Raw genomic sequence first — 62,132 nt, forward strand, 5'->3', positions numbered from 1 at the left:
TAATCGAAAATGACGAAATGGGACATAGTTTACTTGTAAACCTTATCAGTGGCGTTTTATATTTTCGTGAGGCTCAGGTAAATTTCAATTAGGGGGTCCCATATACAGTGTTGTCTTCGGGTATTTTTCTTCGGGGGAATTTTTTGGTGAAAATACTTTCTTATAAAAGATTGGTTTGAGGCTCCATTTGGTGGGAACCCCAGGCAATTGCCCTTTATGCCCCATAGGATAATGCTCCCTGAATGTTCTATATTTTAAAAAAATATATTGTTTTTTTAGTGTATTCTTTGTGTTAGTTTTCTTCTTTCTAACCTTCCCTCGTCCCAATCCTCTCGGTTTTATCATACCTTTGGAAAACTCATCTTAATTTCCAAAATCAATGGATAATTCTTTGATAATATTCTACTTTCAACTAGTTTAAAATTAAATGTCATACAAATATTAAAGCAAGCGATAAAAAGATCTTAATCATTAGATTTTGTTTCCGACCGCTTGTAAATATGCTTGTATTTGGCTAAACTACTTAATAATCTGTTCGAATAAACAAACACCGAACAGAACGAAAACCTGCCTGAAGGGAAAAGAAACACTTTGAAACGAAGCGATTTTCTGTGTTAAATTTTATTACAAGCCATAAACCTGTGCAACGCCAAAACGGAAGAAGTTTTTCAGATATCAAGAACGTAACTTAACCTGAACAAAACAGAAAATTACACAGGAAATGACGTAATATATCAATATCTTACTGAACGATTAATACAGTACCTGCTTTCAAAATGTCGGAAAAGCAGTTAATGCATAGCCTAGCTACTACTCCGAATACATATATGTTATACAGCGTTATTTGTATAACACTGCTTCTCCCATTTGAGAGGTTGAGGTGGTTGAAGTTGAGGTTGATCTTGGTAATCCATTTCTCATAGCACTCACAGAGTCCAAAGTACTACGCGGACTTGGACTCTATGAATAGACCTTGGTCCACTTTGAATATTCATGAAGGCTGTATTCTGATGAGATCGCCACTCTCAAAGGCGTTTTTTCTCCTACTGCTAGGAAGTTTGTTTTCGTAATCCTTTCTCCTAGATGTGTTGCTAACCGAAGCTGCAGAGCCCCCATGTATTATCCTTGGTTTGAAGTCAGTTTTCCTCCTTTCCTTCTTCAATTAAAACTATCTCGTATTCAAACCTTTCAACTTAAGCCTCTGAAGGAATTCTTCATCCAAAAGTAAAGAAAATTTATATATTAATTCTTGATGAAATTCCAGAGAGAACTTTTAAGAAAACCGAGTTTTCGAGAAAAAGCAATAAATGTAATTCGTTTAAAACAATGAGAATAAGGTAACACATGTTGCCAACTTGCCTTGTATGGAATGTTAATAACTAACTGGTACCTAGCCCACAGAGGTTAAAGTTAACGAATAAAGTTAAAGGTTAAAGAGGTTAAAGTTAACTTATAACACTGAAATTTTTCGAGAAGTCAGAACACAGAATAACTTGTTCTTTGTATTACTACAATGCTATTATAATTTCCAACAATAGAACGAAACACTACTCTTGGTATTCGAATTGGCTTGTTCACTGTTATGAGAGCTTATAACGGACGAATCCGAAAACACGGTATTCGAATACCTAGGACAAGTTCTCCTTTACAACGATGACTCTTTTGAGCTGTTCAAAAAAGTACCAATTACATATTTATTATTGTTATTATTATTATGTTGGGTGTAGTGAGTTATACTCGATTGACACCGATTGCTGTGTACTATGCCGAACCAGAGTCAAGGCATAGCGACCAAAACAAAACAAAAATTAAGTAAATTCGTCAGTATGTGTGTGTCAGAAATTTCCTAACAATAGGACATGTATTCGATATAGTGGCCTTCTGTAGTGTGATGTATGTGTTTCTGTTCAACTGTAATGTTCCGTGTAGTGTGTGTGGTAAGACATTTGTAGAGGAGAGAACAGGTATAATAAGCACCCTATCCATCCTCCACAGATGTATTATTTCCTGGGAGAATTCCGTGTACGTACTTGTTGATTTTTTCAGTGTATGTGTTTTGTACATTGTGAGTGTTTGGACTGGATATGTCTATAAAGTGCGTGATTTTGTGTTTGTCAATGAGTGTAATGTCTGGTGTATTGTGGTAAATTGTTTTATCTGTGATTATGGCTCTGTCGTAGTACATTTTGTGTGTGTTGTTTTCCAATACTGTCTATGGAATGTATTTGTAGTATGGTTCGTGGATGTCTCATAATATGTGTTTCTTTGCAAGCTCTTGGTGTATTATAGTTGCTTATTAAATAATATTAGATGGAAAAACAATATTGCATAATTATCAGTGAAAAATATTATTAAAAATATAATTAATTACTCTAATAAATAAGGATTAATTTAATATGTTTAATATTTTATGCACTAGTAAATATTTAATGGATGGCTTTTGAAGGAATCATTATAACACGGATTTTACGGATTTTAAACGATTTGAAGTAATATATACGAGTTTTTAAAATGAAAATTTGGCTAAGATGGCCTTTTTTTCAAAGCCATCATAGCATCGGCCAACCAACAATGAGGGTGCACAAGTGGTAAAGGTCGAAGACCGATGTATTTGGGGCAGACCATCCCCTAAAATTTTAGGATTCTTTCGATCGTCCGGAAAAAATCCTGGGTGCCCCTAGGTGGTAGGCTGACGTCTTAATCGCCTCGGCAAACTGAAATTAAACTTTTCTGTTTAAAGTAAGAAACTTTTTATAAAACTGAAGAATTTAATAATTTCTTCACCCTAAAATTGCAATATATAAAATTTGTTGCATATAATACACAACTGTACACTTTCTGAAGGTATTTGATATCTGCTAGAAAGTAAAATAATAACTATCTGTAGCAGAATTGATTGCAAATGTACAAACAAGTTATACTAAAAGATTATTTACGAGAATTTTAAGAATTTCAAATATATTTATTGTTTTCTCTAAAGAGAAGTTTAAATGTTATTGCAATGGATCTATATATTAATGTAAACGAGGACACATCACCTTTGATAGAGTAATATCTTCTCTACATTAACATATATTGATTGATAAATATCGATTTACAATAAATCAGATGATTTTACTTCAATATTTTCTTTAAATCGATTTTTATCTACTTGATCTTAGATCGATTTTTGAATCGATTCTTACTTTTTATTATACAATACGTTGAAAACAGGCTTTTCTTTTTTCAATCAGTTTTTTATAATACATTTCCCCCCCAAAAAAACAAAATTCAAGAGAAAAATTCTACTTTAAATATTTTAAAAATCTCTTATTCTTTAACTAAAATTACTTTTAACCTTTTCATTTTCACTAAATTCAAAGGGAATTTGGTAATGAATCCCTAAAACCTTTTAGACTAGATTTTCTGTTTTATTTCCATACGTCTATAAGTAAATCAGGTTACTTTTCGATCATTTATAATAACTTTTTTTTCATTTTTTAACTTAAATATTTTCAATTTAGAATAAATTTTTCAACGTAAAACATGGCATAAAACACTAATTAAAATAATTTTCTTCGGTCAAGAGCTTAATATTCTTTACGGGATATTAAGTTTTACGACTGAAGAAAATCAATAAATATTACCGATTTTACTTAATGTCAATAATGGAATGGTAATCTTTTTTAATGGAAAAAATATTTCTAGGTTTATTAAACTCCATAACAATAGAAATTGAATCTTTTCATTTCCATTTTATTATTATCGATTTAAATTCGAATTATTTCCAATAGAAGATATCCCCTTGCATCTGTACGATTTATCGACTTTTGTACAATCGATTTCTTTCGTGAAAATTGTCAAATGGTTTCTGCATAAATTATACTACGCGGGCTTTAATTTTATTATTATTATTATTATTATTATTATTAATTTTTCATCTACATTCAAACGTTTTATAAATATCAACAAGTAATTGCAGACCGTCACAACGTCAAGCTGTAATTTTTAATAATATTTGAATTTTAAAATAAGCTTTTCATATCTGGTCTCGATTTTCATCCATAATATCATCTAAGACACTGTACGGACTACATACGGAAAGGGTGGAAAGTAACTAGGCGTAAAGAAATTGCTATATATTTTGTAATAATAATGCAATTATAACAAAATTTAAGTATATATGTACATCAACCAGTAAAATAATGTAATTTCTACATCAGTGGTGTGGACAGTCAACAAGAGAGTCCGCACGCGCTGGTGGAAATAAAGATATCCGAACGTTTGTCTGTTCAGGAACAAGCGCAGATTGCTGCATGCTACGAGGTGTGAAAATCAGTGTTTGAGGTGCAGAGATAATGGCCTACAGTGAAGAGATATCATGCCACAATCTGTCCAGAAACAATCAAAAATTGTCATTCGAAGCTAATGACCACAAGTTCGATTGCAGACGCTCAGAGAAGTGGTCGTCCACATCACGATCTAAGGAGAACGTGTTGTTGGTGGATGCCACCGGTGTTTTCATTGAATTTTAAAGTATGCATCCATATTTCCATTTAATAAGATACGTGTTATATAATATTCATCATTTTTACTTTAGAAATATAGAAATCATAGTAATTTTTCAATGCCTAGTTACTTTACAACCAACCCTTCAGTTTTAGTTCGAAAGTGTTAAAATAACTTTTTAAAATATTTTTATTAAAATTAATAATTATAAACTACATTGTCCAGATTTGTGCAGAAGTTCTAGAGATTGTTCCTTGGAACATAGATTAAGAAACACTATTCCACTGATGCACTTATGGGGTCACAAAACTGGACTTGTCCCATAGAGGAAAAAATTATCTACATCACAGTACAAAGCATAATTTAAATCAATATTAAAAACTTAATACTGATTTTTTATTTGAAAAATTGACGAATTTTTAAATTATTTTGTTAATTAGTTATTTAAAATCGTCACAATGCTCTCAATTTCAGTAGTATCTTGCCCCTGTAAATCACCCTTTTTCTCTTAACAATAGAGTCATGCCGGTCATCTATCTACGTTCTGGAGAACATTTTTGAATTGAAATAATGTGATTTCTAGTATAAACCGAAAGTTTATATGTAGTTAATCGGGTCCTCCTGTCCGTAAGCTTTTCAAATGTTGTCTCGACTTTCATCTATCTAACTTTATTCTCGAGATCAAGGAAAGACAGACAGCCGAACGACGTCAGTGGGAATTTATAGGTCTACAGTCTTTTCAAATTGCACCCCAATTATATCTTTAATATCAATTACAGTAAAACCTACGTCGACCTTTACCCACCAAAACTTAATAGCATCAATGTCCCTAGTACGCAAAACACTCTGCAAAATTTCAGAAATTTTCGACAAAAGGAACAGAAATTATTAATTTTCAAAAGGTATGAGCAAAATCGTGCCTCCCACATACATAAACATCCGTACATACAGAAAAAAACCAACTAATTTTTTGAATTTTCGACGTTGGACTTAGAGTTTGATCCCCTAAGTCCAACGTCGGAAATTCAACGGGGGGATAAGACTTTCACAGACTGTATGGAGAAAAATTACCCCCCTCCCCCACAAGATCCTTATATTTTTGGACTCGGGGCATTTGAAACGTCGAGGAATACAAAAAAGTTGGGATTTTTTTTTTCTATGTTTGAATGCTTGTGTGTGTTCATGGGGTACGATTTTGTTCACCCACTTCCAAGCTTAATAACTTCTGTACCTTATGTCGAAAATTTCTGAAATTTTACAGGTAAGTGTGGGTATTAGTGGAATTGATACCATTAAATTTTGGTGTTTAAAGGTCAAAGAGATGGAGAGATAGCCAGGGGTCATAAGTCATATCTCCAGTGAAGTGCCATTTAATGATTATACTCGTTATTAACATTTACGATTTTTTTAATAAAACATTTCTACCCACAAAATTAAGGATTTTTTGCCATTTTATAATAATTAAAAATATAAAAAGTTTTAAAAATAAATTATAACAATAGATGGCGCCACCAAAATATTAAATATTGCCTGGAAAGTTGAGCAACTCGCTGCTGGTTTATTAGAGTAAAATTTCTAGAAATTTAGAGATTTTGATCTCGAAATCATTACCCTTTTTTTCTTTAATTTTCCATCTTTTCGAAAGTTTGATTTTAGAGAGTCGAATTGGTTTTTCCCTCCCTCTCCTTTTTTTTTCGAAATTTATGTTTTATTTACATTATATAACTTAAAGAAATCGTTTAGATATTTGAAAAACTTTTTTCGCATTGCTATCGATTGAAAATCTTATAATAGATCTGTGATACAGATCTCAGGTCAGAATACCTTGCTGTTTTTTTTTTTTTTTTTAGTTTTCAGATGTTATAAGTAGGTGTTTTGTGTTCTATTATGGTTCGTTAAGTGAGTTTAATCAACTAGCAGACTTTAAAAAGAATTCTTACTTGTACTTCCATTATAGTTACTTGTTAGATAATTAGGAGTTAGGTTAACTTTTTCTGTTAGATTTAAGGTATTTTACCTTCTTTTCTTTCGTGTTATTTTGGAAGAAAATAGAGAAGTCTTATTTAAAGACTGCTATGTGGAATGGAGTTTCTATCAGACAATAGAGTTTCCAGAAATCGAAATTACATCATTCTAGCTAATTTAAGTGTTATTTCCTTATGATTGCTGTTTATCTGACAAAATTTTCTCCCTCCCATTAAATATATTCTTTGTTTAAATTTTTATAGGCTGTTTCAGTTTCTTTTTTACTTAAATTCATTTGGTAATCTATATATATTAATATATAAATGAGGATGTTTGTTTGTTTGTTCACTACATACTCCTAGGCCATTCGACCAATTACTACGAAACTCAGTAGCTACGTTCAAATACTTCTAACTTGGATCATGTCGTACATCCCACCCCAAAATATCGATTGCATTTATATAAATCAATTAATTTTTATTTACAGTCAGTCGATTGTTTGAGTTACACGTAGAGTCATCTATTGGCAAAAAAGTTAACAAAATAATAAACTAAATATAATTCTTACGAAAAAGGATAGAATTTTAAAATATATATATATTATATTCACTAAATTACTGCGACTATGATATAGGACAAAACAGATACGCCATTACACCATTACTGCGACAGGTAGCATATAGCATTTGCCTGCGTGTCACTAGCGTAGCGAGGGGGGCAAGGGGGTCTATCATTACCCGGGCGCCACTCGCAGAGGGGCGCCAAATGGTCTCCAAGACAAACAAGATGTGTTTCTGAAGGGGGAGGAGGGCGCCAATAAATTGTCATGCCCCGGGCGCCAGTTATGTTCGCTACTCCATTGCTGCGTGTAGTAGTGTTTTTCCCATGTACATCGTACTTTTCCTGTTAGCAATAGTCATAACTCCGTTCGTAAGAAAATTTTTGTATTAAATTAGTAATGGATGGCCGGATGACCGAGCAGTTAAAGTGTCAGCCTACTGCTCTGGGGGATTTGAGAATGAATCTGGAGGTGAAATACCTCAATAACTTTTCGGGGTGGTCCTCCGTCTGAATTTATTGTGACTCATCTCTATCTCTCACCACTCGGTCACCCCTTTACGGATCTGGCTAAACCCATAATGGGCTTGCTAAAAAAAGCCCTCTTAATGCCCAGACGGAGGAAAGAGTTTATATATGTTTATATATATATATATTAATTTATATACAATATATGTATTAATTTTTTTAAGCTTTTCTACTGCAGAAGACTCTTATAAATTAATTAATCAAACATTAAATTAAAAAGCTTTAACGAGTTTAAAAGATAATACGAAAATTTATTATTATTATTATTAATGAAGTTTTACGTGGAGTTTAAGTAAATATTTATTTAATATTATTTATAATATAAAAGACTAAATATAACATTAAAAGAAATCTTTTGTTGTAAGATAAATCGACTTATCGGCTTTCTTGTTTATATTAAAAAGATGAATTAACTTATTTGTTGTAATATTTTATAAACTTTTAATTAATTGTAAGTTTTAATAAATATTTATAGTACAATGAAATGTATAGTACAAATTTCTGAAATTTTGCAAGGAGATTTGCTTACTAGGTGGTGTTAATGCTATTAAATTTCGGTGGTTAATGGTTGAGAGAGTGGGGAGATAATGGGGGTCGTGTGTATCTCCAGTAGGGTCGGACTTAATGACGATTTTACTCGTTATTAGCATTTACAATTGTTTATAAAACCCGCCTCTATCCTCAAAATTAAGCTTTCTGCTGTTTTATAATAATTAAAAATATAAAAAGTTTTTAAATAAAATATATCATAATAGATGGCGCCACCAAAATTTTAAACGTTGCCGGAAAAGTCCAGCAACCCGTTGCCGGTTTATTTCCAATTAGTAAACCTTCTTAAGTTTACATAATTTTACACGTATGATATATTATGTATAGCATTAGCCTATATATTACAATAAACACATACAGGGTGGTCCAAAAGTGAATAAAATCACTTACATATTAGCAGTTAAAATATTAATTATTTTACATTTAGTTAAATAATTTCAAACTCGAGCGATTTATCCCATAACATTTACTAAATTTTCTATATTTAACTACCTTATTTGAACTAATTTTAGTTATTTTTTTTAATAAAATTGTACGTAGAAGAAATTAATAAATTGTAAAAAAAATGATTAACTTTCATTAAAAATTAATTATGTGTTAAATTAAATGGCACTAATAATCTAATTATACAATAGATTAAAAGAGGGAAAAAATTAATAGTAAAAAAAATTACATAGATTTTATATATATATGTATACAGTATATACTTTAAATAAATTTCATATATAAGATTATTATATAATTTATTAGAAAATATAAAAATACGATAACACGTGTGAAAATTTAATTAATCGAACCGTCACCAGATGGCAATCGATATCACTAAAGAGGCTGGTAATATAATTATAGGGCGCGCTGCCTGTTAAAGCGTCTTTAACGTAACTGTACGAACAAACCAATGGCGTAGCACGTTTTATTTGAAACGGGCTATGCCATTGGTCGCTTATCCGGCTGTATAAAAGCCTGTATTTTTTTCTTTTTATGCGTTACAAAGCCTTAATCCCGTAAGAATTAAAGGCAGGCTTTTGATAAAATTTGGGGGGGGGGAAAGTGCGGAAAAAACATTATTTGTTCGTGTGTAAGTCGCTAAAAGGATGATAAACTATATTTTAAAAAATATTTTTGTACTTCTTGAAGAAAATAGATTGCTTAGATTCCGGAAAAGATATTTGAAATTTAAAAAAACAGGCGGAGAATTGTGTAAACGTCGCGTGGGTTGGATTGTTTCCATCCAAATAAAAACTTTAAATTAATTAAATTAAATAAAATGGCATTCCATTTATATATATATTTAACTCTCTATGTAGGACTCACTAAAGCAATTTCTCTCTTCCAAACATCGCTTATACGAGTATATTTAACAGGTTTGTATCGCTTAATTAATGTTTTTTTCTTAGTTCTACTTTTAATATTTTCTCGTTTTTAGTGTAAATTTAAAAATTTATATTAAAATAAAAAGTAGCTTCACACATAATTTAAAAAAATAATAATAATTATAATTATAATTAAAAGGTTTATCGATTCTCCTTTAAAATAAGCTCGTATTTTACGTGTTTTTAATTTCTGTGTCGCTTGTTTCTTTCGTATTTACGATATTTACGACTTTAACTACGAAGATAATTTTAATAAAAAAAATGAGTGTTTTCAATGTTTCTGGCAAAAACGTATTAGAAAAAATCAATTAAAAGTAATTGAAGAAAGGGGGGAAAATGATGTTTATAATTATAATAATTAGGTCAATTTTTCAAGAAACCAAGGTCGATTACATATCTTCTTAATGATAAAAAAGAAGTGAATGACATATTCTGATAAGGCATCAAGGAAATAATGTGATAAATGACGTTCTAATTAAAGATTTCGAAATATTGTTTATGAAAAATTTATGTGAAAAGTCTCAGTCTTAAAACTAAAAAAAAATAATAATAAATTCTGTTGTTTTATCTACTATTCAAGGTGGCTTAGAATTGGGAATTTAAGCAAATATGTTTGCCTACAGCAGTGTTTCTCAAAGTTCTGACATCTTAAAGTACTGATTGCCCCTTGTAAACAAATAAAAAACAAAGAACTTTTGTAATTAGTCAAATACAGTACTTGACCACAACTTGAGAAGGAGAATTCTATAAAATATATTCATTTAAAATAATAATTTCTTTTTCGGTACGAAGATCACACTTTGATAACCACTTATTGTATTTAAAAATTTTAATATACAAATAAAAGATTTATTTTATAATTAAATTAGTGAAACTGTAAGCTCTATTCAAGAACTTCTAATTCTTGGAATTCCTCGTTAATAATAATTTCAAATTTCTTAATTGGGCCACGAGAAATTGCTGTAAACTTTGTATACGGTATAACTTTATTTTCAAGATTAAAACCATATTTTATTCCCGATTATGATCCTATAGGAATTAACACAGCCCGAATGAATTAAACCACTGAGCACTAGTAGCCTGTCCGCCTGTCTTGCCTGTTTGAGGTTTGCGCCTGTCCGCGTGGAGTTTTCGAGTACTTTTTTCACATTTTTAACATCTAAATAGGATCCAATTTCTAATAGAAAGTCCTACCGGGAGATAGCCCATGTTTTACGTTGCCAAAAATAAATAAAGCAAACCAAATCTGAGCCTGTAGGGAATTACAGTCCGATTTAGAATGGCTTACTTTATAGACGGTCAGACCTTCAGTAGGAGTGGCTGAGTGTACTATGTAAAATACGTCTTATAAACACTTCTACATTCTACACCTAGTTTTATCGCGATAAAACTAAGTTTAGTAATCATAAATGATTGTTATCTAGTTCCAAACACTAATTTCTAATACAATCATCAGTAATTAATTCGATAAGTCTACATATATTGAATTAATTAATCTAAATTTTTCCCCAATTTTTCTCTAACTTACACGACTTGAAATTCGTATAAATCTCTTGTCTCTCTTGCTCGGTTTTGTTTAATGGACAACTCGAAATTTCATATTTCGTACCAATCGATTAAGCATTTGATTTAATTAAATCAAATGTCCGGTTGCTTGTTGTGAAATATGAAATTTCAACTGGACACAGATACTATTGACAGATCATTTACGGATGTTTGTATAACTTAGATTTTATTATTATTATTATTATTATATCCAGATGCCGGATAAATATTACGTTTTGAATTTCTCTAAAATGCATAGTAAGCTGTCCAGGCAATCTTACAAAATTTCCATTCAGAAGCAAAGAAACGATCCCATTATATACAGTAAAACCTATCTAAAACGGAACCTGGATATAAAGGAAACCTACCTAAACGGGAAAAACATTCGGTTTACACAGGTTTTACTGTATATATAATTTTTTAATATATTAATGTATTTAATATAACAGTCGACCCCCTATAACACTGTTGATTATTCCGTTTTATATNTTGCTTTTGCATCTTCCTACCTCTTTACTGATTTATCGCATTTAAATTCGAATAATTTTATAAATGTACAGTACTTTCGGCGATGGTTCATAATACATGTAGCATTACGAAACAGCATTAACATCATTACAGAACTATCGAGAATCGCAATTAGTCGCCATGTTTATTTAATGCTTTGACTGTGCTTGACTACACTGATTTATATAAACTTAGCTCTGTTCAATCGTCCATTAAGTTAAGTTGTATAATTTTTCCTTTTTAAACAGTATTATCATTAAAAAAAACCATTTCTTCTTCCAGTTAACCTCATTCCATTCTAAAGAATGGTATACCAGGCAGTGACTCCGCGCCAAGTAAAAAGTCATTGACTGACTATACATACAGGGATCAGAGTTGCCGATATTCGGGGGGCGATACCTCCGTTCCCCAAATTCCTACGGTAATTCTTAATATCTGGTTCGAAAGATAATTGTTTTCTTAGGTAGCGTGTAAAATTTCAGATTTTTCTATAAAGGGGTTGCCGAAATATAAGCAATCGAAGAGTTATTAACCGTGCTAATTAGTACAAGGGTGTGCATGGAAAACACGGATAATCCAAAATAGCCTTATAAACTATAAAAAGGAAAACTATTCAGAGATAATATATGCTTTCCACCTTAATTACTAGTGGCTTGTTCCTGTACATAATACTTTTAACAATCGAGTCGTCTATCTAACACTTTTTGGGAGATAATGTTTGAATTGAAATAACGTAACTTCCGGTAAAAACCGGGCGTTATTATATAGTTAATCAGAACCTCCTGCTCCTAAAGTTTCCATATCTGGTCTCGTCTTTCATCTATCTAACTCCAATTGTTTGCATTTCTAGATGTTTCAAGGTCTCCAAGTCCAAAAAATGTAATACTTCAGTTGGGTACATTAAATACTAAAAATAATTAAATAAAGGGTCATTATATTTCGTAACCTTTACGTAAAGGCTACTAAAATTACTTTTAAGCGATTTTAAATGACTTACGAACACGTGTTCGTAATTGACGAAGAACAGAGACTGAGAAATGTGCTCGTAGAAAGATACTAAAGGGGGGAGAAATTGTAAGAAAATAGTCAAGAATATAAAAGAAAATACATTAATTTATTTAGATTTGAATAATGTACAGTTTATAAATTAATATTTAATTATTTAAAGATGTTCGTACCCAGAAACACTTAAAGTTTCGTGACGAATAGAGAGTCTAGTAACAATGTGAATTACAATGTCTCGTCTTTATAATAATTCACTTTCTCGTAACTACTTAAATCTTTGTTTATTTATTAAAGATAAAGGGTTACTAACTAAAATTTGTTTCCGCCATATTGAATAGCTTTGATTTTACTCGAGAAATACAAAAAAATTTGGATGTATGGACGTTAGTGAGCACGATTTTGTTCACCCTGTTTGAAGCTTAATAACTCCTGTGTTTCCTGTCGAAAATTTCTGAAATTTTGCAGGGTGGTTTGTTCATTAGAGGGATTGAAGCTAGTAAATTTTGGAGGTTAAAGGTCGTGGAGGTGTGGAGATAAAGGGATTCGCGTGTATATTTAGTAGGGTCGGACTCGATAACGATTTTACTCGTTATTAACATTTAGAATCGTTTATAAAACTCATGCCTACTCTCAAAATTAAGTTTTTTTTTTCTTTTTAAATAAAATATCACAACAGATGGCATTACAAGCAGCTTTAAATGTTGCCGGGAAAGTTAAGCAACTCGAAGGATTTTCGAGTATTAAAATACCAAAATTTAAAAAAATATTCCACGTTATTTTATATTAAAATATGCATGAAAAACAAATAATTGTAAACGAAACTGGAGTCATCTTTCGAACAGATCTCGATCGGGATTTGTTTTGGAAAATTTCATTAAGGTTAGTCACCTTTCAAAGATTATTTAAAAGATTCGACGCTAATAATAAACAAAGTAAGAAATGTTTTGATGGAAGTTCTGTATAAAAATAAAAATAAACTTTAAAATGATTGGACGCCTTTCTTATCGTATGTTTCTATCTCATCTCTTATACCTTGACCCTACTTTCCATTTAAAATTATAAAACTCCCTTCACGTCTTTTATTATCTTGTGTACCCTAAAGAAGGGAATCGTTTGAGGTGAGTATTATTAATACCAACGTCAACGTTATCATCATCATCATCATTTTGATAAATTCAAAAAATTATTTTTCCAGGTCGTCTCTGTTTATCTTACGATCGTTTCTAGGAATCGGCCGATAGTAAAGACCACCCGTATAAGGTTTATTTACTCATTACGACTGTATTCAAATGAAGAAATATTTTTAAAGAAAATAATTTTATATCCTTACATCTGGCAATTTTTTTCTTCCTCCAACTGACCTTGCATATGAGTACTTCCAGACGGGATTTAATCAGTCGTCGATATATGTTTTTATCTTCAGACCGAAGACAGCTTTACATAAATTAAAAGAACTGCCATCGACTTTTCAGCTCTCCGTTACGAATTTTATTCAAATTATAAAAATGTTTCTGGACTTTGCATTGATTTTTCTATGTTGCCACTTGGTTTCTTCGGCATTACCACGTAAGAATTTTTACTCCGTATTATATACTCTTACTACTTAAATGTAAGCTCTTTAAATTATATATATTTCAAGGTCCGAAACTGTACGGTAATGCCATTCCGGATCGCGATGTCGATCCGAATTATTCGTCTACCAGAAAAAAGATCATTCTGTACCATAATTTCTTTCGAGCACGAGTTAATCCCCCGGCGAGTAACATGTTGCAGGTGGTAAGTTGAACGTCTTCATCCATTTTTTTTTCTTTGGTAAATGCTACCCGATTTGATGACTTAACGCAATTTGCATCTTCCGATCTTCTCGACGAAGAGTTGGCACGATGGAGCTACTGAAGATGCGGAAAGATGGGCGCAAGCTTGTCAAGTTCTCTTACACGATAACATCACCGGAAGATGGGTAGACGGTAAGTAAATATTATACTTTAAATATTCTTTCGTGAGAATTTTGTGGTTAATTTCTTTGAAATCATAACGATAGAATTGGGTTAGATTTTGTTGTCTCCGAAACAAAGTATAAAAAGAATTATAAATATTCGAATTAATTTAAACCTGAATCATTTCACAATATGACTACAACAATATAGATAGAAATATGGCCGCCGTTATATAGATAGGAGCAGAGAGGGCAGGAAAGATGTATCGCTGCTTTGCTTTGATAGCGGCACTAAAAAAACTGATTTTGCTTTCTTTACATAAAATTCCTTAGGTGTTATACTTTTATCGTGTAAAATGGCATATTTCTAACTCGTTGAATTCCCATCGGAGATCATACGGTTCGGTTTGGGTTATTTGTTTTACGACAACGCGATCTGCCGAGAGTGAAATTTCAGTGGACTTTCTATGGAAATTTCTCCCTATTTACGTGTTAGACGTGTGAAGAAAACCTGGAAAACTCAACGCGGCCAGCCCGTTGGTCACCAGTGTTCAGTTCAGTAGTTTCATCCACTCGGCCACTGGCGAGCCTTCTAACGAATATAATTAGTTTTTCAATCTCCTGTACCAGACTTTTAAATTACGCCTTAATCAGGTCCTCGTCCAATACAATGAATTTTTACGCGAATGCACGCTTAAATTTAAAATTGACCTTGAAATTAAAGATCGATAATTGAACTTTTTCTTCTTGAAACATATGCCGTATTCCTCTAGAATATCGTCTTTAATTCGACCATTTAACATCAACAAATGGTTTAGCAAATTCTTCTATTAAAGTTACGTTTTTCCCTTCTGATTTATACTCTTTTATAATTTTCACTAGGTGTCTTCTACATAAACAAGAATTAATTATCATCAAATACGCAGACTCGAAGTAATTTCTGAATCCTGCCGGCGAGGTGATAAAATGGCTTTCATTCAGCTGGATAAACAAACCAATGACATCATAAGCAGTATTAAATAAAACGGGCTATGTCATTGGTTTGTTTATCCAGCTGTATTAAAGCCCCCATTCCAGGTAACGTGCCCGTTATTTTGAATACCCCAGTTGATTTTTTAATATTTGATTACGGGTTATAACATCTGTTAATTAATTCAACACAATAGGGGGAAAGGCGGAAGGTTAATTCAATACAAGGGGGAAAGCCGGCTGAGAGATCCTCAGCCGGCTCTTTCCCTTTACTGTCGTACTTCCAATTTCTATTAAAGTTATATTAATGACCTCCAAGTCTTTAGTACAGTAATTAATTCAAATAAATATATTCACTGTTTAACATAATTAAACAACATAAGGATAAGAAGATTGCCAGATGTCCGACTTTTACGGAATTGTACCGGATTTTTTCGACTTCCGCCTAACAATAAAGTTATACGATGAAGTTTCTTTTTCTTTTTCCACATTTTAAACGTGTTTCTATCACTGGAAGAGTAAAAATACACGTCTATTGCGTGTCCTGAAGTTGAAGCCACCCACTATTTTTCGGGAAAAATTCATTTTTGTCCAGGAGGGTTTCATCCCCATGTACCTAAGGCTCCTATTTCTTTCCTCATTAACTAAACTATCCATATAAAGCATTAATAAGTCATTGTTATCTGAAATTCCTTCGTTAACTGCACTTTTAAACTTGAAAATTTTGTTCAAAAATTCTTAATTTTCGTCTTAAAATGTCCGTATTTTTGTCGTCGAGCTATTGTAGAGCTTCTAAACTCACCAGACGATTCACCACCCTCCTCCACTTTTACACAGACAAATTTACAAATGAAGACTCTAAGAAAGAACGTAGCGAATCAGAATCATCATCTTTATTTACCGATGTTTTTTGCACACTAAAATACGAATCTAGACGTTTTATCTTGATATTTGGCTCAGTGGTCAACCTTTTCCTTCCAGTGGCACGTTATAGTTTCAGTATATAAATTTAAATTAGCGGTCCCATGTTGCCTGAAGACACTTTTATTCGGGGAAATTTTTGAGAGGATTTCCTTGTATCGTCATTAGTTTTTTTTAACGCGATCTTTGAAGGGTTCTGAGCCATACCAGCAATCTAGGATTCCCTGATGACGCCAAATTAAATTTTCGATATTCTTACTATAGTAATGAGTCTATAAAAGATTGGTTTGGTCCTCCTTGTTAGTGGGGGCCTCAGGAAATTGCTCTTTTTGTCCACAGGATAGCTTGCCGCTGCTTTCTTCTGTCCAAGAACGAATGCCAAAGTCTCAAAGCCATTCATTGAAAAAATTTATTATTTGTATCTAGAATAGGAAAATAGCTAAATCCTAAGTACAGTCGACCCCCCTATAACACTGTAGATACGTTCCGTTCTTTATGAATCAATTTTGTACGAGTCCTTGCCAATCACAGCCCGACACGTGTGAAGTTTACGGACTACGGCTGTTTGAAAGATTTTCTTCCATAAAATTAATCGATTCCTAGACTAATTCGACTCAACATTTCCAAAACACGTATATTTTTGGGGGAATAATCCGTATAAACTACGCTATAAACAAAAAATTGTAGGATTACTTACCGAGTGTGCACCGTTCGACATCGCCATTGCTTAAGCTTGTTTTCGTCGCGGAGCAGCGCACCAAACGGCGGCCGCGATTTTTGATAAGTTATTTTTCTGCGAAAACTTCGTTGAACTTTGGAGACATCATTAATATAAATAATTTTTATGGCCGTTGAATAAGAAATGTTTCTTTCACAAGAAATGTATAAAATTAGTGCTGTATTAGACTTACGGTACCTAATTTACATACTGTACAGACGATAGTAAACTCAACTTACTCGCCTAAACTCTCCGTAGTATGGCGCTGGACGGCGGAAAGTATATATATATATATAATTATAATAAAGTTACAATAAATTAAGTTAATATATAATTATATATACAGTACCTAATTTATATATAATTAATATATAATTATATGTACAGTACCTAATTTATATACAATTTATATATATAATACTGTACAGACGATAGTAAACTCAATTTAGCCGCCTAAACTCTCCGTAGCGTGGCACTGGACGGAGGAAAGTAGTTCGGCTGCCCGATGGATGACGTTTTACCGAATTATAGGAGTTTTTTTACCAGGTTTGTACGGATACCGTCGCAAATTTTTCGCCGTCATATAGGAATCCGAACTATAGAAACCCTTATAGGGGGGTCGACTGTATTGACAATATGAAAATTATCATTTTCTATAGCTAAATGTAAAATTAAAGCAGCTATATTTAGCTGTAAAATAGTTAAATTGGCAACTATGATGCATTACTCTCTAATTAAGATCATTACGTTTTCGTTTGGTTAAATTGATTTTAGCTTAAAAGTGGGGGGAAAAACCACTTTGTAAAAATGTAGCTAGTGTTGAGTGAACATCTTTAAAAAAAAATCAACGACAAGCTTCAATACTTATTCTAAAGATGCAACAAAGGGAATTAATTAGTGAATTAACAAATTGATTTAACTTGTTGCAGCAAACAAGTAAAGTTAAGTAATCCTAATACAGAATATATATGTTTCTTCAGCACGAACTTTTTATTTACATTTGATAAAAGAGTTTCAGTAAATAAAAATAGTTTTCTACATCTGCCTAAACATCTAAGGGCCTTTTTTTTCCCATTGAAAGTCCTCCCGAGAGGCATCACCTTTGTCTGATCGCCCACGTGTTGCCGTTATATCCTAGTAGCCGATTAAATCTTTATCCACGCTTCTATTTTCTTGTGATTTTATTTATTTTGTCTGACAGAATACGACATTATTACATCAACCAGTTCTTCAAATGATAAATCATTCACTTCGTAGTTACTATTATCGAATTCGTTCCCTCTTCAAGTTAATTTTGGAATATAAAATTAGCATGTAATTAATTTATGTGATAAATAAATACTATCAAAAACTCCTGAAGGCCGAGGTTAAATATAAAAAAAACACTATTTAAATTTATATTATGATAAAAGATGGTATAAATCCTGTCTGTCTGAGTATAGAGATGAAAAATCCATTATGGACTGCATCTTACTGAAGCGGAATGTACATTTAATACCTAACGACAATTGTAAGTAAAATAAATATGGAATAAAATTCAAAAGATGATAGCATTGGCCTACAGAATGAATAAAATGTCAATTTATTAAAATATAACCAAAGTTTTCTATTTTTCAAATATTTCTTTTGAAGTATTGATAGATCTAAGATTTAATGAGGTATGGCAACGTAACATTTGGGCGATCTGCCGAGGGGGTGCCTACAGGGAGGAATTTCTATGGGAAACAGAAACTGGCACCCATTCGGGTGTTAGACACGTGAAAAAAAACCGGCAAACTCCACGTGGCCAGCCCGTTGTTCATGCGCGAACTTATAGGAAACTGGCCTTTGTTTCGGTATTATAAACAGAAGAATGTGTTCCATAGTCTACACAATAGACTATGGAACATACTCGTTAGCCAATTAATAAATCAATAGACTATACTTGTACAATTAGTATACAGAAATACGCAGATAAAATCGTTTAAATGATTTATACCGCATTTGGCGAGTTGCCTAACTTTCCCTGCGAAAGACACTAACGAGTAAGACATAGCATAAAATTAAAATTGTCTTTGGTGCCATCTGTTACGAGATTTTGTTAAAAAAAAATAACTTTTATATTATTAATTATTGTAAAATGGCAAAAAGCCTAATATTTGAGTGTAGAAATGAGTTTTACTTTAAAAAAAAAAAAAAACTTATAACGAGTAAAATCTTCATTAAGTCGGTCACTATTCGAGATGTGACACGCGACCCCCCATCTCCTAAAATTTAATAGCATCAATGCCTCTTATACACAAACCACAGTGCAAAATTTCGTCTGTTAATCATTATCCCATACACAAATATCAAAATATACGTCAACAACATACTCATATACCGAATTTCCCCCTTTTACTTTTTTGGGTTCAGGGGGGTCTCAAAATGTGAAGATTTGTAAAAATTCCGGAGGGTCAAACTTGAACTATTCCAACGATTGAAACATAAAAATTGTTTTAATTTCTTTTCTTTTCTTTCATTTCTATCACACAAAACACAAATTTGTGTAGAGCGAGTGCAGTAAAACCCGCGTAAATCAGATATTTTTCCCGATTAGGCAGTTTCCGTTTTATTCGGGTTCCGTCTTGGGAAGGTTCTACTGTATAACCGTTTCTTACAATATATTAAACATTGAAACCAACTTGATTTAGACATAGTCTGAAAGTAAATTTCAAAATATTCCGCTCATTCATCCTCATTACATTATTCAGAATGACAATCGGATGAAATAACTATCTCTTATTCTTCATCCCGAAGATGAAGGTGATGATGATGATGATTATAACTTCAAACTTGTTTTTCAATCTTTTCTGCTTATTGGTTTTGTTTATTATTTCACTCTGGTTTTTAAGGTTTTCAATGGAATGTTAAACTGTTTACTTGCTGTTCCTAACGATAACTTTTCTTTTTTAAATAGCAACAACTGCATTCTTAAATCATCCTAATTCCACAATGCTCGATTTGTTTTTCTAATATAATATAAGTGTTTGATTTGGTATAATATTTATAGTATACACATAAAGTACACAATTAGAATTGGAATATATATTCTTCTCATATTAAAATGTATAAACTAGGTGGAAAGTAACTAGGTAGAAATAAATTACTATAATTTCTATAATTCTAAAGCAAATATGATGAAGATTACATAAAATGTATCATATTAAATGGAAATACGGAAGCATACCTTAAAATTCAATTTAGGCACCAGTGTCATCCACAAGTTTTCCTCATATCGTGACGTGATGGATGACCATCTCTATGTGCGTCCGCAATCAAATCTGTAATCATTTTAGCTTTGAATGACAATTTTTGATTGTTTTCAAACGGATTGTGGCACGAAATCCCTCCACCACACGACATCACCTCTGCACAGCAATCACTGATTTCCACAGCTCATAACGCGCAGCAATCTGCAATGGGTCCTGAACAGACAATGGTTTGTCTTTTATTCCACTCTGCTTGGGGCATCTCTCGGTCATTGCCCACACCACCGTTGCAGAGATTATAAAATTCCATTGATTGATGTATATTTGTACATAAATTTTATTACGGTTGCATTATCATTACAAAAAGTATAGCTATTTCTCAATGTCTAGTTATTTTTCACCCATACTGCAAATAAAATCTCCTCCCTTCGTAATAAGCCATCTCTCCTAAATATAGAGACGTCTTTTCGGTACGATGTGATAAATAACAGGTTGGTTTTACTCAATAAAGTACAGCAAGGATATAAATAAGAAATTCAAATTTACGAAAAGTTCGTATCTTCGTTTACTTCCCCTATCATTATTATTACTTTGATCATGTGGAGGCCATGTCACAATGCATTGCCAGCCAATGTCAGCATTCAGCAGATTCAACTGTGTTACAGAACAGTCTCGTCTTGTATCGACTAGTGGGCAGGAGCTTCTAGGCTATATCGCCCCGTGATAAAATGTGACGTAATTGTCATGTAATAGTAGTAGTATGCATTTATGATGGTCTTTATGCGGGGAATAATGCATTCCGGGAAGTATTTTAAGGGTAGCTGATCCTATTCAGGCGTTACAGACGTGGAGAAAACCCGGAAAACTCAGGCAGAAACCCGTGCATCATCAATTCTTTCTGTTGAAATTCTTTGAGCTGCTCAGTTTGCTCCCTCCTTTCAGTCATCCGCTTCTAACTTTGGTCAGTCGCACGCCATTACGGTAATAAATAATAAAACGATTATACTTGTACCGTGAGAGGCTGAAGGCCCGTAGTTACATTGGGACTTTCTTTTATCATTTTGTTCAGTTTATACCGTTAAAAAAAAGTAATTTTTCTTTAAATTTGAATACAGTACTTTAAAACATTTTTTTACGCGAAACATTTAATGGTGTTTTCGATGCAATTCTAGATTACGGTTCCTGCGGGCAAAATATTTTCATCGCTAACGTTCGGGTTTCGTGGTTTTTTGCTATCAAAGTATGGTTCCTGGAACACCTGAATTTCACTTATAACGGTTCCAACAATATTCCATCCGTCGTTGGACATTATACGCAAGTAATTCGGGGAGAAAAACAAAAAAAAAAAAAAAAAACATTTTGAACAGATTTAAAAAGTAAGATTAATAATGGTTTCCCTCTTAGATGGTTTGGTACAACTCTCACAGAATAGGATGCAGTTACTACTATTGTGGTCCTAACGTCACCGCTAAACCCTATCACAGTTACATTTGCAATTATTGCCCTATGTAAGTACATTTTTTCCTTTTTATTCCAGTTTGTAATTTATTTAATCATTTATATTATTCGTCGAAACGTTTAGTGGCAATTATCCCGATCGATTCAGTCGTCCATACGACACTGGAGAACCGTGTTCCAAGTGTCCCGGTCAGTGTAAATATAACAAACTTTGTAGTAAGTATTAACGTTTTTCTTTATCTTTCTAAATTTATATTTTAAAATTAAATTATTATTATTATTTTGTTAAGCTAACGGATGCGATTACGGAGACTTCTGGGCAAATTGCGGGGAATTGAATTCCACGTGGCACAATTGGTTGTGTGACGACGAAAATCAGGAACGTTCGCAGGCATGTCGTGCCACCTGTCGATGTAACGGAAAAATACTGTGATGATTTTCTTAAATATTTTGATTTCTGTTTTATGTAAATATCAGTTTTTTTGTTTGTTTGTTTAATTTTCGCCGAAAATTTGGTCGATCACTGAAAATTTTAGCTTGTTTCCATCCAACTACGTGACAATTTAGCAGACTTTTCCTCCGTCCTCTACGAGGATACATGCGCTGGAAAGGGGGAAGGGGGAATAAGTTCCATCGGCGGCTCAATTCAAGCTCTGAATGATACATTCGGAAACTTAACAGAGCAGTAGAGCATACTCATAGGAACAAAAAAGTCAAAGCACCGTACCTCTACACGCAACCCTTCGCGAGATATAACCTCTCCAAAATTACTCTGTGGCATATTCCTACGCTTTCTTTTCCAATCCCAAACATCCCCACGGATATGGGTAATTCTACGTGATCGCCACCTTTCAACTGCTACTTCCGGGGAGGCAATCGGGAGTCGCGTCGCTCTCTCCGCTAAGCGTATTGTGTGTTTAACTGGCATATTCTAACTGGCAATTATCGGCAAAGACTAAAGAAAAGCCCGATTATTACGGCTAATTACGCAACGTTTCGCTGCTACGTTCGTACTTGACCCACGACTAGATCAGTCTCGGCACGTGTAAAATACAAGCAAACGTTTCCAAGCATCTTCTAAAAATGCTGCTCCATCATTGAATGCTATTATCTCAGAGGCAAAGATTGCGTGAAGAGTTGCTAAACCAAAACTTACTACATCGAAAGATACCAAACCAAAAGAATATCCAACAGATTCTCTTTAAGACTTACGTGCAAAACTTGCTCCAAATTCCTGTGATAATAGCGAAGTTGCGGCCGAAGTTTTCATCTTTAAAACGTGAACGTCGAACGTCGAGCGCCGCTATCTTGTATACGGCGCTCGACGTTCGACGTTCACGTTCACGTTTTAAAGATGAAAACTTTGGCCGCAACCTCTCTAATATTCGGAAAAGTTCGTATCCTCTTGTAAAACTTAACCCAAATATTCGCCAAACAACTGTTGCTACTAATAAAGGAAGTTCCCGAATGTTGCATATTTCAATTTGAAGACAAACTTCGATTATTGGATTAAGAAAAGTAAAACTGAAAATCTTGATTCGCAGAAAAATTGTAATCAAAGTATTAATGAAAAAGCAATTTCTATATTAAAAGTTTTCCATATTTTAAGACTCAAAGATGCAAATAGCAATTTCTGTCTTCATCAGATTTTTGAAAAGCATTGTTAATCGAAGCTTTGTAGGAATATGAGCCGGTAAAGTACGAGTTAAAGAAAATACATACCATTACTTCTCGCATTCTCTTTCGTTGTCTTGAATAACCTCGAGGGATCACGTGACCCGCGCTTCATTTCTATGGCCGAGGGAGGGCCGCGTGGATGGGCCCGCAGTGCTTTTCTCGTGTTCGCATGCCCGAAATATGAGTTCCCGTATGGTTCTGGTAGAGCTACCTGGTGGGCACGTGCGGAGAGATCGGAGATCGAGTTCCGGCTCAGTTAACCGGTGTGCTATTAATACTGTAGATATTTGTATTTACAGGCAATAGATGGCGATTTCGGACGAAGATCGGGGGGGAGGTACGCGCGCGGAGGGCTAAGTAAGGGGCATGCGTGGTTTTTTTTACCGCAGAGTTCCCTGACACCCGGAAACCGCGCCCGCAGAAATCCGGCACCCCTTTTGGTCGTGGAGTCACGTGACCGGAAATGACGGAGTCAACTATAGGGGAATATCTCGCGAAGGGTCACATATAGCGGTCTGGTTCCCGACTTTTATGGTCGTGCAAGGGATCTACAATTTGGGAGGGGGGTCAAAAATCACTCATTCGGAGCTTGAATCGTGCCTCGGCGGCCATCTTTACACGATATTCGACGCGACTCTAAATCAAGATCTAATGAATTCGCTTTAACGAGGATCTTGCATATTAACAATTTGTACTAACCGACTGCAATTAATTAATATACTCCAATCAGAATTCGCGCACACTTATTTAAAAATATGCAAATATTACCGAAACTTCCTTTTAACCAAATTCTCCGTGCTGAATATTGCGAAATTGTGGTTTACAGAATTGCCCGAATAGAAATTATAAAATTGATTACCGATAATTAAGATCAGCACCGACATCATTTCGTAACCGGATAAAGTTTCCAGATGTTCCGGTTTTTCGGGAATTTCCCAAGTTTTCTCCGACTGCATCTAGTAACAGGGAAACTATTATAAAAACTGCTCCCATAATAAAGTATATTTTTCTTTTCCACATTTTTAAACGTATTTTTGTCAGTCGGAATAAAAATACACATCTATCAGGCCCACAATGGAGCGGCCGAGATCCGATATATCCGGATCAAACCCCCGAAAACTTCCTGGATTTTTTTTCGACCCCCGTATAGAACAAAATTCGGCCATCGGGCCGACAAAGCTTTTATTATATTTGCAGAATTTTCGCTATGGTGTGTCAGATCTGTTCTATAATTTATCTAATTTTTAATCCATAATTATTGATTATATATTATATTATATGTTACACATCAAATATTACAAACTGTATAATTTGTTTATAAAAAATAAATAACAAGTCAAACAGTTGATTTTTATTTACTTCAGTGTTTGCTCTCAAGGTACATCCATTTTTTTTTTCTCTCAATGTTTAAAATAATTACAAAGTCTCAGATTGTGACATTCCTAGAAATATATTCAATTCATAAAATTTGGCAAACAAGGAATATGTTTTGTCCTGCATTCGCGTTAATTAACAGGAGTCATTTCTGGACTTGTGACAAAGTATTTACAATTGTTGATAACTTAACATAAATTTGAGTGTATGTACAATGACAATGAGAAACACGTGTGAAGTCTTATGATCTAGGACAAGCAGTTTATATGTTGCTGTGTGCAACAAGCCAAAGCTATATATGAACATATGTTTCTAAAACAATCTAATATACAAGCACCAGGGAATTTTTACGTTTTTTTTCTTTTTTTTTTCTTTTGCCATTATCAATGACAAATATATAACAAGCAAAAAGCCAAGTGATTGAGTGTATTTGGATTTTAGAGCCTCTGTTGACAAAATATGCGCAATCATGCTCAAGTTGTCTGACTAGAAAGTCAATATCTTTGATTGGGAAAAATAATTTCTTATTTTCTTTTCTTCCTTTTTTTTTTAACTTAATTTGGCACATTGAGTGTAACTCTAGCTGGCTGGCTGGCTCTGTTTGGAATGGGAGTTTTGAATGAATTGTAATCTCCAACACAGCTTCTTCATTTATTCGAAGCGAAAGGAATGATACAATGATCACAAATATATTCTTTCTTTGTTAATGGCAACTTATGAAAAAGGCAAACAAATATACACAGGATGTATCACAAGGAAACTAACAAATCTTAGGCACTAAATGTATTTTTTGCACGTTGCAAAAATTTTATACCAAATCTCTCTTTGGTTAACTTTTAAAAAAGGCTTGCTGAATTTTTTTCCCATTGAAAATATTATGGACAAGCTGACTTCTGTTGAAATCAGCTGGTGTGGCACCAATATGGTTGCATAGGCTTCGGTTGATGGTTTCTTTACGTAGTTTCCTCTGTGATCCTTTTTTCGGATTGGATTCTTATTATTAGAATAAAAACAATTAACAGGAAATGAGTAAACTTTTAGTGCAATTACAATTTTGAGCAAATGATAAAAATGTCACTCTACACAACCTAAAACTATAATATTAAAATACAGTTATAAAATCTGACTGAATGTTTCTTTTAAGCTGCAACTACAACAGCTGATCTGTTTGACAGTCAAACGAACACAAAAAGCACTTTGGGTGGTTTGTTAATGGTGCTATTAAGTTCTGCAGACAGTGCAATCCATACAAATACTGATCAATTATTATTGGCTAGCAGCCCCAATTACATTACTCCAAATATCATCTTTCCCCTGAGTATCCAAACTACAGGGTGCTGCAGGAGCATAATTCAATTGAAATTGCCCTGAAACAAACATAAGTTCTATTTAATAACATTAGCATATAAGCATATTTGTAGTAAATAAATTTATATATGTGACTTTATGTACATATTTATTTGCACCGTTATAAATATTTAATGTGAAGGCACCATATTTACAAACATATATTTTTAAGACAAAAGAAATTAACAATATTTAAATTAGTTATTTCCACTTTTACAAACAGTATTGATATAGTGCCTACCGTCATCCGGAGCAGATTCCTTGCAGTCGGTGCCTCGGTGTCCAACTTTTCCACAGTTATAACAAGTCATTTTTGCAGAAACGCCACCATTTGTCGACTGACAGTACTTTGAATAGCACGAGTTGCCACCTGCAAAACTCACGGTTCCAGACGTTACACTAGGTACTGGATTAGATGGTACCGAGCTGGGACTAGGTGAAGGAGGAGGCATGGGAAATGACTGTCTCGCATATATTAATTCTGGAGGGAGTCCATTTGCTAGAGGAAATGGAAAGTTATGGACTGGAGGAGGAGGTGTCATAGCTGGTGATATTAAACCATTTGCTGGAGAATTATTATGTGTAGGTATAAATGGGAATGTCTGAGGGAAGATGTGGGGTAAAAATCCAACACAGTTAAATGGTAATGAAACAGGATGAGGTGGTTGTTGTGCAGTACCGGGAGTTGGAGTCGACGAAGTCACTGACGATGGAACTGAAGAACTGGTAACTGTACATGCACAAGTACAGGTTGCCGGTTGACTATGATGAGTGGATACTGGAGGTGGTGGTGGAAGCAGATAAGTGGGTGTTAATGTATAATGAGTGGGAATGATGTCAGGTTGTTGGTGCATTTTTTGGTTGTTTTCACTGTCTATAACCATCGTTTGCATTGAAGAAATATTTTTTGGACAGTGATGCCTAGTGGCAAGAGATGCTGTAGTCATTGTACCAGTTCCACTATTTCGATATGTTGCCATACAGGACGTTGGTGTTGTGCACCCAGATGTGACTGGAAATGGACAAACAGTCGTTACGGTCACAACTGTAGATACAGGAAGTACTCGTTCTGGAGTTCCGCTGTGAGATCGTTGAATGTTACTGTGAGATAAAAAAGAAACAGCACTGGGTAGACCAAAGTTTGTATATTGACCATTTTCAAAAATCACAGTACTTGTTCCTAAAGGAGGTGGAGCTGGATTATTTTTACCATGAACTGGCAAATGATTTGGTTTTTGAACATTGGGATGAATTTGTAGAACAGCAGGAGCATAAGTTACTGGAGATGGAGCAATTCCCAGAGCTATCCGGTTCTCTTTATTACACTGATTTTCTTCTAATTTTGCACCAACACATTTTCCAGACCAATTCTGTTTATCTTCTCCTAGCTGCAAAATGGCTTCATTTTCTGATTTTGAATTATTTCCTACAGAAGGAAATTGTTTAAATAGTATTACATTAATAATAAATTACTTTAAATAAATATAAAACACAATTAACAAAATCTTTTCTTTAAAATTCTGAATTATTTCAATATTTTTCATTCAGTTAAATCACTCAATTACTTCATAAACATCGAATTTTATTCTCTTCTTGATTAAGTTGATAAAAAAAAGATGAATTTTTTATAAGAAGAAATGTCTGCAACAATTTCAATTGCTTTCTTCAAGTTCTACAACTCAAAAATAAATTCAAAAACTCATTTTTACATTAGATCTGTAAAGTATAAGGGTAACAATTGAGAATTTCTTCTGAACATATATTTTATTTTAAAAAAAACATTCTATATATAATGATTTTTTAATGTAATGTAAATAATTTTAATGAATAAATTTTAACATTTATTCTTATATTAAAATTATATATAAATATTTGAAATAAACTTCAAAGTTATTGATTTGAACATTAAATGAAACTTATAATTAATATTTTTAATAAGAAAATGTTTTCCCACTTAATGCTCAATGTAAGAAATATTTCAGCTGGTAAATATGTACACAAATAAATCATCAGATTTGATTTTTTTTATAAATTTTGCCAGCTTTGCTTTACAAACTGCATATATTGTGCCATATAACTATAATCATCATCACATCAAAACATTTAATAGTTAGAGTGTTTGACAATTAAATATGTTTCTATGATTCCAACTTAGAACAATTTAAAGCCAACATTATACAGGAGAGAGGAAATACTGGAAATTTACCAGCTTTTAACAAGAAAATTTAAGTAATAGAATCTAATATCAGATAAAACACAAGACTGGTATACAAAAATGGGAGAGAACTAAAGGCGAGGCATATATATAGATGTCCGTTTTTCAAAATTTGTGATGTCAGATGAATGTGTAGCACAAATGATTTTTTTTTTACAATTTTTAGACACTCTTAGGAAGTTTAGACAAAGAAAAAGCTGATGGGTGACCTTGTAATTGCAATTTAATATCAACACAAACTGATGCGCTACATAAACTGCAAATGCTTTCAAACGGACTTTAACTCTTTAAACACAAAATTGGTCTAAATTAGCTATATTTGTCAAGTGATGCAATTCTCAAAATCAATACTTTTTGTTATTTCACACCATTCAATATGCTTGTAGATTATATAGGGAGATTTACTTCATTAAAAAAATGGGCATTTTTCTGGAATGTATAATAAAAGAACGGGATATAGAATAAGTTGTATGATAGAATGTCACCTTACTCTATAAATGTCAAAATATTATACAACCAATTATTATAATGCTTTCTAAAGTAATTATGCCTCTTCTTCATGTTAAGCTAGGGATGGTTAAACACTTTGTCAAGGCATTAAATAAAAGAGATTGCTTAAATGCAACAGGAAAGAAATTTTCTGTTGCATCTAGACTTTTGCGAATATTGTTACAGAGTTTCTTGGTAATAAAAAAGATCTAAATTATACAAATATTGTCAACAAAATGTTAAGTACATCCAAGATTTTGGTTGCAATATGAGTTTAAAACTTCATTTTATACAATCTCATCTGAACTACATGAAAATCTTGGATCTTTAAGTGAAGAATAAGAGGAAAGATCCCATCAAAATGTAAAGGAAATTGAGAGATGATACCAAGGAAAGTAGTCTTTTTCTTTTTACTGTTGACTAATTAAGCAACAGGTTCCAGGAAAAAAGTTTCACAACAAAAAACAACAATCACGCTGATCTTGACTATTCAAAACTATTACAGAGAAATTATAATATTTTGTGTTAATGTTATGTAACTGGTATTGTAGCTTTTACTAAATGAAAATACGTTTGCAAATAAATGTCTTTAAAACTATGAATACTGATGTCTTTCAAGTAATCCTTATGTAATAAAAAAGGTCAATTGTTTTTGTATTCAACGCAAATAAATTATATAAAAATTACGTGGTTTGGTTAATATAATAATTGCAAAATTTAAACCTGCTGGCTAGGGTAATTTTTTGTACTTAATATAATTTTCATAAATGAAAATCATATTAAATCATTAACATTAAAAAAATTGGCTTAGAAAAATACAATTTCTAAACAATGTTTATCAATATTAATAATTTAAATAATCTGCAGAAATTTTCATTTCAAGTAAAATCTAAAAAATAAAAAATAAGTAACAAATTTACATGTTTTGTGTAACAAAATATAATGTTTTAGAAATATTAACATATAAGGTAAAAATTCAATTAGAAATGAAATTTTACATGAATTTTTATACACTATTTTGAATATTTTGGATTAAATTATGCTTCCTATATTATAATGAATGCATGCAAATTAATGATTAAAAAAAATAAACTGAAATACTGACAATGTATATAAAGTGTATCTATTTATTATAATACCTTTTTCACTTATACTCTCCTCTAAACTTAGTTTTTCTAAACCCTGTTGATTTTGGGAAGTATCTGCAAGAGGTGGACTCGCAGGAGGACTGGAGTATTCGGAACACGATGGAGAACTTTCACTACTAATTTGATTAATAGCTCCTTGGTTTGACAAAATACTACTGGCAGTAACTGGGTTAATACCTGATAAGTGATTGCTTACACCATTTAAACTTGAGCAGTTTCTGAAATAATTACAAATAACTTTAATTAAATTACAATATAAAATTAAATTTTTAAATAGTTAAACATAAAAATTAATGTTTAACTTGTAATAGTGAAAATAGTTTCCAAAAATAGCAAACTTTATAAAACTATTTTAACAGAATACAAATACATAGGATAAATCATAACAGATGCAGTTTATTCCTGCATATAATAATGCATTAATCATGCAATTTGTGCTGTCTGTCAAAAGTTGTATTCATTAAATTTTAGATTATATTATAATATGAAAATTAAATAATGTGAAATTTTTCACACAATGTAACTACATTCATTCAAATACAACATTAATATGAACTATGTGCTAAATTTAATGACAAACCAAAACATGAAAGTTGATTTATTATTGTCAAGCATCAGCATATTAAAACAGCTGGTCACAATTTTACCCATTCCAAGTGAGCCTGACTCACAATGGGGTTGGCCAATATAAATGAGAGATTGAGAATAATGGCCCAATTTATATTACTCATGACAAAGTATAAAGATTTAGATCAAATTTGATTCTAGATAGCCACAAAGTAAGTTGACACCTTACCAAATGCATAATAAATACACTGATGTAGAAAATATTTTACTCGCTTATTGTAATAATTAAATCATATTATAATGTGAGATCCATTTGTAAATAATTAATATTTTGTAAATTGTAAATTCCATTTGTAAATTGTTAATATTTACTAATCTTAATAATTAAATAAAAAATATTTATACAAAATAAAATTCTAATTATTTTTATATACAAATAAAATTTTAAAAACATATAATTTAAGTATTTTTATTATATTTATTGTTGGGTCCATTTAAATTCTGATACACCTTCACATAATTTTATAAACTACAAAATATAAAATTCCTATTTTTTAAAACTTTAACTACTGTTACCTATAACAATATATAAAATTCAGCAATTATTATTATGTAATGAACTGATAAAAATATTTCAAAGGTGCAAAATAGTTAATTTCTTTTTTTATACGAGGGTCATTCTAAAAGAAAAGAACATTTTGATCAGACGAGCTACGCAGTTCTCTCCCCACCCCCTACCCACTGCCGCATCATGGACCTTCCCATTTATTCCCAAAAGTCTGATGCTAACAGCAAGCTGCAACAATTGTTTACTGTTTATAGTGTAACTTTGAAATATGTGAAAAATTAATTAAATTAAAGATCCCGCCAAGTGTGAGGTTCGTAGTGTAATACGCTTTTTGAATGCAAAAAAAATCTACCCTATCAAAATTTACAGACAGACAACCAAGATTTATGGTAATGTGATCTATGAAGCTTCAATTTGAAACAAACAGCAGGGATTGTTGTCCGAAGGCATTGTGCTTCTTCAGGATAACGCACAAACTGCTGTGTTGACAAAGAACTTGCTTCAGCAGTTTAAGTGGGAAGTTTTTGAACATCCTCCTTATAGCCCGGACTTGGCTCCGAGTGATTACCATCTTTACCCAAAATTGAAAGATTTTTTGGCTGGAAATCACTGTGGAAGTGACAACAAATTGAAAGAGGCTGTTAATGACCGGTTCAAGAACTTCGCAGTAACTGAGTGTGCAGAAGGCATAGAAAAGCTGGTGACACGCTAAGAAAAATGTTTAAATTTGTATGGCAAATATATAGAAAAGTAGCTAAGGTATCATATGTGTTGTAAAATAAGTTTTGTTTCATTATCTTAAATAAAAATATCTAGAGATAAATGTTCTTTACTTTTAGAATGACCTTAATGATAAATTATATTTATTTTGTGGCTAAAATTTCTGTCAACAAATATAATAAAAGTACTCATTTGTTCCAATGTAACTATATTAATAATAACAATAAAGTGTAAAAAGACAAAAAAAAAGTGTATAATCAGATTAGGTATATAGATAAAGTTTTAAGATAAGATTATCCATATCACATACAGATAACCTTACCTTAATTATATGTACTGGTACTTTAATAGTAAGAACATACATTATAAGATTCAATCTAAATGATATTATAGTGTTGAATGAATTAAATTAACTAGGTGGAAGTCCCATTTCAAATCCACAATCTAAAAATAAAGCCACAAGATTACTTAAGACTAGGTGCAAATTAGTCAATGCCATCACTTTTAATGCGATGTCATGGCTCATGATATCACTCATGTTCTAAAGGCCCAATAAACATTTCCTCTAACATCCTAGGAATTATAACTCAAAAGAGTTTGTTTACAAAATTATAAAAATCGGTAATCACAATGTGTTACTTATAATTTTTTGCAATTACTTCTTGAGAGTATTTTTTACTACCAAAGAAGTGATTAATAAGAAATGTACTACATATTGCTAAATATATATGTTATACAATCATATGTATATTTTATAGTTACAATAATTTAATAAAATAACTGTAATGTTAAATTAATGAAATATTTTGATAATCAATCAAAAAGTTTGATGTGAAATCAGAGCTTGTAGCTGAAATAAGTGGCATAAATATTGTGCTTGAAAAATCCAACATGTTGAATCTGAAAGTCATTGAAAGAACCACCTATTTTCTGTCAAAGGTATAATATAGAATGACATTGAATTGATGACTGTACAGCTAATGATTGGCCTATGATGACCAGTTTGCTGTTATGTCAACTAGTTTATACTTAGCCTAAGCCAACTGATGTCCAGCAATGTGAGATCTTATTGATATTTCTCAAATGCATATTAATACTATACATAATGAACAAACAGTCACACCTATTTTTAAATTTTTATTTCATATTTCTATTCAACTAATTCATATAAAATAAATGTCAAATTACAGCTCAATATGAGATTTGGGCTACTCAACATTTTGTATTTTTTATCTGGATCAATTATTTATATTGGTTACTAACATCTCCAGGGTTATCTAGGTGTACTCTAAGTTCAATATTTTTCAGTTTAATTTTGTTAACTTCCTCCTTTGCCAATATCCACAGAAAAAAATAATATGAAGTTAAATTAGAACTCCAAGATAATTATTTATTGGCCATTTTCAATCATATATTTTATTTTATTTTTAACACAATTACAGCTTATATTATTCTGACATGTCTTCATATAAATTATTGAATTAGTTGAATGAGAGTAAAGAAATGAAAATTTAAATAGATATATATGGGATAATTGAAAATTGTTCTATCATATTTACTTGAATATAAGATGCCATCTAGTCTATTAGATCTAAGATACAGTTTAATTTCTTTGTGCTCACCCATAAGTTTTTCTTTTCTTTTTCTTGGAAAATAGACAACTCAAGAAAAATTTGTCAACAAATGATTCTGTTGACAAAAAAATTCTGTTTTTTTCTGTATTTATTGCATGTAAAATAGTTATGTATCATATTCTTCTATGGTACTGAAGTCTAAAATCTCTTCACTTTGTGTTAGGTTCTTCTGAATAAACACTGGATTCAGAGCTCACATCTTTCATGTGGAAAGATGTGAGTCTTCAGTTCCTTTTAAGCAATATATTCCTTTTTGGAAATGTAATATTTCTTGAAAGGAAGCCACACCACTTTTTCTGCAATTTTCATCCAAGTACTTACAATGTTACTGTAATAGATTAATAGATTGATCTCGTGACCTCTCTCAAGTAGTTACTATTTGACCATTACAAATATCAGTTTAATAAAAATCATTAGTTATTCTAACAACCACTTAATTAAAAGGTCTTTTTAGACAATTAAGCAAACTTGCAATATCTTTCCAATTCCAACAATCACCCAAAGCCAAGAATTATTCAGAATTTCATTAACAATTCTTTCATTTATATGCATTTCAGATCAGAAACTGCAAGAGTTGCAAGTCAACAAATAATAATTTGTAGACTGAATCATAATTGTAATTGTAATTACCTGAAGTATGATCGTGTCAGGCAATTGATACTGCAAAGATACTGCAAGTTTGCTTAATTGTCTAAAAATACCTTTTAAGTGGTTGTCAGAATAATCAATAAAATCTGACATATATTGCTAGTTTTTAGCCTAATTTTATTAAAAATCATTAAAATAATGCAATGGAATTAGTGACAGATAAACAAAATGCATGACACTAGAGGATGTTAATTATTACATATTACATTGATCTAAGAGGCCATCAAACATATGATGCATTATATTTTCAGAGATACCATAACCTGAAAAATAGTAAATCTTACATTCAAGTAAATATGGTATGTAGCAAGATAGGCACAAACATTCTGGAAATCATCCTAAGATAAATACAGTAGACTCTACTTATTTTAATCACTTTGAATCTTACCTAAACTGATAATAAGCAGAAAAAGTAAATGAGTGTTAGAACAATTACAAATTGTATAACTTAAAAACTTTATTAATTATAATCATTATTAATTAAAACAAAATTCATCCAGTATTGTTTGTGTGCTACGAACATCAACAACAGCTAGTGTAAAGCTAGCAATTTTGTTAAAATTGTAATTTTGTAAGCAAATAACAGCACTAATTAACATGGCATTAAAAAGGCCCATCTATCCAATGATGAGGATAATTACAACTAAACTTTGATTACAATAAGAAAAGTTTTTTAAATGTGTTTTGGAACCTACTAATTTTGATAATTATAATCAATTAATAACATTATCTGTGATTACAGTAAGTGGAATCTATTATATTTTGCAAACTAGATATACTAAAATTTCAATAAAAATAATAATATTCAAACTATCATCATTTCAGATCTTTTGTAAATAGCTCCATTTTAAACAAATTCTATGAATCTGTTTTATAAAAATTATTTAATAAAAATTTCTTGTATATTTAAAACTATTACTTTTATTATAAATTCATAATTAGCTTATATAAAAATACACTATCAGAATTATTTATTATAATAAGCTCTCTTTTGTGTTTTATTTGACTAACTGTCTAAACAATATTCAATAGAGAGTTGATAAAATAAAACACATAAAAGAAAGCTTATTATAATAATAAATAAATTTGATAGTGTATTCACTGTTGTCTAACTTTGGGATATTTTTAGAACAGACAAAGAAAAAAATAGTGACAGATAAAAATTAACAGCAAAAAGTTTTTCAATGCAGAATGCAAAAATGACTTTGAAAATAATAATTAGTGATATTCAATATTTATGCAACTGAAGATAGTTTTAAAATTGTACGCAAAACTTTAGGCACAGCAGCATAATACCAATTACTTGATGGCTGTTGTTGACCAGCTCTGAAAATATAGACAAAAATAGGTTAATTATATTTTATTATTAAAATTCATTGATAAAGCTTAGCTTGAATTTGAGTCTGAGATTAATCACTCAGTTTATGATGATTAAATATAAAACCTAGTGACTTCTACACTTTGCCTTAAAAAAGACTAATGCAGAAATAAATCATATGAATAATGTAAGGAAGTCACAATTCAAAAAATATAATAAGTCTACTAAATAAATTTAATTTCATCTGTCATATTTTAATTATTTTTCTTCATATATTAAAGTGAAGATATAAATTATTTTGAATGTATATTTTCCATAATATTAAATTGAAAATTGAAGTAAAAATTATTATAGAAAATTACAACAAAATCTAATCAATTGTTTTTATTTATATACTAAAAAATATCAAATTTTTACCTAAGGTTATCAAGAATTTTTCTTATTTTTCCAGCAACAGACTTAGAAATTCCCAAATGTTCAATTTTTTCTTGTCTCATGCACTGTAACTGAAAGCAAGGAAAACTCATTTAAAAACTAATTGTAATTAATAATCGTTACTAACTTAACATACTTAACTTAACATTATATAGTATTTAAAATTACAAATATTAAAATTATAGAAACATAGAAAGCAAGCAAAATTGATTATTATATTTATAAATTGTATATTGTTCTTCTAATAAATATTAGAAAAATTTCAAAATGATAATGTTAATACCTTTCTGTTTCTCTTTAAAATTTGATATAAAAGAATGAAACTGCTGAATTTAAACAAAAAGTATATTTGGTAGCAAAATTTGTAAAGTTTCTTACTAAACATTATTTAAAACAATACAAAGTTTATCTATTAAGAAGCAAAATATTCCTAAAACTAACATAAGCATAAAAACATCTTTATGAAATCAAGATCTATGCAGATAAAATGTATTTTGTCCTAATAATAAGCAACTTTCATTCCTTTAATATCAAATGGTTCAGCTATCTAACTATGTAATAAAGAGACAATTTAATGGGATTATTAGAAATAATTTTTCTCACAATAACATTGACTGTGTCATATTCATGTAATAATAAACAATAATCTGCTGGGCTATCAGCAGCCAATTATTAAATAAATAAAAACTATATACTGTATTATTAATTAAATATCTGGATTTGGCCTGAAGGCTGCCATCTTATATAAATTACCTTTACTTTATACAAAATGGCACATAATCAGTTATATTTAACCAAAAATCTACATATTTAATAAATACAAATTTAACATTAGTATAGCCTGAAAAAATAATCTATCTGTTTAGGCTTAAGTAAATTACAGTGAACCCCCATACAATGCAGAAGATGCATTCTATATTATAGGAAAGGGCATTGTATAAACCACATATGTTATGTAGGAACTATGAGTATGGTGTAATGGCAAAATAGCCAAAAAGTCAGAAATACATTTTATGAATGTGGACTCCTATAATGCATTCTACAAGGGTCCATTGTATTTCACTTTTATAATTATTATTATTACCAATAAATTCTAAAAAACTGGCACCATTTTATAAAACATAGAAAACAAATTGCCTTTTACTGGAAGCCAAAATTCATTTATTAAAACAAAAACGTTTTCAATCTACTTTATGTCATCTTCAGCTATTACACAAAAAATTAGAGAATGGAATGTCAGTTAGAAAACCAATATAATTGAGTATAGTATTTAAAATTACAAATATTAAAATTATAGAAACATAGAAAGCAAGCAAAATTGATTATTATATTTATAAATTGTATATTGTTCTTCAATTTAAACATATTGTATGCAAATCTTTGATGTATTTTGATATGTTTGTTATTTGATATAATGTTTATATAGTCATTTGTACTTGCTAAAAGCTTTTATGTCTGATCTGGCATTTTCTGTATGTATTATCTGTAAGTGTTTTAACACACATTTTCTGTAATCTTTTGTGTTTATGAGCTGATCTTGTTTGGCAACTATAAAGCCATCAGTCCCTCCAAAAATGGCATTCCCAAGCTAGTTAGTAATTTGGTTTAGTTTTTGCAAATAATCCTATCTAAGGTCATAAAAATGTCTATCATGAAATTTTAGATCTATGACTGATAAAGAGTTCTATATTATATTATATTATATTATATATATATATATTGTCCTCAGTCGCATCTGAGGGACATTCTGGAATGAATTTTGAAGTTTTCTTATTTATGTTTTATTAATGTTGTTCATTTAAAAAAAAAAAAACTGAATATTGTGCATTAAACCTGTGTTCAACACAGAACTCCAAAAATGTGTGTGTATTGAGTTGACACATGTATTAACTGTTATTTTAATGTTTAGATCCATAATTCAAGATTTTGCATTCAGGTCTGTTATTATTACTGTTTAAGCTATTGTTATATTCCTTTGTTTATATTCTATGTGACCTTGGCCAGTTGAAATCCTAAATTTCTGTAATTTTATTCTTGTCCAAAGACTCAATTGTTGTTGTTATTGTGTAAATATTGTTATTTATTATTATTATAAAAATTTATAAAATTTTCAAATATATTTATTATTAATTTATTAAATACATAAATAAAACAAGGATCACACTGACTGTTTTTATAGTAATCACCAACCTATTTGCCAAAAACAATTTTTATTTACCAGGTTACTTTTTCGATTACTATGATTTTTTGTACCAATCTGAAATGAAAGGATGACTGATAATATAAAAAATGCAGTGTTTCTCAAACAATTTTATTAACAATTTTATTTTTGTTTATTAACAGTAAAGTTGTATTCGACCAAGGCAGATTCATGTTCTGTAATACTCTTTCATCAAGAGACCCTTTTTTTTCAGAACTGCTCTCTGACTATTTGTCACTCAATCACCAGGTGAATATAATTTTCACAAATTGCAAATATTGCAACAGACAGCGTAACCCAATATAAAATTTAAATATCTACTTTAACTATTAAATTTATTTAACTATTCAACTTATACTGGTGTGTTCATGCTAATAAACTGTCACAAACCCAATTTAAAAATGCCTCTGTAACCTGCAATTAAATTACTTGCTGCTAACCAGATTTGTGACAATTCAATATATGTCAGTACAAGTTATATATATATATATATATATGCCAGCATCTGAAGAATAGCAGTTAGTTAACTATTGTTACTTATTAAAATAATACATACATCTTCTAATTTAAAATTCTTTAATTTATCAAAGTATTCATGCAGATGTTCTCTCTTCAAAAATCGTTCAAAAGTTGCAAAGTCTTTCTCTTCAACGCTGTTTCGAACAGGCCGCTGAATCCAAGGTGAAGCTGAGCGTGAATTTGAACCAGAATGAGGAGGAGAAACATAAGGTGATGATACAGGTGAAGAAATAGGAGATCTGACTGGTGGCGTGGCAGATGTTTGTGATTGTACAGTACTAAACAATAAAGTTATTATTATTAATTTTATATATAATTCAAATATTATTTAAATAACTAGAATACTTCTATTTTATTTTTCATATATGCAATACAGGTATCACTCATACAACACAATTTTGCTCAAACACAGTTGGAAAATTGGGGATATCCTCGTACAACACAACTTTTGGTTTCGCTCTAATATAGTTTTGGAAATCCTCTGATAAAATNGCCCATCTATCCAATGATGAGGATAATTACAACTAAACTTTGATTACAATAAGAAAAGTTTTTTAAATGTGTTTTGGAACCTACTAATTTTGATATTTATTGTTGGGTCCATTTAAATTCTGATACACCTTCACATAATTTTATAAACTACAAAATATAAAATTCCTATTTTTTAAAACTTTAACTACTGTTACCTATAACAATATATAAAATTCAGCAATTATTATTATGTAATGAACTGATAAAAATATTTCAAAGGTGCAAAATAGTTAATTTCTTTTTTTATACGAGGGTCATTCTAAAAGAAAAGAACATTTTGATCAGACGAGCTACGCAGTTCTCTCCCCACCCCCTACCCACTGCCGCATCATGGACCTTCCCATTTATTCCCAAAAGTCTGATGCTAACAGCAAGCTGCAACAATTGTTTACTGTTTATAGTGTAACTTTGAAATATGTGAAAAATTAATTAAATTAAAGATCCCGCCAAGTGTGAGGTTCGTAGTGTAATACGCTTTTTGAATGCAAAAAAAATCTACCCTATCAAAATTTACAGACAGACAACCAAGATTTATGGTAATGTGATCTATGAAGCTTCAATTTGAAACAAACAGCAGGGATTGTTGTCCGAAGGCATTGTGCTTCTTCAGGATAACGCACAAACTGCTGTGTTGACAAAGAACTTGCTTCAGCAGTTTAAGTGGGAAGTTTTTGAACATCCTCCTTATAGCCCGGACTTGGCTCCGAGTGATTACCATCTTTACCCAAAATTGAAAGATTTTTTGGCTGGAAATCACTGTGGAAGTGACAACAAATTGAAAGAGGCTGTTAATGACCGGTTCAAGAACTTCGCAGTAACTGAGTGTGCAGAAGGCATAGAAAAGCTGGTGACACGCTAAGAAAAATGTTTAAATTTGTATGGCAAATATATAGAAAAGTAGCTAAGGTATCATATGTGTTGTAAAATAAGTTTTGTTTCATTATCTTAAATAAAAATATCTAGAGATAAATGTTCTTTACTTTTAGAATGACCTTAATGATAAATTATATTTATTTTGTGGCTAAAATTTCTGTCAACAAATATAATAAAAGTACTCATTTGTTCCAATGTAACTATATTAATAATAACAATAAAGTGTAAAAAGACAAAAAAAAAGTGTATAATCAGATTAGGTATATAGATAAAGTTTTAAGATAAGATTATCCATATCACATACAGATAACCTTACCTTAATTATATGTACTGGTACTTTAATAGTAAGAACATACATTATAAGATTCAATCTAAATGATATTATAGTGTTGAATGAATTAAATTAACTAGGTGGAAGTCCCATTTCAAATCCACAATCTAAAAATAAAGCCACAAGATTACTTAAGACTAGGTGCAAATTAGTCAATGCCATCACTTTTAATGCGATGTCATGGCTCATGATATCACTCATGTTCTAAAGGCCCAATAAACATTTCCTCTAACATCCTAGGAATTATAACTCAAAAGAGTTTGTTTACAAAATTATAAAAATCGGTAATCACAATGTGTTACTTATAATTTTTTGCAATTACTTCTTGAGAGTATTTTTTACTACCAAAGAAGTGATTAATAAGAAATGTACTACATATTGCTAAATATATATGTTATACAATCATATGTATATTTTATAGTTACAATAATTTAATAAAATAACTGTAATGTTAAATTAATGAAATATTTTGATAATCAATCAAAAAGTTTGATGTGAAATCAGAGCTTGTAGCTGAAATAAGTGGCATAAATATTGTGCTTGAAAAATCCAACATGTTGAATCTGAAAGTCATTGAAAGAACCACCTATTTTCTGTCAAAGGTATAATATAGAATGACATTGAATTGATGACTGTACAGCTAATGATTGGCCTATGATGACCAGTTTGCTGTTATGTCAACTAGTTTATACTTAGCCTAAGCCAACTGATGTCCAGCAATGTGAGATCTTATTGATATTTCTCAAATGCATATTAATACTATACATAATGAACAAACAGTCACACCTATTTTTAAATTTTTATTTCATATTTCTATTCAACTAATTCATATAAAATAAATGTCAAATTACAGCTCAATATGAGATTTGGGCTACTCAACATTTTGTATTTTTTATCTGGATCAATTATTTATATTGGTTACTAACATCTCCAGGGTTATCTAGGTGTACTCTAAGTTCAATATTTTTCAGTTTAATTTTGTTAACTTCCTCCTTTGCCAATATCCACAGAAAAAAATAATATGAAGTTAAATTAGAACTCCAAGATAATTATTTATTGGCCATTTTCAATCATATATTTTATTTTATTTTTAACACAATTACAGCTTATATTATTCTGACATGTCTTCATATAAATTATTGAATTAGTTGAATGAGAGTAAAGAAATGAAAATTTAAATAGATATATATGGGATAATTGAAAATTGTTCTATCATATTTACTTGAATATAAGATGCCATCTAGTCTATTAGATCTAAGATACAGTTTAATTTCTTTGTGCTCACCCATAAGTTTTTCTTTTCTTTTTCTTGGAAAATAGACAACTCAAGAAAAATTTGTCAACAAATGATTCTGTTGACAAAAAAATTCTGTTTTTTTCTGTATTTATTGCATGTAAAATAGTTATGTATCATATTCTTCTATGGTACTGAAGTCTAAAATCTCTTCACTTTGTGTTAGGTTCTTCTGAATAAACACTGGATTCAGAGCTCACATCTTTCATGTGGAAAGATGTGAGTCTTCAGTTCCTTTTAAGCAATATATTCCTTTTTGGAAATGTAATATTTCTTGAAAGGAAGCCACACCACTTTTTCTGCAATTTTCATCCAAGTACTTACAATGTTACTGTAATAGATTAATAGATTGATCTCGTGACCTCTCTCAAGTAGTTACTATTTGACCATTACAAATATCAGTTTAATAAAAATCATTAGTTATTCTAACAACCACTTAATTAAAAGGTCTTTTTAGACAATTAAGCAAACTTGCAATATCTTTCCAATTCCAACAATCACCCAAAGCCAAGAATTATTCAGAATTTCATTAACAATTCTTTCATTTATATGCATTTCAGATCAGAAACTGCAAGAGTTGCAAGTCAACAAATAATAATTTGTAGACTGAATCATAATTGTAATTGTAATTACCTGAAGTATGATCGTGTCAGGCAATTGATACTGCAAAGATACTGCAAGTTTGCTTAATTGTCTAAAAATACCTTTTAAGTGGTTGTCAGAATAATCAATAAAATCTGACATATATTGCTAGTTTTTAGCCTAATTTTATTAAAAATCATTAAAATAATGCAATGGAATTAGTGACAGATAAACAAAATGCATGACACTAGAGGATGTTAATTATTACATATTACATTGATCTAAGAGGCCATCAAACATATGATGCATTATATTTTCAGAGATACCATAACCTGAAAAATAGTAAATCTTACATTCAAGTAAATATGGTATGTAGCAAGATAGGCACAAACATTCTGGAAATCATCCTAAGATAAATACAGTAGACTCTACTTATTTTAATCACTTTGAATCTTACCTAAACTGATAATAAGCAGAAAAAGTAAATGAGTGTTAGAACAATTACAAATTGTATAACTTAAAAACTTTATTAATTATAATCATTATTAATTAAAACAAAATTCATCCAGTATTGTTTGTGTGCTACGAACATCAACAACAGCTAGTGTAAAGCTAGCAATTTTGTTAAAATTGTAATTTTGTAAGCAAATAACAGCACTAATTAACATGGCATTAAAAAGGCCCATCTATCCAATGATGAGGATAATTACAACTAAACTTTGATTACAATAAGAAAAGTTTTTTAAATGTGTTTTGGAACCTACTAATTTTGATAATTATAATCAATTAATAACATTATCTGTGATTACAGTAAGTGGAATCTATTATATTTTGCAAACTAGATATACTAAAATTTCAATAAAAATAATAATATTCAAACTATCATCATTTCAGATCTTTTGTAAATAGCTCCATTTTAAACAAATTCTATGAATCTGTTTTATAAAAATTATTTAATAAAAATTTCTTGTATATTTAAAACTATTACTTTTATTATAAATTCATAATTAGCTTATATAAAAATACACTATCAGAATTATTTATTATAATAAGCTCTCTTTTGTGTTTTATTTGACTAACTGTCTAAACAATATTCAATAGAGAGTTGATAAAATAAAACACATAAAAGAAAGCTTATTATAATAATAAATAAATTTGATAGTGTATTCACTGTTGTCTAACTTTGGGATATTTTTAGAACAGACAAAGAAAAAAATAGTGACAGATAAAAATTAACAGCAAAAAGTTTTTCAATGCAGAATGCAAAAATGACTTTGAAAATAATAATTAGTGATATTCAATATTTATGCAACTGAAGATAGTTTTAAAATTGTACGCAAAACTTTAGGCACAGCAGCATAATACCAATTACTTGATGGCTGTTGTTGACCAGCTCTGAAAATATAGACAAAAATAGGTTAATTATATTTTATTATTAAAATTCATTGATAAAGCTTAGCTTGAATTTGAGTCTGAGATTAATCACTCAGTTTATGATGATTAAATATAAAACCTAGTGACTTCTACACTTTGCCTTAAAAAAGACTAATGCAGAAATAAATCATATGAATAATGTAAGGAAGTCACAATTCAAAAAATATAATAAGTCTACTAAATAAATTTAATTTCATCTGTCATATTTTAATTATTTTTCTTCATATATTAAAGTGAAGATATAAATTATTTTGAATGTATATTTTCCATAATATTAAATTGAAAATTGAAGTAAAAATTATTATAGAAAATTACAACAAAATCTAATCAATTGTTTTTATTTATATACTAAAAAATATCAAATTTTTACCTAAGGTTATCAAGAATTTTTCTTATTTTTCCAGCAACAGACTTAGAAATTCCCAAATGTTCAATTTTTTCTTGTCTCATGCACTGTAACTGAAAGCAAGGAAAACTCATTTAAAAACTAATTGTAATTAATAATCGTTACTAACTTAACATACTTAACTTAACATTATATAGTATTTAAAATTACAAATATTAAAATTATAGAAACATAGAAAGCAAGCAAAATTGATTATTATATTTATAAATTGTATATTGTTCTTCTAATAAATATTAGAAAAATTTCAAAATGATAATGTTAATACCTTTCTGTTTCTCTTTAAAATTTGATATAAAAGAATGAAACTGCTGAATTTAAACAAAAAGTATATTTGGTAGCAAAATTTGTAAAGTTTCTTACTAAACATTATTTAAAACAATACAAAGTTTATCTATTAAGAAGCAAAATATTCCTAAAACTAACATAAGCATAAAAACATCTTTATGAAATCAAGATCTATGCAGATAAAATGTATTTTGTCCTAATAATAAGCAACTTTCATTCCTTTAATATCAAATGGTTCAGCTATCTAACTATGTAATAAAGAGACAATTTAATGGGATTATTAGAAATAATTTTTCTCACAATAACATTGACTGTGTCATATTCATGTAATAATAAACAATAATCTGCTGGGCTATCAGCAGCCAATTATTAAATAAATAAAAACTATATACTGTATTATTAATTAAATATCTGGATTTGGCCTGAAGGCTGCCATCTTATATAAATTACCTTTACTTTATACAAAATGGCACATAATCAGTTATATTTAACCAAAAATCTACATATTTAATAAATACAAATTTAACATTAGTATAGCCTGAAAAAATAATCTATCTGTTTAGGCTTAAGTAAATTACAGTGAACCCCCATACAATGCAGAAGATGCATTCTATATTATAGGAAAGGGCATTGTATAAACCACATATGTTATGTAGGAACTATGAGTATGGTGTAATGGCAAAATAGCCAAAAAGTCAGAAATACATTTTATGAATGTGGACTCCTATAATGCATTCTACAAGGGTCCATTGTATTTCACTTTTATAATTATTATTATTACCAATAAATTCTAAAAAACTGGCACCATTTTATAAAACATAGAAAACAAATTGCCTTTTACTGGAAGCCAAAATTCATTTATTAAAACAAAAACGTTTTCAATCTACTTTATGTCATCTTCAGCTATTACACAAAAAATTAGAGAATGGAATGTCAGTTAGAAAACCAATATAATTGAGTATAGTATTTAAAATTACAAATATTAAAATTATAGAAACATAGAAAGCAAGCAAAATTGATTATTATATTTATAAATTGTATATTGTTCTTCAATTTAAACATATTGTATGCAAATCTTTGATGTATTTTGATATGTTTGTTATTTGATATAATGTTTATATAGTCATTTGTACTTGCTAAAAGCTTTTATGTCTGATCTGGCATTTTCTGTATGTATTATCTGTAAGTGTTTTAACACACATTTTCTGTAATCTTTTGTGTTTATGAGCTGATCTTGTTTGGCAACTATAAAGCCATCAGTCCCTCCAAAAATGGCATTCCCAAGCTAGTTAGTAATTTGGTTTAGTTTTTGCAAATAATCCTATCTAAGGTCATAAAAATGTCTATCATGAAATTTTAGATCTATGACTGATAAAGAGTTCTATATTATATTATATTATATTATATATATATATATTGTCCTCAGTCGCATCTGAGGGACATTCTGGAATGAATTTTGAAGTTTTCTTATTTATGTTTTATTAATGTTGTTCATTTAAAAAAAAAAAAACTGAATATTGTGCATTAAACCTGTGTTCAACACAGAACTCCAAAAATGTGTGTGTATTGAGTTGACACATGTATTAACTGTTATTTTAATGTTTAGATCCATAATTCAAGATTTTGCATTCAGGTCTGTTATTATTACTGTTTAAGCTATTGTTATATTCCTTTGTTTATATTCTATGTGACCTTGGCCAGTTGAAATCCTAAATTTCTGTAATTTTATTCTTGTCCAAAGACTCAATTGTTGTTGTTATTGTGTAAATATTGTTATTTATTATTATTATAAAAATTTATAAAATTTTCAAATATATTTATTATTAATTTATTAAATACATAAATAAAACAAGGATCACACTGACTGTTTTTATAGTAATCACCAACCTATTTGCCAAAAACAATTTTTATTTACCAGGTTACTTTTTCGATTACTATGATTTTTTGTACCAATCTGAAATGAAAGGATGACTGATAATATAAAAAATGCAGTGTTTCTCAAACAATTTTATTAACAATTTTATTTTTGTTTATTAACAGTAAAGTTGTATTCGACCAAGGCAGATTCATGTTCTGTAATACTCTTTCATCAAGAGACCCTTTTTTTTCAGAACTGCTCTCTGACTATTTGTCACTCAATCACCAGGTGAATATAATTTTCACAAATTGCAAATATTGCAACAGACAGCGTAACCCAATATAAAATTTAAATATCTACTTTAACTATTAAATTTATTTAACTATTCAACTTATACTGGTGTGTTCATGCTAATAAACTGTCACAAACCCAATTTAAAAATGCCTCTGTAACCTGCAATTAAATTACTTGCTGCTAACCAGATTTGTGACAATTCAATATATGTCAGTACAAGTTATATATATATATATATATATGCCAGCATCTGAAGAATAGCAGTTAGTTAACTATTGTTACTTATTAAAATAATACATACATCTTCTAATTTAAAATTCTTTAATTTATCAAAGTATTCATGCAGATGTTCTCTCTTCAAAAATCGTTCAAAAGTTGCAAAGTCTTTCTCTTCAACGCTGTTTCGAACAGGCCGCTGAATCCAAGGTGAAGCTGAGCGTGAATTTGAACCAGAATGAGGAGGAGAAACATAAGGTGATGATACAGGTGAAGAAATAGGAGATCTGACTGGTGGCGTGGCAGATGTTTGTGATTGTACAGTACTAAACAATAAAGTTATTATTATTAATTTTATATATAATTCAAATATTATTTAAATAACTAGAATACTTCTATTTTATTTTTCATATATGCAATACAGGTATCACTCATACAACACAATTTTGCTCAAACACAGTTGGAAAATTGGGGATATCCTCGTACAACACAACTTTTGGTTTCGCTCTAATATAGTTTTGGAAATCCTCTGATAAAATTTCACAATTTTTAAATGATGCTATTCAATATTTTTTTTATTTAAGTAAGCATGCATGTTGTCTCAAATTTTCTCATGGATTTTAGAATTAAAAAATTAAAGACAGTCTGCTCAAAAGGGGCCACCATTTATTTTTTGTGTTCCAGACTTCACATTCATGGCGACAGACCTTTTTTTATAGGCTACATGCTGCCAGAATTTAAAAACAGTCCTTTAAAAAACACAATTACATCCAATTAAAAAAAATCTTTTTTAAAAAAGGAACTGGTGTTATACAGACATCTTGCTTTCCATTCTTCCTATGGGGTGTTTCTGCTTTTAAAAGCAGAAACACCCCATATATTTTTTTAATTGGATGTAAACACCAATAGATTTTTTTAAATTTTAATTAAAAAAATTTTTCAAAAATATTTTCCTAATTAAAATTCAATATTTTATTTATATTGTGTCCTGTCTTCTATTTCTATATTACTTATGAATTAGCAATCACACAAGGTGGGAATTTTATTCAGTTTGCATTAAAACTTTTTTAACTGTTCAACTTGGCTCCCCAAGGTTAAATCTCAAGTGCATCACTGAAAGCATCAAACTCATTCTTTGAACATCTGCAGACATCCAGCTACACATTCCAATCATAGTCTTCACTAATCAGTTTGTGCACATATTCAATGAGAGGATGACAAGTTACCAAAAATGATGAGTTTTACAGATAGTGATGATGATAGTATAAATAGCAAAATTTTCCTAAAGGTTTCATATGTTCAAATTCATATACACATTAACTATGTACTGAAGTGACTATTTATATTTGGAGTTAAATTTTAATTAAAAAAGTACTGACTATTCAGTGGCTAGTTTGAATTTAGTGGAATTTGTGTTGTGGTGTTTTGCAGTGACACCTTGGAAAAAAAGTGTTATATTCTTTATTAACATGTGCAATTGATGCTATTATCAAGTGTAGCTTATAAAGGATGATAACTTTTATCCCAGTGTCAAGTTGTAGACAAAAAAATTAGATTACATGTATTTTTTTCTTTGAACAACATGATGAATTTTATAGAATGTCACGTTTCTGGGATCCTAATGTAATAATTATTTGAAAAGTCGGTATAGTTTATTCTATGTTAAATTAAAATTCAATTATTATTTAGAATAAATTTTTGTTCCTATACTTTTAATGAATTATTTGAGATAGTTAAATATGATATTAATGCTTTAAATCAGAATTCTGAATCTGTCACCCCATACCTGTTTGGGTTACAATTTTCAAATTGTAGACCTGTAAGTTCTCGTTGCTGTCTGTCCTTCATTAATCTTAAGAACAGAGTTAGATAGATGAAAACTGAGAACAGATATGGAAAGCTTAGGAGTGGGAGGCCCCAATTTATTTTTAAATTAAAATATATTAAAAATTGCTATCCAGCATTGTGACAAGTCACAATAAATAATCAAGATTTTTCATTTTTACAATGTAACTCTTGCATGTCTATGAAAGATTCATTGAGCTCTTTTTTTTTAAGATGGTAAGACAGTCACTTATTCTCATATTAGTCTAAAAAGTTAAGCTAAAATATATTTAGACAAAGTAATACACCCAGACTCCCAGGAAAGGTATCTTGCACTAAAGGGAGTGCACATCAAAGTTTAAAAATCACTGCCTTAATCAATTTTTATACATTCAAAGAAAAAACTTTTACTTAAAAATCCTCTAAATAATTTTTTAAAAATTACTAATTAATGCAATAATTATTTTAATCAGAGTCGTCAGAGTTTATATCTCGGTTTAATGTATTTTTAATTATAAATTTGTATTAAATTTTAAAAAATAATAAATGTTAGAAATTAAACAAATATAAATACTGTAAAAATAAATTAGCATGAGTTCAATTTTCATTTTTAATGTTTGTTGTTTGTTTATTAAGTTATGGTAATGCACCACTTGGACAATCTGCCTAGAGGGATGCCTTCCGGGAGGTCTTTTTAAGGGTAGCTGGCTCCTATTCAGCTATTACAGAAGTGGAAAAAATCCGACAAATTCTACGACCAGCCCGTCCTGGCAAAGTGCGAACCCACAACTGAACTTCCAGTGTTCAGGAACAGAACCACTCGGCCACTGGTGGTCCTTTCACTTTTAAACAAATCATTATAGTATAGATAATTTTGATATGTATGATTATTTTTTTCATACAAATTAAATACATTTTGGCATTAATTTTTACTTTTCTTCTTTGATGCACTTTCAACAAAATTAATAAAATGTATCATACATCTGAATAATAATTCCATATTTTCAGTAAATTCAGATAAATAATATATTTGAAATATAAAAATAATGATAAACTTGTATATTTTATTAATAGTTATAATTATCTTCCATGTTATAAATGGAAGATAATTATAACTATTAATATTTTATTAATAGTTATAATTATCTTCCATGTTATAAATGGAAGATAATTATAACTATTAATATTTTATTAATAGTTATATTAAAATAATTTTTTTATTTGTTTAAAACTAGAAATTCTTGAATTATTATTAAAGCCATCATTTAAAATTTTGCTCTAAATTTATTTACATTTGATCATTTTAAAAATATAAAGTCAGAACTTTAATTATTTAACTTGATATAAGTAACAATTCTTTTTTGACACAAACAAAGCAATCAATTTTTATTTATGTACTCACCTGCATTCAGATGAAAAATTACAGTTATTATGATTAGAGTTTAGATGAGGATTATTTTTTGATCTTGAACTTCCATCCGCTCTATGTGAATTATATATGGTAATTGAAGGAACTCGAGCTCCATCTTCAGGGAACGAATCATTAGAAAAAATCTTTCCGTTTCGTGCTCCTCCACGACCATGGAGTGGCAATTTAAAAAAATTAATTACATGATCACATTCCAGAATGTGAATAGGAAGATGCGTTGTCAATTGCCTATTAAAACAAAATTGATCATTTTTGTTTTATTAAACTGCAAATTATAATATTTTGAAGTTCAATAAAATTTTAATTATATTTATTAGAAAAGCATTTTTATAATTGAAGCCCTCAGGATCATATAGTGCTAACCGTCAGAATCACATCCGAGGTAACTGAGTTTGAATGTTCAAAAAAAGTCCTAAAATCATATAAATAGTTGTGTGTTAATTAATACTTTTGCTCTCTGAACATTGCCTGTAGATGTGGCTACCATCTCATCATTTTGAGATTTTTCATTTTTGGATTTTTTTCCAAACATTTAAATTCAATTACCTCAGAAACAGGATTCTGAGGGTTAGCACTATGTGTCTCCAAGAGCTTCAATTTGTCACACTTCCATGTTCTTTTAAATATATATATTTTTTAATTTTATGTATCAGATTTTAATTTTTGACAAATACTTTAAAGGTAAAAAAAATTAATGTAGCTATTGTATGACTATTTTTTGAATCTATATAAAAAAATAGAACCAAACTTAAAAACTTTGCACTTAAAAGTCATTGTTATAGAAACTTAAAGCACTACATATGAAACAGAATTATAAAAGCTGGGTATTACAGATGATGAAACCAAACTCTCTACTTATAAATATTAGTTATAATGTTAAAGTATTGATAATTTTAAGTATGGTAAAAATTCACTTATAATACAGTTGAAAATTTAAATTACATCAAATAAAACTTATGTTTAGAATAAAAAATAAATTTAAAAGTTGTATTAAACATTATCAAGTATAATCATAAAACAAAAAAAAAATGAAATGAGTAAGAAAATTTGATTAAAATATAATGCAACATTAATATCATCATTAAATTTCAAATTATAACTTGATTTACCTAAGATAATCATTTAGAGCTGAAATGGCTTCTTCAGTAATTTCTTCGTTTTGACTAGTTATAGTAACTATATCAATAAAAAGCAAGTAACAAAATTAAATTTATCTCTAAAATCTTTCATTAACAAATAATAAAATACTAAACTTAACTTGTTATATACTATTATTACTTTTTATTTTTTTATCGAAATACTTCATGAATTTAAAAATTTTAAATTTGCTTTAAAACATTATATCAAAAAAAAAAAAATCAACACACCTGAACCAATTACGGTGTGATCATGCAAAAGATCGGAAAACAAACGTTTTCGAACCCCTTCTGGGTTCTGCTTCAGGTTCTAATCAGCTTCTAAAGACGTTCGATGTCCGTTATAAGTAGAAATTCGATCGTTCATGTCGTTTAAAGCTTGAAATTTAAGTTGTAGGTTCGAATGGATTCACGTAATCCAAGTNATGGCTGTTGTTGACCAGCTCTGAAAATATAGACAAAAATAGGTTAATTATATTTTATTATTAAAATTCATTGATAAAGCTTAGCTTGAATTTGAGTCTGAGATTAATCACTCAGTTTATGATGATTAAATATAAAACCTAGTGACTTCTACACTTTGCCTTAAAAAAGACTAATGCAGAAATAAATCATATGAATAATGTAAGGAAGTCACAATTCAAAAAATATAATAAGTCTACTAAATAAATTTAATTTCATCTGTCATATTTTAATTATTTTTCTTCATATATTAAAGTGAAGATATAAATTATTTTGAATGTATATTTTCCATAATATTAAATTGAAAATTGAAGTAAAAATTATTATAGAAAATTACAACAAAATCTAATCAATTGTNCTGACTAGTTATGTTTGACTATAATCCACAAATTACTAAAACTGAAATAATTCAATAAATGAAGATAGATAGATGAAGAAAAATTGTCTTATTAATTAATTAATGAAAAGAAATCAATTTAAGAAGACTAATAGTACTAACATTTCAATAATATTACACAATGTTATATCAAAAGAGCAGTCACACAGAATTGAAAAGAGAGAAACACAGAAATTAAAATTTTTGACCATTTGTAAGAGTTACAGGATTTAATGAAAGAGAAATATAGCTATTAAAAATTAAGTATAAGTATCAAAATAGTATCTGAAATTAAGAATTATTACAGGAAGTAGTTAGGACATGAAGAGAACAGCAGCAAAAACCTATCACATCTGGCATTAAATTGTAAATAAATATTTTGAGAAATGAGAGAAGGCTTAACAGAAAAATAATAATAATCTAATCTCTATTGTTATATGTAATTTTTCTAGTTATTAAGATCAGTTTTTAATTAATTTTTTAAAAAACTCAAAAATAATTTAGATAGAAGTTAAATTAAACCAATTATAATCTCAACGATGATAATAATCTTGTAGAAAATAGCACATACATTATCCTGGAGACATTTTAGTTTAATTTTAAAAAAAGAGCATAATAAGTATCAAATCATAAATAATTATCAAATTCAACAGTTAAAAAGTTCAAAATTTAAATAAACTAAATTATTTTAATTATACCTTTTGATGGAAGACAATAATTTCATGACTTGTTTTTAACACTTCATTGTATCTACCATTTGACCATATAGCCTATAAGCAAATAAAATTGTCAGTTTTTGACATTATACAATTATATAAAATATTCATATATGATAAATGGCTAAATAATAAGAATAAATCAGTTACAAGAATAAAATATTGCATATAATTAAAAACTCTGACATTTGCTACATGTAAATTCAATTATATTTTAAAATTTATAAAGCTACGTACATTTATAAATATTTTACTTACTCTTATTCTGTATGACCTTCGTTTATAAACTGATTTTACTTTCAAATTAGAAATCCTTGCTAGAAAAAGAAAATTTATTGAAAATTAATTGCAACAGTTATAGAGTTATATTTGCTTATATAATTTCATAAAAATCATTAAAATATAAAAATTCAAAAACTTCTATACTATTAAAATTAGAATTGTTTAACTTAAAACATTTTTAAACTATAAATCATTACTAATTTTTTTCAGAAAAGATTTGATTTTCCCGAATAACATTATAGGAAGTTCAAGTGTGCAATACACCCACACTTAAACTTCCTAACTTGTAGCTCAACTTTTTAAACCACAAAGACACACAGATTCATGATATAAAAATGTACAAAGCATTACAGATTCATAACACAATGTTTTCAGAGTTCCACTGTGCTTTTTGTTTCAAATTTTTGTTCTTCCTCATGCTTGAAATCATCAAATTCCACTGTGAATTTTAAATGTTTAAATGTTGAGAATTTTATACTGCACATTCTATTCTAAATTCGAAATGCTCATTAGCAATGATTTTGTATTGTTGAAAGTACTTGCATTATAAAAAAGATTTTAACACCATCTGATAGTGTTTAGTTTGTCTATTATTGAATAACATTTTATAAACAACATATGTATTTTCAATTGTTGAGTTTAAATACATTTAGTACAATTCCAGTAAAGTTATATAACTTTATTAGAGTTGTATTAAAACTTTTAGCTAGTTTTTACATTTGATAACAATGGAAATTCTTTCAATGTATTCAAACACTTTCATGAATTTTTTTCAAATTTTATCATTGATTGCAATATTGCAATCAGGTGCAATATGCACCTGCAATATTTTTAGAATATTTGTTTTATGATAATTACTAATAACTTTGTGTCTTTTAATTCTAATTTAAAAAAACATATTCTAATACAATTTATTGTATTTGTAGTCTCAAATCATTACTTAAAATGATATTTAAATATTTTTATAAGAAAATTACTGTTACATTCTAATTAAGCAACAAATACTTGTTTGATATTATATTTTTATTTAACCTGGTGTGAGTGAGGTCAGGTATGTCGTAACCGAGAAGTTTTTAAACACAGATTACTTAATGTTATTGTTGCCATGCAAATCCTGTCGTCACAGTAGCTGGAGGTAAGGGAGTGGGGCAAGGTACAGTGTTGAGTTTAGTGTCGCACCGTCGTCAGCAGGAGATACACATGCGCAAAGGTGGCTGGGGTACATCACACCCAACCTCATAGTCGGTGTTACATTTTTGAGTTGACAGTAAGTTTATGAGTTATAGTTATTTATAGTATTCTTAGATTTATTTTTAGATTTTTCAAGATGTCTTATGAAGAAAATGAACATTGGCTACAAGAATTATTAGAAAACTGTTCAAGTGCTAGTTCCTGTGACTCCAAGAGCGAAGAAGAGATTGACAAAGTTTCTCAAAGAAGTGAAGAAAGCGATTCAGAGCAGGAGGGTATTTTGGATGATTCAGAAGAGCCGGAATCTGCATTGCAACTTCATTTGTAATTTGGGTTTGAATCTGATAAATGATAGTCTTCGCATTAGACAACAAAATGTACATCTTCCAAAGAAAACTTGAAAGAGGATTGCTGATCAACTGGGAGAACCTTCATCACCAGTTCCCAAAAAAATGGCTGGTAAATATGTCAGGTGTGGTGACTGTACTAAATAAAAAGAGGAAAACAAAACATTGCTGTTCGAAGTGTGAGAAGCCAATATGTATGGAGCACGTGAATTTTACGTGCAGAGATTGTGCTGATTTGTAGGTGTAATGTTGGTGCTGTGCTAATTGATCTCATAAGACCTTTTAGTTTTTTTTTCTATTTTTATAATTAGAAGATACTATAATTATGTTGATTAACCAAAGAAGTTGTAATTTTGTTAGAATTTTACACAAAAAAAATGTTAAACTACCAAAACTTGTACTTTTTCAAAGAAAATATAGACATTTTGTTATTTCAATAAAAAAAAAACACTTTTCAATCTTAAACATAGTATTTTATTTACTCATCTTGTTGAATGGATACTATTATTATTATCCCAAGTAAAAAAATATTTAATATATAATTATAGTATCAAAAATTCAACATCAAAGTTTCAGGTATCTCCTGTGAGGATCCGAATCCAGACTTTCAGTATATTTATATCATTACATCATAATATCACATCGTAGCTATACTTTCGTTAACTAACTGTCAACTTTTACACCTGGGAGCTAAACNTATTTACTCATCTTGTTGAATAGATACTATTCTTATTATCCCAAGTGAAAAAATACTTTATACACAATTATAGTATAAAAAATTCAACATCAAAGTTTCAGGTATCTCCTGTGAGGATCCGAATCCAGACTTTCAGTATATTTATATCATTACATCATAATATCACATCGTAGCTATACTTTCGTTAACTAACTGTCAACTTTTACACCTGGGAGCTAAACATCTGTTAAGTTCTCAGGCGTAATAACGACGCTTTCTCATCACCTTTCGACCTAATATCGCAATTTCAACAGTACAACATTAAAACAGAACAACAGAGTGACGCAGTCATCACCCCATCCTCGAAGAGATCAGTCTCAAGTTCCGTATCTTTTTCCATGTACAGTGTGCTTTTCACTGGACCATCGGACTTATTTAAGTGCCTATTCTCTGGATTAACATCGACCCAAAATACTTGATTGCCTAACTGGACTAACTTCGTTGTTAAGACCTACTAGCAACTCACTAAAAATCAAGGTATTTATTGCCACGCGCAACTTCTGTAAACTTTCTCTCTCGAGAACTGTGGAACTGTAACCGAAATCTTAGATCCATTTTAAAGTCTATTATATATATATATAATATCAATTGTGCAAAGATCTCTAACAACTAGCATATTTAAAATCGATATATTTTATATCCTGAATGGCTTATAGTTACCAATTAAACAGTTGTTACGTTTAATCATCTCTGAGTAAGTCACTTCCGGCACGCTGTCTCTCCCTCCATCCCGAATCCGTTCGCTCACAAATGCGACTGCTCACACGCCCGAATGAAACGGTTTCTGTGTCCGCCAAGACGCGGTGGTGTCATACTGACAGGGGCATCAAAGAGGTGCCGATACCTCGGTCATACTCCTACTCGCCTCATAGCTGGTGTAACAATTTCTCACCTTATTCACGCCAAGTTAATAAATCATCTAAAGGACAATACTATTTCCAAATAAATATTTCTTTTCATTTAAATTTTATTACTACAAATCATTTAAACTTTAAAGTAATCAACATCTTTTGAATGAAAAGTTCATTAATGATTACTATGTGAAAATCTACTAGATATTAGGTACAGATTTTTCACAAGGTACTCATGAATTACTATTTCAAAAAATATGTATGTTATGACCAAGGTATGAAGTCTCGCCAATTCATAAAATAGTTAGACTTCAGACATTGACCATAAAATATATAATAAAATACTGAATATATATTATGCAAATTGATGTTCTCAAATCAAAATAATGTTGATACAAAATATCATAATCTACAGCATAATAATAATAAAAAAATAATTAACATTTTACTTCATCAAAACCACTATAATAAAAGCATACTAGATGATAAATCATCATCACAATAAATGCTTCACAATTACTGTAATTTTATTTTGAAAATAGATCTGGATAAATATAAATTTTGTAAATATGTAGTTTTGATTACACAGTATCTGTATAAATCATTGTAAAATACAAATTTAGTAATGTTTTAAAAATTTATTATTTTATCTGAAATCACATTTCCATTGATAATTAATAATTAGGATAACATTTCATAAAATGCAAATGAGGGAAATAAGCATTTTTTGACAATTATCTGATTAACTGGCCAGTTATATATATAAGCAAAAATATTTATTAATCAGAAAATAGAAAGTAAGAGATTAAGTCACAACTTCTTGCTATTCATTTTTCAATATTTCTACTACTGATACTTTGATAAATCATTAACAAAATATCTCAGCTTATTTACAGGATGATTAACAAATACTTATATAATAATTTAGCATGTGTAACTGTTTTTAATTGAGTGAAATATCTAATGAGCCTTTGCTTTTAGCTTTTTAAGTAAATTGACATGCAAATGAAATTTTTAATTACAAGTTTTTCAAAATCAATAAATTATTAAAAGATATTTTCCAGTTATAAGTTGCACCCATAAGCTTTCAGGAGCTTTCATGTTTTGAAAAGAGAGGGAGATTGTCCTTTTCTTTCTCAGAAGGGGACAACAGGGATCATGTGGAGATGCTTGTAAAAATGTACATCCCAATTTCATCCACAGTTGAAAAAATGTATATATATAACTCGAAAATTAACCAGAAGAATAACATCATATTTTAACTTACTTGGAGTCTTCTGCGATGATGAATTTCATTTAAAAACAAAAAAAATTAATGTAAGAAATGCCCTAGGGTGGTATTTGGCTCGGCAACACCATAGTACAATATTCAAAATGTCTTAAAACTTACGATACGCACGATAATCTCCGTTGGTAGCAACTTGTAGGCCATTTTCAGGCAACCTGACGAGCGTGGTCTTGTGGGTTTTGGTTGTGGAGACATCTCAGAAAGCATTATCTATCGGTGTTAGAGCGCCATTTACAGCACTAGCGGACAATATTTAAGTAACGTCGTTTGTCTCAAGTACAACTCCATCACTATAGTAGACTCCACGTGAAACATGACAAGATACTGCTGATTATTTCCTTAATTATATCTTTTTAAAAATGTGAACTTTAATTACGAACAAACTGTAAATTATGATATGTAAACAGTAGGCGAGCACATTATATAAAAGTTTAATAATGAAGCTTATTAAGTTCGACTTAACGTTGTACATTTTTCAAATTTTTTTCGACAAATGCCACTTCCTAAATCTGAAGTTATTTAACTTGTTAGTACCACTGCCTTACCCTATTAATTACACGAAATCCAAGTAATTAACCTTGAAGAATAAATGTTTTGTCAGAATTAACGGACGAAAATTACTCTGATATTACTGTGTATTGTTTTTAATGGTGATTAATTCCTTTGTGAGCTGGCATTCTTGATTTTGTGGCTTATTCTTTTGATTTAAAGAGGTTTGGTTACCTCAAGAATTACCTGTGAGACTTTGTCACCAGTCATTTATGAAGAATTACCGTAGTGTTGAGAGATAGTGCATAGAGTGATTTGGAAAACGTTTTCGATGTTACGTGCTGAATAGACGTTCCAGTCTAGTGGTTTAATTCCTTTATTTTCACAGGTTTTGAGGCATATTTTTATGTGAGACATTTTCTGTTGTTTTTGTGGGGAAATTTGGAAGAAGTTCAATGAAATTCCGAAGTTACGGAGTTCGGTAAGATAGTGTCTATTTTTGTTTATGAGGTCGTGATAGGTGTAGTGACCAATATTTTTGATGAGATCGACAACATCACGACCTATTTGGGATTAAAGTTTCCACCAAAAGAATGATGAGAGCAGGGAGACAGTTGGGAGAGATAAACAGAAGATCATTGTAGAATTTCGCTTTCAGCTAAGATTTTAAAGATTCAGGTTATGACTGAGTTGGATTTGGTGTTGAATATGATACTAAGAATTCTATTGGGGATTTTGTGAATTGAAAAAAATATTGTTTGCCATTATTATCGTCTACTAGGATTTCCAATTAAACACAAAGAGGAAACAGTATTTTGTAGTTAGTTTTGACTACTGCTTCTTTGTGTCCAATCGATCACACTAGTATAATAAGTCCTATTAATGTAGTAAGACTTCTTCTCTAGAATTTACCTGGATTTCATCCCTAGAAAAATCCTGGGAAAGAACTCCTAATCACAATATAAATTTCAATTTCTAGTGTATAAATTTCAATTCAAAAATTTACATTAAATAATTAATTTTTAATAAGAAATTTTTTCAGATTATATAAAATATATAATGAAACTATTTATTATGATATTTTATTTTAAAAAATACTCTTATATTTTTAATTATTATAAGATAATAAAAAGTTTAATTTTGAGGGTAGGGATAGATTTGACAAAAAAATTGTGAATGGTAATAACGAGGAAAATGGCCATTAAGTCCGACCCTACTCCAGATATAACTGAGACACGACCCTTTTTTATCTCCTCACCCCGTCGATCTTTAATGACCAAAATTTAACAGCATCAATTCCCCAAATACACGAACCTCCCTGCAAAATTTCAAAAATTTTCGACAAAAAACACAGGAGTTATTAAGCTTCAATCAAAACGGTGTCCCCCACACTAACAACCATACACACAGAAAAAACAATCGGAATTTTTCGTATTTCTCGAAGTTTTAATGTGCCACGAGTCCGAAAAATTTAAAAATCTTCGGGTAATTTCTTGGTCGATCGCCATAATTTCCCTCTATTATATAAAACAGAGCAGTAAAAGTTAAAATACAAAGTTAATTATGTGTATATAAAATAAAATAATGTTATGTTAATATTAAAAAATAAAAAAAAAGTATAACCCGTTTAATTTTCTTTTTAAGTGATTAAGGCTATCAATTACTTTTGTTTATAATTTTTTTTAGTGTTCTTAAAGATGATGGATGAGCTCTTTACTTAATTTCCTTATCATTAAAGAGATAAATGATAAGAGCATAAACGTCTTCACTTAATAATAATTATAGTGAAATTTCATTAATCCGTACTAATTGCCGAATTAGTGAACTATTAAAATACGAAAATTTAAATTGATTAAGACAATTTAAAAATTTAGAAAACACTCAAAGAGTGGCTTAAAGGGGGATTATTGGAGTGTGGCGAACGAGTAAAGATAATAAATCTTCGAAGAATACGAGGGGTATGTGGTTAACTTTATTTCGTTGCATCCTCCTGACACCAGAACACAATCAAGGTGAGCTTTCTGACCCTTGCTAATTGGGCTATCCAAATTAAATCCAGAAACGAGAGAAGAATTGGAGAATAATTAAAAAGCTATAAATCTCCATGTGAAATAGAAGAGGGGTAAAGATAGGAAAAGACAGCGATCTAGTGTCAACAGTTTATGACTGGAGGTCATTTGTAATGCCATATGTCGATAGGGTCGACAGGAAGAGGACACTTCGTTGAAAGTTGGTGAAAATAGAAATAGTTTCCCTTATCGAACGTGTCACAGGAAAAATGACAAACTGACAACAGGTGATAACCTGGTACGTACGAGTCAACACTGAGCAGATAGGAATCGATTTAAAAGTAAGTTAAATCGAAGTCGATTGAAATTAATTGTAATATGTACCGTTCTTCTTTTGTTTAACTTAAGAAGACCTTTTATCAAGCCGATCATGGGTTCGACCAGGTCCACAATAGAATCACTCAGTCATCACTATTGTAGATATGGTTGAACACACGATCCAGAACAGACCATTTCCGAAAAGTTCTTGAGGTGTTTTGACCCGTCCGAATTGATCAGGAGTCACGAAAAGAGGTAGGTTACCTTAATCACTGAGCCATCCGGGAATAATGCCTCACAGGAGGTCTTTAATGACTCTATTCAGGTGTAGAAAACCCGAAACTCCACGAGAGAGGCACAAACCCACGACCGAACTCCCAGTGTTCAAAGAACACAGGGCAAGCGGTTATGTTCGAAAAATGCTTATAAGTCAAACGATTAATTTTAATCCCAATTTAATTAATGATATAATAATAACAATAAATTTTCTGTAAATTATATTAAGTTATCTATTCAAAAATAGATATATCTAATATGTTAAAAGGTATAATAATAATAATATCGATAGACACTTGGTAAATTTTTCATACTATTTTTATATAATTGTAATTAAGTATAGATGAAGAGAAATTTCATTCATCTACATTCATTTTGATAGATATGGAGTCACGGAATGACTTGACTTGAAGCCAATTCTCATAATTCTTTAAACATGCACAATTTCTTGTTACGAAAGATTGTAATTTTGGTCATAAATATTAAAGAATTATGATATTAGAAGAGAATTTTCAGTCAATTCTCTTATATTACTAGATGTTATTTTAATTTATTAATTTATTTATGAAATTAATTTTTTTCTCCAGCTTAAATTAAATTTGCTTTTTTTTGTTTAATTTATTACCATTCATAAAACCATAAATTCAGATTTTCTGAGATTATTTTAAATCATTCCCTTCGAAATTGTTTTCAGTTTATTAACTTTTCTTCTTAGCAGAATAGAAAAAATAAATGAATTGATTACAATTTTCCGAATTCGAAATAAATTAGGCTTTTTAATACGGTCAAAATTGGGATTTTTTTTGCATTTCTCCTGTATGTATGGACGTTATTTTGTACACTCTGTTTGAAGCTTAATAACTTCCGTGTATTTTGTCGAAAATTTTTGAAATTTTGCACGGAGTTGTGTGTATTAGGGATGTTGATGCTGTTAAATTTTGGTGGTTATAGGTCGACGGAGTGGGGAAATAAACGGGGTTGTGTGTCATATCTCGAGTGAGCTCGTACTCAATGACGAGTTTATTCGTTATTCGCATTTACTATTATGTTTTCGGTATTTAGAAACTGAAATTATATAATATATACTTTTTATTTTTTGAATTAAATAGCATATTATTTACCATTTTGTTACGTTATCGCTATTGTTTTCAAGTCCATAAATTCTTTTATCACATTAAGAATTGGATGAAATTGCAGTTTGTACAAGCGGAAAAATTGTTACAAATTACATTTAGTTTCTTATCTATAGCGAATTTAAACAGCAATTTTATAAGAGAGAAAGAGAGAAAGAGAAAAAAATGGAAATTGAAGATTGGAAAAATAAATGGGGGGAAAAGTAATCTTACAAACGATTTTTACAAGTGTTAAAACACAATCTAAAAGAAAGAAACCTATCATTTTCTACAATTTTCTTCCTTTTTTAATAAAGTTTCTTGCGAGTTTCTTCTATAAAAACAATCTGATAAGCAACTACTGTAAAGATTTTTAAGAAATTCTATACATACAGTCGACCACCCCCTATAACACTGTTGATTATTCCGTTTTATATGAATTCCATGTTGTACGAGTCACTTAGATTTTACAAATACGCCAGCCGTTCACAGCCCGGCACACTTATTTGTAAAATCTAAGTGACTCGCACAACATGGAATTCATATAAAACGGAATAATCAACAGTGTTATAGGGGG

The 62,132-nt window shown here is 30.0% G+C and overlaps 3 protein-coding genes across 4 annotated transcripts in view; 1 reads left to right on the forward strand and 2 right to left on the reverse strand.

Moving 5' to 3' along the window:
- The first annotated feature begins 13,538 nt into the window (after nucleotides 1–13,538).
- Nucleotides 13,539–23,047, forward strand: LOC111615179 (cysteine-rich venom protein LEI1-like). The gene is made up of 8 exons (XM_023356583.1): nucleotides 13,539–13,636; nucleotides 13,714–14,084; nucleotides 14,158–14,294; nucleotides 14,392–14,485; nucleotides 21,465–21,610; nucleotides 21,697–21,800; nucleotides 21,875–21,966; nucleotides 22,041–23,047. The coding sequence occupies exons 2-8, from the start codon at nucleotides 14,024–14,026 to the stop codon at nucleotides 22,181–22,183; spliced, it is 777 nt and encodes a 258-aa protein (XP_023212351.1). The 5' UTR covers nucleotides 13,539–13,636; nucleotides 13,714–14,023; the 3' UTR covers nucleotides 22,184–23,047.
- A 1,778-nt stretch (nucleotides 23,048–24,825) lies between these two features.
- Nucleotides 24,826–38,990, reverse strand: LOC111615176 (leucine-rich repeat extensin-like protein 5). 2 transcript variants are annotated; one of them, XM_023356578.1, is made up of 6 exons: nucleotides 38,647–38,990; nucleotides 37,028–37,096; nucleotides 35,873–35,961; nucleotides 29,992–30,218; nucleotides 26,390–27,574; nucleotides 24,826–26,168 (listed from the first exon to the last, which is right to left on the reverse strand). In XM_023356578.1, the coding sequence occupies exons 3-6, from the start codon at nucleotides 35,950–35,952 to the stop codon at nucleotides 26,068–26,070; spliced, it is 1,593 nt and encodes a 530-aa protein (XP_023212346.1). In that variant the 5' UTR covers nucleotides 35,953–35,961; nucleotides 37,028–37,096; nucleotides 38,647–38,990; the 3' UTR covers nucleotides 24,826–26,067. The 2 variants fall into 2 exon arrangements, with proteins under 2 accessions (XP_023212346.1, XP_023212345.1); XM_023356577.1 differs by lacking the exon at nucleotides 37,028–37,096 and having other exon boundaries at nucleotides 38,647–38,989.
- Nucleotides 38,991–52,617: 13,627 nt separating this feature from the next.
- Nucleotides 52,618–62,132, reverse strand: part of LOC111615177 (zinc finger CCHC domain-containing protein 2-like) — a 54,652-nt gene continuing 45,137 nt past the window's right edge. The window contains exons 4-5 of the mRNA XM_023356579.1: nucleotides 52,915–52,973; nucleotides 52,618–52,710 (exon numbers count right to left, since the gene is read on the reverse strand). Of these exons, the coding sequence (XP_023212347.1) occupies nucleotides 52,633–52,710; nucleotides 52,915–52,973 (137 nt within the window). The 3' untranslated portion in view covers nucleotides 52,618–52,632. The remainder of the gene's footprint in view (nucleotides 52,711–52,914; nucleotides 52,974–62,132) is intronic.

Source organism: Centruroides sculpturatus, unplaced genomic scaffold (assembly GCF_000671375.1).
Source record: "Centruroides sculpturatus isolate CEXI.00-Female unplaced genomic scaffold, Cexi_2.0 scaffold1368, whole genome shotgun sequence".
Classification (NCBI taxonomy): Eukaryota; Metazoa; Arthropoda; class Arachnida; order Scorpiones; family Buthidae; genus Centruroides; species Centruroides sculpturatus.

What these genes read in the sequence shown, in the direction of transcription:
- LOC111615179 (XM_023356583.1), top strand. Translation starts at nt 14,024, where the DNA reads ATGTTTCTGGACTTTGCATTGATTTTTCTATGTTGCCACTTGGTTTCT. An exon ending in TCGTTGGACATTATACGCAA is followed by an intron (nt 21,611 to 21,696) that starts GTAATTCGGGGA and finishes TTTCCCTCTTAG; the next exon opens with ATGGTTTGGTACAACTCTCA. An exon ending in ATTTGCAATTATTGCCCTAT is followed by an intron (nt 21,801 to 21,874) that starts GTAAGTACATTT and finishes CGAAACGTTTAG; the next exon opens with TGGCAATTATCCCGATCGAT.
- LOC111615176 (XM_023356578.1), bottom strand. Translation starts at nt 35,952, where the DNA reads ATGAGACAAGAAAAAATTGAACATTTGGGAATTTCTAAGTCTGTTGCT. An exon ending in AAAATTCTTGATAACCTTAG is followed by an intron (nt 30,219 to 35,872) that starts GTAAAAATTTGA and finishes TAATTATTTCAG; the next exon opens with AAACTGCTCAAGTTTAAATG. An exon ending in GGAGAGTATAAGTGAAAAAG is followed by an intron (nt 27,575 to 29,991) that starts GTATTATAATAA and finishes TTCCTTCTGTAG; the next exon opens with GAAATAATTCAAAATCAGAA.